Below are 72089 nucleotides of genomic sequence, written 5' to 3'. Positions count from 1 at the left end.
AATGGTACTGCCTGAAAGGCAGTTCTATTCTGAAGAAAACGATGTGCAAACCATGATTCTAGGGTAATTAGGGATGTCTCAGGGAATTTTCAAAAATATCCCTCTGTATACGGGAATATGGTACATTGTCAGTATATATATATTTTTGGCAGGCTTACTTTTGCACCTAGAAGATTGAAATTGTGTATAAACATTCAGTCCACCTAGTAGTATTTATCAGATTTTTTTTCAGATCTCTGCGTTAAAACAGGGGGGTCCAGAGGGGCTAAAAGTTGAAAAAAGGGATATTTAGACCAAAAAAATCCCTTTCTTCGGGATTTTCCCGCCTTAGGTACATGATGGAGACACGTGAGTCGTACCGTCTGAAAGGCAGTTCTATTCTGAAGAGAATGATGGGCGAAACATGACCCTAGGGTAATTAGGGATGTGTCAGGGAATTTTTATCAAAATATACTTCTGTATAGGGGAATATGGGACGTTGTCGGTATATATAATTTTTTGCGGGCCTATTTTTGCACCTAGAAGATTGAAATTATGCACAAACATTCAGTCCACCGAGTAGTATTTAACGGAATTTTTTTTCAGATTTCTGCGTTAAAACAGGGGGGAGCCAGAGGGGCTAAAATTTGAAAAAAGGGATATTTACACCAAAAAATTCCTTTTTTCGGGATTTTCCCGCCTTAGATACATGATGGAGACATGTGAATGGTACCGCCTGAAAGGCAGTTCTATTCTGAAGAGAATGATTGGCAGATTGTAGTTCTAGGGTAAATAGAGATGTCTCAGGAAATTTTTTACCTGAGATCATGGTGTTTTGCGGTAATTTGGGGCATTGTGGGAATTCTTGATAAAATTTCTCCCGCCCTTAGTATTCAAGATATAAACTTGAAATTTAGCACACACATTCAGTATACCAAGTACTATTTACCAGATTTTTTTTGAGATCTCTACGTTCACACAGGGCCGTTCCAGAGGGGCCCAAAGTGTGGAAAAAAATTCCCCCCCTACGAAATTTTATATTTAAAATCATTTTCCCCTCTCCTGGTATATGATACGAGCATGCAAGTGGTACCATTTGAAAGCCAGCTCCATTCTGAAGAGAATGAGGTATGAACCATGATCCTAGGATAAATAGGGGTGAAGATATGGATTTGTTTGTAAACTCTTACGAAAACGCTTTAAATGGCGCCGTATAAAAGGGGCTGCGGCATTTAAATCCCTCCGTCGTTTAAAGGTTAAGCTAAAATTTCATTTTTCCTTTATTTTTATTTTATTCATTATTTTTTGGGAAAAAATTATTCAGTCCTAGGCTGTAAGAAAAGAGATACAGTAGCGCCTCAGTCATTGTAGTAACGTTGTGTATTTTAACTGTTCTTCACTTTATTGACCAAAAGTAGACATGTACGCCGGCAAAATTGCTGATGATTTGAGCTTATTATCATATATTATTAATATAGTGTCCGTTATGTGTAATGGTAGGGTAAGGTACTAATAAATAAGCACAGAAGCACTTGATTAAAATTGGCCAAGCATGATTTAAAATTTAAAACTGTAACCTAACCCTTAAAGTTAAAAGGCATGGGTTAAATAAGAATTTGTACCATATACATCATCTGAACATTGAGTACTAGTGCAACTGGTATTTTTCATTTGCATTAACGATGTGCATTTCCTATTATTTTTTAATTGTTCGGTAAATTTTCCAATTAGTTTCTATTTATATTGTAATATAAAATTAGAAATAGTATAATTGAATATGTGAATATGAACAAAATAGAGCAGATTAAAATATTATTTAATAGGCAACCTGTAATAAAAATTTCCCATATGTCAGTTAATTTCGGGGAGAGATAGGGACAGAAAATAATAATAACACTTCAGTTGAAGAGCAGGATAATAGTTTTTCTATGTATAGGTCATGCATGCCTATGTTAAAATTGATTTATTTAAAAAAAAAAAAAAACATAGTAGTAGTTCTCACTTAAAAGTAATGATACTTTCTCGTAGACATTATTTCCTCATTTTGAAAATATTTAGTAGTATTGAACAGCAGCCTATAATACTAAAAATAAATTATTTCCGTTTTTATTTAGCTCATCATGTTACCGTGTCCACAAATGGGTCCACGGATAGCCGCCCGGTCAATGATGTGAATGAATCTATCATTACTTCTAATGATAGCCGCCCAATTGCCACTATCCGTGAGGATTTCCAGGAAACCCTTATTCTTGAGGTACGTTAAATGCATTATAAATTAAATCTGTTACTTTGCCAATTTTCTTGTAAACCTTGTCGCAGCTGTTTCATATTGCAATTTTGTAATACCTCACATGGAACACACATAAGCTTACTGACTATAAGTCCTACTAGTAATAAAATCTTTGTTAACAGTTGATATATTTCAATGCCCTTACTAGGGTTTGAAAAAACCCGGGCTTTTTTGAAAAAACCCAACCCACCTGGGCCCATATGGGTTTTTTCAGGTAATTTCGGGTTTAATTGGGTTTTTCAGGTTTAATCGGTTTTTTTTTTTTTTTTTTAATATTTCAATGTCTTTGAGGTAAAAATGTTAAAATGTGATTTATATTTCAAGATTGTCATTGTCACAGCTTGCAACAATTTTCTGCTTACTGCTGTTTTGAAAAAAAATGGCCGCCATTTTGAAATGTTACATTCGATCGCCGAGAAAATCTATACAGCAAATTTAGCATATCTCGTGCTTCCACCGTCAAAATTTCAACTTAAAAGACTGAAATTTGAGCTTCGTAGCGTGGATACGCGCTGTTTTTTTTTTTTTTAAAAATGGCCGTCATTTTGATATTTTACGATGGTATGTCGCCAAATCTGTACAAGGAATTTAGAGTGTCTCGTGCTTGTATTCTGAAAATTTTAACTTAAAAGGCCGAAAGTTGTACCCTGTAGTGTGTGTGGTAGAGGCAGACAAACGAGTTGAGTTGATTTTGTGTTTAACGTCCCTTTCAGCAGCGAGGCTATATGAGACGGGACCTACTGATTAACGTGGAATCCGAACCACATGAGCTCCCTCCGGGAAGCAAACCCGGATCCCACACCGAAGACACGCACACTAACTGCATAGCCATGAAGGAGCTCGGCAGACAAACGAACAAATGTAGATCAAGTTATCCAAAAGCCTGACTGACGTTCGCCAAATATGAATACCAAAAAGGGTCTATTAATTTAAAACAAAGATACAATTCATGTTGTATGAAATAAATAAATGTTTTAAAATGTCTTGTATGAAATTAACATCTTCCAACGTAAATAAACCTGCCATATTTTCTCCATGAGAATACGGGACCCCCCTCAGATCCACCCCTTCCTCAACTTTCCAATACAATGCAATGAACTGTAGTCTGGTTATGAACAAAAGTATAATAGGCCGCGGTGGCTCAGTGGTAGAGCGTTCACCTCTAGTGCATGGTGTTCCTAGTTCGATTCCAGCTCGCGCCAAGTGAGCTTTGTGGTGGACAAACACTTTGTGCGTGGGTTTTCTCGGGATTCTCACGTTTCCTCCCACTTTCTTCATTCCATCATTTCATTCATTTCTCATCATCACCGTCACCTTGAGCATAGCAGGCATAACCGTGAGACTTAAACTAAAATATTTCAGTTTATTTAACTTTTTTTTTTCAATAATATAACAGGCGAAAGTTCACTAAGCGGTAGCTGCTTTTCTCTGTTCGTACCCTGCAATTAATTGTATAGACTGAAGATGCCTAAAAACTTAAGATGTGCTATAAAAATGCTTTACAGGAAAACAATATGCAAATTATTTAAATCAATGGTACAATCTACTTTCAAAATTTTTCGCGCGTTTAGCAATATTTATTTACATGGCTGTATCTGCCAAAATTACGTTCATCAGTTTAATCTGATGAAAAGGTGATTTTTCTCGTGTCGTGTGTAATTGTCAGGACCAGATTTACATTTTTCTAAGACCTGGACCAAAGCATAATTCTGTGCCCCTAGCCTTTGAAAAAGATTATAATTCTTGTTAACTTATCTAATGTGTTGCTGAAGAAAAGGTTAGTCATCTTTCTTGTGTTTGTAAATGTAGAAACGCTCAAAGTCCTTTTTTTTTTTTTTTTTTTTTTTTCGGACAGTATCCGAGTTTCCATCAAGTGCAATGGAAAAAGTAGCATTGCAAATTTCGCTCGCTATCAAGTCGAACAGGGTGGTGTTATAACTTCCTCGAAACTGTTACATGTAACAGTGTACTGTTCATTCACTAATTACAGGATTCCAGCCAATGTCGAAATTTTTTGTTTTTCACTTTTCGAATAAGCTGATATTGATAGCAAAAATGGAACGGAGTTTAAATACGGGACGCGGGACACTCGGGCCCAAAAACGGGACATTCCTGTTTTTTACTTGACATATGGCAGGCTTAAGCGTAAAATAAATAGTTTCATTGTTGAAGTATTCATTTTCGATCCTTCTGCGTTTGATTCGGGAATTTCCCGAGCACTTCTTTCACGGTGTGTAGCGTTACATAGTCTTCGGAACCATGAGCATTAATCTTCTTAAATTTGGCAAGAATTTTTACGCTATTGCTGGTGTTGATTCTACAGAATTCTTATTTGAAGAGTAGCAACAAATGTTAAACTGTTACTAATGTTACTAATGTTTAAACTGTTACTCTGAATTAAACTGTTACTAATGTATTTGCATATGTACTATTAGTACCGGCACCTATGACCTTAAACCCGTCAAACGTATGAGTGATAATGTGCCTCGGTGTCGCCAAGTCGACGAGCATACTATTCACGAAAAATATTTTCTAAAGTACAAAATTGCTTATTTTACTTCAAATAGGCTATAAGCATAATCCATACATTAATTTGTTCTATAACTATCTCAAGGTAAGGTAAGTTTAAAAAAAAAATAAAATAAAAAAAAATAATTCATTTAGTGCATTCAGAACTTTTTAAAGGTCTTATGTCGAATGTTGTTGTATACCTTAACGTGAAAGCCTCTAATTCGCCCAAGGAAACTCTAAAATCTGATAAAAATCACTTACAATGTGATCACCTTAGTTGTATCAATAATATACTAACAAATAGGTCAAAAACCCAGGTGGGTTTTAAAGTGGGCTATTTCAGGTGGGCCCAACCCGAAAAAACCCACCGGGTTTTTTCGGGCTGGGTTCACTTGAGCAAACCCTGGCCCTTACGTTAATTTTTGACATAAGTAAGATTATTGTTAATTTCAAATGTTAATCATTCTGTTTTCCCACGTTAGGATTATGGACCGACAATTTCAATTGTTGAAGTACCAGATTGGACATCGGCCAAGCCAAGTCTTCTGAGATCTCCAGCCAGCGAAGAACTGCGGCACCAAAAAGGCACTTCAAATGCACCTTCGTCTCAACCACTTCCATCTGCAGTTCAAGGTGCTTTTTTTTCTGTAATATCATGTTTTATTTTTAAATAATTTTTAAAAGGTTAGTATAGGATTTTTGAGAAGAAATCGAAACACGACTTCTAAACCCTCAATACTGATAATTTGCTACCATAATTCGACAAAGCGGACAATTTGCCACTTATCCTCCGAAAGGTGGCTAATTTGCCACAAAGTAACAAAGCTATGACAGCGAAACAACATAATTTGATGATTTTTTAAAATTACACCGTAATATATATACAATTATTCAGAATTTATATATTTTTTCCGTTTCAAACAGTTTTTATTTCACGAATGTTTCGAATCCTATTTTGAATTCATTTTCAAGTTGACAGCTTACAAAAGTGGCAGGAGGGAAGCAAATGTGGCTCGCACTTTTTGCAACGAAGTCTTATAAATTTTACATGAGAAATACATGGTCAAGCCAGTTTCGGAACGGATTCTTATGAACCACCTTGTATTCTCGCGTTCCGAAACTAATCGCAAAACTAACTTGACCATCGTAATCCTCGTGTCAAAATCTATAAGAATCCGGTGCAAAAAATGCAGGCCACATGTGCTTCCCTCTTGCCGGGAAAAAAAAAAAAATGACAACAACCATTATAGTAAACAGATTGTCCAATTCTTCATTTTTTTATATTTACTTGTGACTTCTATGATGTTCCATTTAGGATCCAGTTGTCCTGTATTCTGTGTCAAGGTTTAGGTTTTGATTTCTTGTCCCAATTTGAAAACCTTCCGTGGTATTTAACTCTATGATAGATTTTAACTTATATATATATATATATATATATATATATATATATATATATATATATATATATATATATATATATATAGCAATTTTACCTCTGAATTGGATGATGTGAGTAAGGCTTTCTTTAACATATTTTTAAAGATTCGACGTAAGGCTATCACTTCTTATATTTCAAACACGTTCCTACATTTGTGTATGTTTCTTTGGGTCATTCTTATACAATAATTTTTGCAAGAACAATTCACTGCTCTGCAATTTATCTGTGTGATAATTTTTCAATTGTGTCAAATACTTTACTACATTCCGTCCTGGTTGGATAACTGTTTGCGCTTCATAATTTGAAAAATTCTTAATATTTTTTATTATTAGTTTTATTTATTTGCAATGCCTAACCATTTATTTCTTGTAGTTTTTTAAATAGAATTACTATTTTTCTTGTCAATCTTACATTTTAATAGAGATTAACCCATTCTAAAGGAATTAAATGAATGGTCGTTCCAAATAATCGAGAATTCAGTAAGACTGTCATTAGAATTTTTCGAAATTATACTCTAAACGCAACCACACAACTAGGAAGGAAATTTGAAAAAGTATTTGATACAATTTAAAAATTACTACGCAGTGGATCGTATGAAGTTGATTGGTATTGAAATCATTATTGTATAGGATTGACCCAAAGGAACATACAAACACAATGAAGAAACATATTAGGAATGTAATGGTACGTCCAGACTGGAGAACAAGTTGAGCGCTTTTTGTTTAGCAACAAAGTTGAGCAAAAAGTCGACTCACTGTCTACACTACGCAAGAGAGCGATTTTTGTTTAATAGCAAAGTTGAGCAATCAATAGAAGTAAAAATGAAGTCGAGCGACCTTTCCTACACAAAAGTTGCTAAACATTTGTTTCCCATTCAAAATGGAGAACTTGCGATTTGTTCCGCAACAAGCACTAGTATAGATGTGCATTAAATTATTATTTAGTTTGTGAGTGTCTTTTTAATAATGTGCATGTAGTGCATGAAAGGCTCTAAATATCATGTTACTATGTGAAACTTTTTCTTAAAAAAAGATTTTCAGACTTTATGATGGCTTCACAAACCTCTAGGTCATAGGTTCTAGACTTGGGAAGCTAGCTCCCTTGGGGTGCGTGAGGAGCGAGCAAGTGGGCCGCAAGTTTTGAAAGAAAGCAAATGTGGAATTATGAATAAAATCACCACTTTTAATAAGCATTTAGCTTTAGAAAACATACGATATTATTATTATTTAATAGGGCCAGATGTCGTGCTTTTGGCCGGACAGTCTCGCTTTTGGAGTCGGGTCCCGTGTCCGGCTTAGTAGTTGAGCCGGATTCCCATGTGTCCTGCTTTTCTGAGTCACATTGAAAATGTTTAACTTTCCACCACTCTTATGACTTGATGGCTCTAGTTTCAGATATTTCAGAATAAGCAAATTATCACCACATAACAGACAGATTCTTTGGATATGTTGTTAATTCTAAGATGAGACTAAGAGTTTCTTTGAAGAAAACAAGTGCCAATGTGATTTATTTATTTATTTTATTTTATTTATTTATGTATTTATTTATTTTTTAGGTTTTATAAACGGGCTCATGAATACATTCAGTGATTTCAGTGAAACAAGATTATAAAGACTGTTTCGCTTAGAAATCCCGACTGTTCTTTGAAAGATTTTGTTTGTTCAGGTGTATAATATTAAGTCCATTGATATGGATGGACTTTACGAAGGATTCAAAGTGTTTCAAGAAATAGCCACAGTTATGTTCAAAGACAACAAAGATATTTAACAAGAAAGATATTTATAAGTTTTCGGAAGTGCGAAAACACCAAGCAAAAAAGGTTCTGAAACTTTAAAGAAACTCGATCATATCTTTCTTCCCATACAAAGTAATAATGCTTACTGCAAACAGGTATTTTCATTACTGAGGGGAACATTTTTGCAAAATAATGAAGTCCTGCTTTCTAAGTCAATGTGTCAGTGCCAGTCATTGCCTTCTGCCCACCCTATTTATTAATGATGATAATAATTGGGTCATTCGTCACTTTGGTGTGGACACGCAACGTGCCAAGGAATTCTGTCGCTAATCCTTTGAGTTGTTACTCGAAAAGTTGAGCGACCTTATTTCGTTGTGTGGACATGCGACTTGACAAAGGATTTTGTTGCTCAATAAATCTCTTGACTTATTGCTCAACATTTTGCGGGATTTTCTTAAGTTGAGCGACTTTTGTAGCCTGAGAAGTGATAGCCTTATGCTGGGTCTTTTAAAATATGTTAAAGACAGACTTACCCACAAAATCAGAGGTAGAATTGTATTTTTTTTTTTTTTTAAATATAAACCATGAAAGGTTTTCAAATCGGATAAGAAATCAATAACCAAACCAAAAAGTGTAAGAGAAAAAAGATTGGTTTCAAGCGGTACTCATGGCAAGTTTTCAGCGCCAACTCAGTTATGTTTGTATGTAAAGATCATATGTGAGTATAAACTTAGACTTAACCCGCACTTACATTCACATTCAGAGTAATTCACTGGTGGTTGACTAAGGGGCATGGTGGCGCAGTGGTAGAACGCTTACCTCAGGTTCGAAGGGTCAGATTCGATCCCCGTCCAGGTAAATTTGTGGCGGATTCTCCCGTTCCTCTCACTTTCTAATTCTGACATTTGTTTCATCATCATTAACTTGCTATTTCATCCGCCTCATTTAGCACTTAGCTCGCATAACTGTAGGACGTTAAACTAAAGAATAAATTTTACAAGGCAAAATTACCGACTGAGCTTAGGCTACTGGTTAGCGTTCTTGCTTCGCACTCGGAAGGTCCGGGGTTCGAATCCGGAGATATTGACAGTTGTTTTTCAGAGTTTTCTCTCAGTAACACCAGACAAATGCTGGGATGGTACATTGAACTATAGGCCCTGACCGCCTTCGTTCCACTTCCTTTTCCAATTGTGTTATCTGTTGAGTGCTCCAGTGTTATCTGTTGAGTGGCCATGGATAAATAAATTATATCTATGCTTTTAAAAAATGCTCGTGCTTGTTAGTGAAAACATATTCGTAACTCACATTTGTTTCAAAACATTTTACAGATTTAATTAAAACCGGTATTTTTTATGTATTATTTATTATTATTATTATTATTATTATTATTATTATTATTATTATTATTGTGATCAAATCCAACTTTGGTTTCGGACATCGAGATTCACAATCATCGGTATATATTGACCTTTTCGCCTTTCCTCCTCTAATTTCTACTCCCAAGTAATTATTATTTCAGGCGAAAAAATAGCAACCATGAAACTATCAACTGATGGTAAATAATTTGAATCTGCTCGAACAGATCTCTTCCATCATCGCGCAATAGAATTCAGTCGTGCAGGTATCAGACAAATAACGAAGTAGCTGAACTCGTCTGTTTAACATGTGACATGGACCAATAAAATGGCGTATTTTTGCACTCCAGATTCCGTACTACTTCTAGGTTTTATTTCTCAATAATTAAGATTTTAAAGAAATATTTTAATGGTCAGTTTGAGTTGTTGTTTCAAAGTTATTTGTAGACTTAATTCTGAAATCCTCACACTACCGGGGATTAAATTTTTTCTTAGTTTTCTTTTCAGCTAGTGATACTATGTAAAACAATTCGTCGTTGTAGTTGAAACACGATGATCAGCACTATGATATCTACGATAGTTGTAACAGAAATTTTGATTAAGTTATAAAATTTGATACCTACATTTGAATGTATTAGTTCCTTTAAGCATGGGTTAGATATAATAATGTGAATAATACTTGAAAACCAAATTGAAGTTTCGACCGTTGTTGTACAATAAGTGTTGTTGTTGGCGCATCATTGATTTATTTTTCATGTCCTAATCACCAGTTTTTAAGTTTTCTGCCATAGCTTCTCTTAACAGATTTATTGTAAAAGTGATTCATACTGTCCTTTCTTTTAGCTACTCCAAGGAATTCAAGGGCAAAACGGTGCAGAACAAGTTCAGGCCATGATACAAATAAGAAGTTTCAGGTGTTGGCGGATGCGAAAATGGAACTTGTGGAACTGCAAATAAAATATCTGAAAGAAGAGGAAAAGCGTAAAGCGGAATCGTCAGAGAAAAAACTGAAATTAGAGTTGGAACTCACTCAAGAAAAATTCCGAAATGAAGAAAGACGAGCAGAAGAAAAACATAAACTGGAAATGGAGATACTTGAATTAAGAAAGCAGTTATTGCAAAGGCAATTAGAATGCAAATAATTTTCAAGCGAATAATCATGTTTATTTTTCTTTTCTTAGACTTGCAGTCATGTTTTGTTTTCTTTAACACTTGTTAACTCTTTTCTAGTTTCTAAGATCTTAGCTTTTTTATTCTATAGTATGTGATGTGATGTGATCTTCTTATTCTATTATTTATGTCTCATGTTTATATTTCAATGTGTTTGAGGTACATCAGGTAGAACCAATTTGACTATTAAAGTATTCGGTGGCTTTAGCTCAGTTTTGTCTTATCCTTCTATGTGAACACATCCGTTTGTAGACATTCACTTATCGATTTATGTTTCTCCACCAAATTCCGAAGTACTGCCACTTATAATTCTGACTCTTAAAATACTTCAGCTAATTGTAGACTCGTAAAAGCTCACACACTCTGATGTAAATTCTTCAGCATATTATATATATATTTAAAAAATAAAGAATTGTCCTTGTTTATGAAAACTATATTATTTATTTCCTTTTTTATTTATTTATTTTTCCCTCGAGGATCAGTACTGACATTAAATTAATAAGCTTGAAAAGTAATGTTAGATAAGAAAATATCCACAAGAGAATTAATTATATCAGTTCTCCATTCCAAAATCTTTCTTTTACGACGTTTCGAATCTTATTCTGGATTCATTTTCAAATTAACAGTTTTTAGTTTTTAATCTTTGTAGTTGAAAATGAATCCAGAATGAGATTCTAAGACATTCAAAACGTCGTAAAATAAAAAGTGTTTGAAATGGAAAATTGATATAATTAGTCAATTATCTTGTGAATATTAGTGTATCCATTCCGGCGAAGAATTAAAGAAAATATATTCCAAATTTTAAGGGACTTTTTATTTAAGGGTATTAATACCAGGGTTGGAAATTGGTCAGTAAAGTACCTTACTAATCTACTTGAAACGTAAAACGACAAAATGTTTAATTATTCACAATAGTTTAAATGATCAGCGAGCTCTGAGCCCAATAATCAATTTCTTTTTTATAGGGAGACGGAGGAAGTAAAACGGACACATTGTTTAAATGGAACGTTGTTATACTGCATCCAGAATCAAGCTTATATCTCCTTTCCTTTTTGTAGTAACAAATGTATTTTTTTTTTTAAATGGATGATCAAGTAGGCAGAGCACCGATTCGTTACTCAATCACACACACACACACAACAGTTGTGCCGGCTCAGTGACGTTTAAAACCGGGTTGTACGTGTTCTCTGTATTGTAAGTTACTCAACGATACTTGCTACTGTAAAATTATTTCGTGCGAACTAAATTGAACTGTTGTGAATAATTAAACATTTGTCGTTTTACGTTGCGAAAAAATAAAATCTTTAGTTGATAATTATCCCATAATATGGAATAAGCAACATAAAAAACTTCATATGTGCATGAGCCGCAAAGAACTCTTTCAAGGGTTTTGTTACTAATCATGATTTGAATTGAGTGAGGAAACTATCGCTAAAACTCGGTATAAACATACTGTTCTATGAAGAATTATTAGAAATAGGTAAACTGAGAAGTAAAGGATGAAGAAGGAAATTTCAGTATAAGCTTACTTTTATACAACAATTCTTTACTTTTTATATGTTATTCTTGTATACAAATTAAATGTCACTTTGTTTCTTCCAAATATCAGTATGCTGGAAATACATCTAAAGAAAATCAAGTAGTATCACAGTTCTTCGGCTATCTGTCAATTTAAACCGCGAGGTTTGTAGTGTTGAAAAACTTACATACAGGGGTTGGACAAAATTCTAAAACGTTTGCAAAAGTGTAAAAATCATACCTAGTATGGTGTGGGTCCTCCTTTTGCGTCCAAAACAGCTTGGATCCGACGTGGAATTGACGTATACAGCTCCTGAATCGTGGTGTGTGGAATTTTGTACCATTGTTCCTCCAAAACATGCTCCAGTTCCTTACGGGATGCTGGTAAAGGGTAATGAGACCGAACACGCCTTTCTAACAGACCATAATGGCTCAATGATTCTCAGATCTGATGATTGTGGGACCCAGGGGAGGTGTGATAGCTCCTGGTTATGCTCCTCAAACCATGATTTCACCGTTTTTGCAGCGTGACAGTGTGCCAAATCATCTTGGTAGATGCCATCACCATCAGGGAACAATATTTGGGCCATGGGTAGAACCTGGTCCGCAAAAATGGCCTCATACGCCTTAAAATTCACCATTCCATGCAGGCTATGATGGAACCTGTTGAAAATCACGATATCACTGCCCATACTGTAACAGAATCACCCCTATGCTTTACAGTTGGGATCAGACAGTTTGTATGATAGGCCTACGACGGTGTTCTCCATACGTAAACACAACTGGTTGTTGTAAACAAGGTGAAGGTCGATTCATCGGACCACATTACGTGTTCCCACTGCTCATGAGTCCACGCCTTGTGGTCCTTGCACCACTGGATACGCCTCTTCGCATTTACTGCTGTGACCAGGGGTTTGGGGATAGCGGCCCTGTCATGAATTTTCATTTTATGAAGTTCCCGTCGCACTGTTTTCGATGAAACCGGGTTCTGTAGGCCGGAATTGAGTTCAGACGTAATTTTCATTGCAGTGGTCTTCTTTTTAACTGCTACAATCCGTTTTAACCTCCCCGGTCCCTATCTGACAGGATTGTCTTTCGACCACTGTTGTGCTTTGCAGACGTCGTTTGCCCATGAATTGTGTATGCCCTCGTGATATTGGACAAGTTGTGCCTTTCGATACCTTCACAATGTTCGCCACTGTTGCCACTGAAGCTCCAACCAGATGGGCACCAACGATCATGCCTTTTTGGAAGTCTGTCAGGTCGCCCATTTTACCGCACCACTTTCACACCACGACACTCACAGGTGAAGTGGATACTGCTGACGGAAGAGGAAGGTCCACATGACACATTGAAAAGAAAAAAAAGATCGGCAACCGCAACATGTGTTGTACAGTGGAGGGTCAAACTTACGTGTCCTGTATGAAGTGTTTTTAGATTATTTTGTTTATCCCCTGTAGTTTAGAGATGGAATGTAATATTCCTTCTACTGGAAGTGGTCACGTTACATATCTGCACCACAACATCCGCTAGCATAACTCTATAAATTTTTACCTTGAAAAAATATAATAAAATATAAATAAATAATAAAGATTGATGAATAATTGTGTGTGATTTCACTTTCCTTTGGACTATGGAGACTCCCAAATGTAGCATTGATTGGTGGTTGCGGCATCTACAGAGCTAGGGCAAATGCTCGACCAGCAATCAATAACACATTTTTGGTTCCACACATTCGGAAAATAGAACTCAGATATTGCCCAAAATTTATTTACTTCCAGATCATCTCTCATGATAACTCAAACTTCAACATCCAGTGCTGAAATTTGTTATCTGCAACCCTTCGTGGAAAAGTTTGCAAACCCCAAACTACCAACACAAGATGTCCATCTCCCAGTTGGATTGTGTTATGAGAATTGAAAAATTTCGGTGTGAACACTTTCACAGGATTCGGCGCTATGAACTCACGATCATGTCAAACTTTTTTATACTTCACAGCTGTAATATTGTTTCACCATACTGCTCTTCTACTACTGCATATTAGAACATATTATTTAGATTTTACTGTATTTCTACTTCTATACATAACCATAATATCTCATTTCAAATTCTGTTTCAAAGAAAATTCCGTAATTACGACATTACAATTTATTCGAAATAAATTCCGTCAATTCTAGAAACTGGTAGGAAAAGAAAAAAATTATCTTTCAGTTTCACACCTTTTTGAATGAAATTTCTTCAAAAACAGACAGTACTGACAACGCGTATGCTTTCCTTATATTAGTTTAAAACAACAAAATGTTTCAAGTTACTATTTCTGTAAATATACAATACGTATTAATGTTAGCGAGTCGTCGGTACACACTTTTAATTCTTCAATTTAGTACAACTTCAATATGTAAATGGTGGGCTATAAATTACTTTTACAAAGGTTCATATATTTTACTTTCATTTTCCTTTGTCTCTCCTGAAAACATGGTTTTCCAATTCCGGCCACAGGGTTTTCTTTTTACAGCCTCATGGCAACCTGTGAAGTAGCTCGGAAATTTACAATCTACACCATGTTCTCATTCATATCTAGACAACACATGTTTGACACATACATACAAAACAGCTCCAATGATGAAACCTGGAATTAATCTCGACCTAAATACTACCTATATCTCCTAATGAAAAATAATTTCCACTGAAACGAAGAGATGAGCAAAGAAGACATAGCTGAATTTTGAAACTTAAGAACTGGAAGATTAAATTTTAAAAATCCTTTTGAAGATTCCGAACAACAAAGTTTTAATAAAAACAACATAAAAGGCATTGAAAATTACGAAATACACTCTTATTGACTAAATTAACTTAATATTAATACCAAAATATGCGAAATCTAAATAATCAAGTTGCATATATTTTCTTTCTTCCAGTTACTAAAATAAACTTGGGAAAATTGATTCCAATGATCAAACAATAAATATATATTGTAACAGAATTTCATTGAAGACATGAAGAAGCCCCTAATTATGTAATTTATTATTGTTTTATTATATTTAAAAGGGAACTATTGCTCGCGCTGCGTTTCAAGTGTTAATATATCTTTTCTTTATACGAATATAATTACATACGGTGCAAACTCGGTTGGATTTCACCCGATCAGCCTTCTGTATTTTAGGATAATTACTCACTAATAGAAATAAAGAGTCCGATTTTCAGTGTCTGAACTTTATTGCCGTTTTAATTATCAAAATTTTTAAACAAAACAAAGCTTTCTTCGAAAGTGCATTTCATTAAAATTTAAAAAAAAAAGCAACATTTATTCTGAAATATTACTGTACCTGCTAATTACAAATGAACATTTTTGCTTCAGGAATTACATTTGCCAATGAAATTAACAGATAAAATTTTCTTTAATTCTTTTTAAAACTCTGATCTACTCTCATCTTTGTAGAAATATTCTCACACAACAATACAAGCTTTATACATATGGGTAAATATGTTAATATTCTTAAAATGTATTACAATCTGCTAAAGTAGTTTTGTACCAATTGTCTTCTAACAGTGTCGTTTCTTTCATTAGCTGCTTCTTGCACGATATTTTCTAATTCAGGATCTACCAGTGGTGCGTTTACTTCTAATGGTGGATCTTGCTCGTTGTTGGTCCTCGCAATATTGTGGAGCACTGCAGTAGCTGCAACAATTGCTTGCGTAGTTTCCATCTTTAGTCTTATTCCTGACGATAAAATAGGAAATCTTCTTTTCCATACACCATACATTCTCTCCACGACATTCCTCGTACGTGCATGCGATTCATTGTACAAATTCTCACTAGGTTCCCGCACATTTTGAAGGGGAGTAAGGCAATACCGCGTACATTCGTAAGCACTATCTGCCAGCAAAATTCCCTCACCAAGTTCTCCACTTTCTAATCTGTTCTTTAATCTCGAGTTATTAAAAATAGTTTGATCGTGAGTTGATCCTGGCCATCGTACCACAATGTCTCTGATTTTCATCTCGTTGTCACAAACTGTTTGGACATTGAGGGAGAAAAATCCCTTCCTGTTTCTGTAGAGCTCTGCATATTGACCCCCTGAAGGAAGAAAAGTCAAAAAATAATACTGGTGACACTAAATGGAATTTCTTAAATTAAATCACAGCGTAAAGGCAAAGAAATATAGAAAGCGCATACATGTAACGTTTGTCACATACAAAAAGTTAGCATACATGAAGCCTCTATTTCACTTTAAATTTTAACACAACTGAATGTATTATTAGTACAAATATGAATATATTTGTCAATTTACGGACATATAAATATTCACTTAAAAAATATGATGAGTCAATCCATTCTAAGAGATCGAGCATGTGCCGCTCGACCATCTCCCAAATTTTTCCATGAATGTTTATCCTATAAAGGGTACTTCAAAATCACAATGATTTATTTTTTTTACAATATCCCATGGTGACGCTGCGGCTGTTGACATTTTGCATTTTCTTAATTTCAGGCGTTTACGTTGTTTTGAATATTTCAGCATGTGTTTGTCATACCAAATTAAAAATTGGTGGGTGTCTCCAGCTTGTGTAGAGCTACAACTTTGAGCTCTTACCATTTTTGCCTAAAACCACCTGAAAGGCGATAAATCGGGGCCTACAGTTTCCAAATTTTCGGAAAACTGAAGACTATTTTTTCCGAAGAGAAAAACCTGACATAGAGGTCTGAATTTTTGTGTGCATGTGGTACGGATGAATTTATACACAAAAATTTGCAGACCTGTAGCTGCTCCCAAAGGCCTGAAAAAAAATCGTAAATTTGGGAAATTATGCCAATTCGGCACTTTTCACTGTCCAATATCTCCAACGAGCCTGGATGAAAAAATCTGCAACTTTGGGAATATTTACGTCTTTAACCATAACACACAACAAAACGCGTTTGGCGTTTTTGAGCAGAAGGGGGTCAAAGTAATAAGGAATGACGTCATACTCTAGGAGGAGTTTTGTTCACAAATTCAACTGGAAATTCGTTGTTGTGCAGTAAAATAAAGTAGGATGAATGGTTAGTCCAGTCAAGGCTTTCAAGCTCGTTACTTTCCTCTAGTTATAACTCTGTTTCATCACACCCATAGCAGCACTGGTTTAGAATGCCGCTATCAGCAGAAGGTGAGAAAAGTCAAAATGCACACTTGGCAATACGTCCGCAAGTACTCATTGCTCTTGCTGCTTGCTATACCAATGACATTCAATCTTGTTTGTTCTTGTTTTAACTGTCAACTCATCCAGGAGACTTATGTGAGGAATCCCTCTTGGGTTCGAATATTCGCCTAAGGATTTTATTCTCAGATACTTTGTCTGCACTCTTCCCTCAAAGTAAGTGACCGTGCTTCACAACATAATAATTATACTTTTATATATTTTAAACTTCAAATCCCAAAACAGGATTTGCGAAGATAAAAAGACTTTGAACTGAATAATAACACGAATTCACTGCTTTCAGACGACATTTAATTTCCTCGTGAATATAGCTTTGGTCTGTTAATATTGATTCTAGATATTGGAAAGTATCCACTTTGTCGACAGTATTATTTGATATTTTTACATGTGTACACTTTGCAGTATTCCGATACCGGCAAATTTCCATGCATTTAGTTTTATCTGCAACCCATGTCCCTGCAAGCGTTTAATAAAACCTCTGTTCTATTAATTTTTGTTTATTGTTCTCTTATCACATTTATATCATTGGCGTACGCCGTAACCTGGTGAATCCATTTATGTTTACTCCCTCATTACTATCTTTGGATTTCTACAGCACACTCCAGAACAAAGTTGAATAACAACGACGACAACGCATCTCTTTGTTGCAGGCCATTCTCGACTTTAAAGCTCGTATATAACTATTTTCCTATGCGTACTTTACTTTGGGATTTATGAAAACACATCATAATTAATCTAACTAGCTTTTCTGAATACCAAATTCTCTAAAAAATTGTAGAATGTTTCCCTCCTAACTGAGTTGTAGGCCTTTCTAAAACAAATGAATAATTGATGTCCCAGGATATTGAATTCACATTTGTTTCCAAGTATTTGTCAAAGGGTAAAGAAGTAGCCCCTAAAAACGGTGTTTGGTAAAACTAATGCGTAAAAAGGTAAAAGTGTGTGAATGATCTTGAAACCAAATTGGTAGGTTTGGAAGAGCTTTAGCTGTGTCTGAACGTTTTTTCCTACCCACTCTAATCCCCATCTTCAAAAATGATTAATTTTAGATCAAGTGTGTTAAAGCGTGTCAGACAATATGAAAGGAACTTACATCAACTTTCCATTCAAAACATTTTACTTTACGACGTTTCGAATCCTATTCTGGATTCATTTTTAAGTTGATAGTTTGCTACAATAGGATTCAGAACGTCGTAAAACAAAATGTGTTTTGAATGGCAAATTGGTATAATTAGTCAATAATTTTGTGAATATTAGTGTATCTACGTAGGTGAAGAATTCAAGATTTAAAAGTTACAGCCACATTGGTCAGTTTGGTAGTGCTGACAATAATGAGGAGCTAAATATATTTTTAATGTGTGTATTCGTTGTATAATGTGTATTATTCGAATATTCGTTATCTGTAGTAATTTAAAAACCGTACGCTTGAATGACATACGATACACGCTTTTTCAATAGAAACAAATATAATTCTAGTAGTTACCTGGAGACTCGATCCGAATGTGAGTGCAGTCTATGGCTCCCACCACTTTTGGGAAACTGGCTATTCTAAAAAATCCTCGTTGCACATTTCCTATTTCCTCACGATCTGGTAGATTTATATATCTTCGTCCTAACAAGGCAATTGCTCTTGTAACTTGTTGGATGAAGCGGGATGCTGAAGATTTACTTATTCCAACGAAATCCCCTACAGACACTAGCATAGTTCCAAGGGCATAAAAGCGAAGGGCCATCAGTAACTTTACCTCGGATGGAACTGCGTTGTTCCTATATAAAAAAAATAACTTCTTAATTTTCGCGTTTTAAATTTACAAATAGCATGCAATATAAAGTCAGTACACAATTTAAGACGATAATATGTACATTCCTTCAAAACAAAATATTTTGTCTTCTTATTCCTACGTATTGTATATGTATTCTGCATTGGCAAACATATAACCTTTTTATTTTTAAAGTTAGAATATGCTTTACCTTAGCCTTCATCAAATTGGAAACAAAATGAAGTAAACTACATTCGAAGAACAAAAGTTCACGTCGTTATTTCTAACATCCAAACTATTGTGGAGTGACAAATGACCACATTATTTACTTGTAAGCCAACCATAAAAACAATTGCTTGCTAGATTCCGTTTTACATTGTAATGACTTTCCGTTATCAGTAAAGAAATAACAAGCAAAAACCATATATTTAATTAACAATTTCAGTACACTGTGTATGTGAGAAGAATCGGAACTAAAATCGCCGTCAACCCCAGGGTTGGCTGGTTTAAACCAGCTGAATTTTTCTAAAAAAAAAAAAAAAAAAAAAAAAAAAAAAAAAAAAAAAAAAAAAAAAAAAAAGAGGTTTAAACCAAAAAAAACGAAAAATGTCCGTAAAAGTGTAACTATCCGTAAAAATCTTGACGAACACACATTTGTGGGTTATCACGTTTCACTCCCATATATTATTCGTACTATATTCAGACCTAAATTCCCCATTCTTTACTCAAAGAGATTATATTACTAAAGCAACTTTTTTTATGTAACTTTATGGATGTTTCTTTGTGATTTTTTTTATAGTTTATTATTATTGTTATGCAACCAAAGGAAAATTATAAACATTGTTTCGTTTTAATAATGTTTACTATTGATAAAATACATCGAAATGCCGTATTTTTTGGGGAGGGGTCATACAAACCCCATGAGAGACAGTTATTGAAATAACAAGAATCTTTGGTAACTATTTATGTATAAATGGGTCAGAGCCAAAGTGGACTCAAATAATTCGTATCTTTATTCACTTTTCTTACTGATATGCAAAGTAAGTCGTTATATTTCTTAAACTTGGACTAATAAAAGTCGTAGTGAACTGACTTGGACTAAATTAGTTCTTCTGTACTCTGTAGTACTTTGAAATTGCCCATATGTAATTCTGTATAATGGATCCACTTGTGCAATTGTTTTTTTTTTCTTCTGTACTACTGACTTGACGATTAACAAATATGTAAAGATCAATCAACGTATTTTTACCAGGAGTCCTTCGTGAGTGAGTCGGCAGACGTATCGCATTTGTGGCCAATTAGTCCCGGTTTCGAGTTCAAATGGAGGACAATTTCTCTTGGATGTAAGACGAGAAGCGGTTTGGATTCCACTTTAAGCTTATGTGACCCCTTCCAGCATAACCCGGTTGTTGCATACTAACACTAAGGCGAAACAAGCTTACTTCTGTTCATATGTGATATAAATACATAGAGCAAATTATTTAAACCAAAAAAACTGGTTTTTTGGTTTTTTCCAATAAAAACCATGGTTTTTGCCAACCCTCACTTCTTCCTTGCGCCTGCCTTTTCCCATGTTTAATGGGGGGCCGGCGTCCCCATCCTTGATACTTTCCCTCCACTTCCCCCCATTCCTGGGTGTCCTCTATTCTCAACTCTGACATATAAAATTTTTATTGGAAATCTTAAACTGTGCTTACCAGTAGCGTATCGTTAAGTTTCGCAATGGGTAGACAGGATATATATATATATATATATATATATATATATATATATATATATATATACAGAGAGAGAGAGAGAATTCAGTGCTCCATGATTATGCTTTGAGACTAAGGCAAATAGTGATGAGTTGGATGATAGTGGTGGAATGACGAAAGTGGGAGAGAACGGGAGAGAATCTCGAGAAAATCTACACACACAGTGTATGTCCCGTATATAATCAACTTGGTGGGATTTCTAATCTAACCAGGGACCCTACAGGTCAGAAATGATTGCTTTGCCACTGAGCTACCGAGGTTTCTCTTTAAACACTTGTTACAAAAATTTTCCATTTAAATTACCCCATAATAACAATAGCTTTAGACTTTTCGATTTAATCATTTTCTTTATTTATTTTGGACTTAATTGCAGTTTAAAACCTCATATCAATATTGAGAAAATTTGACGTCTCTTGTAACCTGAAATCCACATGTTTATACTCCATATATATCCAAATATATGAAAATTATCAATTATATAATCTAATATTTGAGGCCGCGGTGGCTTAATGGTGCATGGGGTCTTTGGTTCGATCCCAGTTCGCGCCAAGTGAATTTTGTGGTGGACAAGCACCGTGTATGGGGTTTTCTTGGGGTACTGCCGTTTCCTCCCACTTTCTTCATTCCACCATTTCATTCATTTCTCATCATCACCGTCTACTTTAACCCAGCCGTCATAACAGTGGGACGTGGATTTCATTTCATTTTTAATATATTATTAGAAGGAGCAGACACATGGTGCAAAATATCGCATCGATATCCAGAATCTAATAAAATTATGAGTTTAAGGTTTTTACTTCCTGATGAAAACCTCTGAATGAGTAAATTTATAGGAACTCTCTTTTAATAATAATTTCCGAAAGGAACATTTTAGTGTAACAATTTTTACAAACTCCTAACAAAATTTCGTTAGAAGCTTATTTTCGCGAGGTTGCACTACTATATATAATGTACAGAAAACTAATTTCAATGAACACATTCCTTAGCGAAAAATATTAGTATATCGATATAAATTTATTCTGACAAATCTCGGTATATACACTAAATACATTAAATTGAGTTAATAATTTACTTTTATGTATAATCTTCCTATTAGCTTTGCACGATTCCTGATTCAAAATGTAAACTCATAAATTGGCTACTTAGCAGTTAAGCTTAGACATGCCATTTAATAACAACTGGTGCAGTAAATCTATTTCCAATCATTTGATTCGCACATAATAAATAACTAACTCAGACAGACCCAAATACAAGTTTACCTAACAATTTTAAAAACAACAACAAAATAGCAGACTACAAAATCACCTGCTCTTGCTTTTGCCTTTCCCAGTGTTGATACGCTCTGGTATTGCGATTAAACAGAAGTTGAACCTAGATCATGAAAGATTTATATGAATTACTGTATCGATAGAACCTTCTTAAAGTAGTTATTAATTTAGGTTTTTATTTCCTTCTATTTCTTAATTTTCCTTGCAATATGATTGAATATCCAAAATGAAGAATGGAAAGTATACTGGATTTAAAATGGTATCATTTTGCTAAGTATGGCATCACTGCTATTGAGACATTTTGCCGGATGTCTCTTTGTTAGGTTGTTTCAGCGAGTGAGAAGCCTACAGCCATATGCGCGCGCCGCTTTCTCAAGTATATTTGTTTCAGCCGCGTTGAGACACATTTCTTGTTGTCTCTGTGCAGCCTGTTTGACGGAGATAGAACTTTTTTTCCCCCGAGTTTTGAAAAGTAAAATTATTTAGAAAGACTCTACTACTATTCTTATTAATCAAGCTATCGCTGGCCCTAGTATTTCTATATTTTCTTCAACATGAAATGAATATTAGTTCTTATTAATAAGGAATTTCTAAACCTATGTTCTTTTACTTTGAAAGGGTAGACAGTGTCTCAATGTCTCATAGCACTCTACGCTACTGGTGCTTACATAATTTGACTTCCAATGATTTCAGAAGCCATAGTCTAAGAGCAGAAATGACAATTATAACTATATTGTGAGAGAGGGGCTCACGTATTACATATCCTACACACTGGTGTTTCTAGGGTTTCGAACAGGTGCAAAGGCTTATATTTCGCCCCCTTGTACAATAAATCTGCTCCTCCTAACCATTAATAATTTCCCCGGATTTGCTTGCCTTCCAGGATAAAACGTAAAAAGAGAGTTAATACATCTTACTGTCCTGCAATAGTGTATTACTATTCAACATTTATATCATATTAAAACTTTACACATAGATCTGGCAGCTTATCACGAGTAATCTAGTGGAATGTTTCAATGAAAAATAGAATTCATGGACCCATTTTCACACCACCTAAGATATGATCCAAGGCGTGTTATTTTAAAGTGGTATACTTGTCACAATCGTCTTACTAACTTCCTTTGCCAGTAACAAGTGGGGCATTGTCTCATCTGCCCCACCGCTGGATATGTTAGTGATCATACCCTCCTTCGAAACGGGCCTTCTGTTCATGCCCTACTTTAGATTAAGCGCACATATATGCTTTAATGAAAAGCAACCTCACTTTCTTTCTTCTTATTGAAAACTAGAACGCTATATAAGGTACGTTTACTTTTGGCGCACCACATTTTAGAAGATTTACAGGTAAAATTCAATACTTTACATGAAAAGACTTGTTTATAAGGAACAAATTTCTGGAGGCGATAAAATTAAATACAAAGTATTACAGCTGTATTTTAGGTTTAGAGGTGTAGGGTTACTAATGTAAAATCATTACAAGTGCTTTCCGAGGGATAAAATAAGGGAGTACATATGAAAGATGACTATTAGTTGTTATTTTCCACCAGCGGAATATTTCCGCAGTGTGTAGAGAACTTGTAATTTTAGTCTACACATGTAGCGTTACTAGCATGAAAACATGACATGTGCGATTGGAGCTCATATCATTGCCAAAACACACTTATTTCACTATCTTTTATTACGCGCAAACCCACCATCGCTGACGCGTCTGCTTCCTTCGTACGCGCCCCCGCGCGGAGCATTACAGCTGTATCGCAGGAACAAGTGAAAATGAAAAAAAAATACCAAATGTACTATATTTGGTTACATTTACTTAGATTTCATTACATTAGGCAAGGTTAGCTTTAGTTAGAAGTTAGTTGCCTCCAAAACAGACGCCTGTAAACTTTTGCAATTTGGAATAGAAAATCACTATTTGCGTATAAATACGGCATCCAGATGTGACATAAAAACTGCAGTGCAAAAAACACAAACCAACCTGTGCTAGATGGCCACTAAAAAGCACGAATCCCATCTCACCGAGTCAGTACAGGAGCGCAGCTGGGGGCCCCGAGCGGAGCGAGAGGGGTACGTCCATACGGAACAGGCGTGTCAGCGACGGGGGTATACGCATAAACGAGGATAGTGGCAAAACAGTTGAAATACTCGTAATAATGATATTCTCTTTACCACACAATTCTTAACAAAAAACGTATGTTTGCATTACATACACCGCAAACGTCCATTGCTAACACACAAACAGAACATTCCCGCCTTTAATTTCGAATTCTTTCGCATTTTTATATTCTTCCGTTTCAGTAAATATTTACTCTTACAATACCATAACTACCACTCAAAATTTATGGTCAATGTTTAGCAGAAGGGGTCAAGAAGTACGTAATTACAAAATTTACGGGAGAAATGGAAGACGCAAGTACTTAGACCTAACATAACCTAAACAAATCTATTCTAAACTAACCTAATATTACTAAAAATAAGTGATACTGTACCATCTTTTCGAAAATTATGCTGGACTCATACACTAATACAATCTTATATAAACTAACTTGAACTATCCTGAACAGAAAATAACGAAATCGTAATACTTTTTCAGAAAAAAATGTAGCTGGACCCCTTCTGGTATTGTCCAAATTTATTTCCACATGCTATGTACTGACAAAAATTACTTTTTTGTTTTTTGTAAAACCGTTTGCTCGAGTGAACCCGTTAAATCATATTGCTTTAAACTCATTCATTCATTTGAAGAAAAAAAAAAAAAACACTAAAATCCTAATGAACAGTTGTATCGACGCCTTGTTTGTTGTTCAGTTAGATGTACGGCGCCTTCATTTATGTATTCTTTGCATGCTATTTCTTCACTAGTCTCACTGTGTTTGCGGGTTAATGGGAAGGTTCTAGAACACAGGTCCCCCCTTATAGGTAAGTACGTAGGTTTGTTCCTTTCTGTACCAGAGTTTAATATTTAATTCAAATAGTATCATCGAACGAGCGTCAGCGAGTGAAGGCGGGTTAGAGCCCCACAGGGAGCGTTGTTTCCGGTCTTTATTACAGCTAAATGGGAAGGCGAACCTGTGTTACAGAACCTTGCCCGGGTTAATTACCCTACTAAAAACATGGGAAACAGAAATGAGTACCGGTATTTTTTGTTATGCTCGTTATATTCTAGGGGCACACTATCGTAAAGGCAAACACAAAGTTAAGTAATAAACACCTTTTAGACTATCCTTACATATGCATTGGTACCATAAACATAGAAATGTTCCTGTTCGTTCTTAAAACCTCAGAAGCAATACTAAAATTGGCATATATTCAAACTAAAACTTAAAACTTACCTATCAGTTTGAGTTCTTATCTCGTCCGCAATTTCTTCATGTAGCTGGCGACAACTGTCTTTTGTCAACCGAAATCGAACAAAAAACTCCTCTTCACTCCATTTAGCAAAGTGATCGATTCGGTCTCTGATCATTTTTGGTCTTCTAGGCCTTGCTATATATTCAAGAATCTCCTCATCGTCATCTGACAGCATCAGCAATTCTTCGATTTCGGCCATGATTCACTACACAACAACTAACAAGTAGCTGATAGCTGTTATCAGCCAATTGAACTTCCTGTTAAGATAACAGCCGGCTGATAGGGTTTATCAGCCACCTGATTGTTATCAGGACATTGTAGAACACTTATCGGAAAGATGTCAGGAGGATATTTATATCAGACAGATATCAGAAGATGGTAGGACTGGCCCTAAGGTATATAATAACATTTACAGTATTATGTGTTCTTTCCAGCTGTCTAAAGTTGTAGCAAGCTATCAAAGCATAATAACCGCTGTGTGGTGTGTAGGTTTTGGTGTTGGTGTGTAAATAATAATATTGGTTAAAATCTAAAGTTAAAACCACATAGCGCCTAAAAATCTAGTCTCTATTCATCTTATCAAAATTATAATAAATTTGTTTTGTTCAATTAAACACTTTATCAGTTTTGCTCTACCAACTTTGTTTCGAGCCCCACGCTGGGCGCCACGTTTTGTAAAGGGAGGGGGACAGTTAGCTCTAGGGGGAGAAGAGTCACAAATGGCTGAAGGCCAACATCATATGTAAAATAAATGACTAATTTAAATATTATGCAAATAAGATCAATTAATTATACAAATTCGGTAGACGTGTTTAACACAAAGTTCTGTTGCATGTTGTCGAATTTCGCGTCGTGGAACGGAATCTTTCTATTCCGTTCCAATTGTCAGGATTTATCTTTGATTCCAAGTTGGCACCCGTGTCACTCGTACACGACGCGGAATTAGAGAACATGCAAGAGGACTTTTTGTATCCTTTTGGTGTCACGAAAAATCTCCCGAAATATGTGCACATCTTTCTGTTCCTTTCGAATTGTCAGGATTCGAGTTCTGATTCCAAGTTGGCACCCTTGTTATTCTCACAAGGTGCGGTATTCGACAATATGGAAGATGCAAGTTTTTATCTTCTTTTGTTGTCACGAATCACCTCCCGGAGTTTGTGCACATCTTTCAGGTTCATCCTGTATATATTCTATACTTTATTATGTTGGTCGCTCTCTTCACATAGTGGCTTTCGTTTCTCCCAATCAGATTCTTTTGTATTCAGACAAAAATTACCACTGACAAGCTTAAAACAATAGTAATTTTTCAAAGAGCTTCCGTTCACTCTGATGGCAACTTTGGAAGCAATAAAATTGGGTGTTACCAGATTCGTAAACCCAAATTCTCCGTCCAAAGAAATGAAATTTCACGCCAGTATTTCCCGCCGAATGAAGAAATTGCATAAATATATAGATCTATATAATGTGAGCTGCTTGGTACAAAATACAGATAATAAAGTACACTCTTATTAAATCGAACTTCAAGGAGCTACGATAAAAAAAGATAAAGAAAAAAGAAATGAAAAGGAAAGAAGCTTCGAACTAGGTCACTCTTGGAGATACACCTTACCATCATATGCAAACTATTGTCCCATGGTACTTGGATCGCCCTATTTATAAATAAAAGTAAATTTAACGAAAGGAGTGCATAATAAGTTAAAATCATCAGAATGTAGAAGGAATACATAGGTATATTAAATGTGTTGGAGCCAGTGGCATATTTAGGGGGGCTTCCGGGCTTAAGCCCCTCCCGAAATCTTATTTACTATAGTAAAGTATATGAAATCTCTTGCAGAATTTTCACATTTTCAGGCAATGCCCCCCCCCCCCCGAAAGTTAGCGAAGCCCCTCCCGAAACAAAATCGTAAATACGCCACTGGTTGGAGCAGTTAATTGTTACTTCCTGGAGTGTTTACTTGTGTATAAAAATTATTATTTCTTTGTTCGAAAAGGTTTGTGTAATTGAGCCAACATACTTTTTATTTGCGTTTCTATTAGACGTAAGATTAAACTGACTTTCGCTCAGAATTCCGCGAGTAAAACAGTAATGAAGAATAATGAGCTTTCATAATTAGAGTAAATTTTAAGTAGTTATTTTGTAGCAACAGAATATAGGAAATATATAATTTTAAGCAAATTTCTGATGTAATAGATTTTCACTGTACTGTTACATGATAGTGTCGTGTTAGGAGAACTTGAAGAGATGATAATGAGTGCGGGCTAAGGGGGACTCAGAAGGAAATATATAAAAGAAAATATTATAACAAGGTCTTCTTAAAGATTCTTTCAATTTTCAGAACTAAGGGCCCATGGCCAACCCCGGGAAAATATCTTAATTACGCCGATGATGATGAGGTAAGATCGCTAACTTCAATTCAGTCTGTTGGCAGTCAGTAGCTGATAGTCTCGCAGGTTTGGAGGTACTACAACACCCTCTCATTATAAGAGGGTGTTGGGTACTAAATAGGTATGTAATCTCTTTGTAGGCATCAAGATCTGCTTCTAACAGCTTTGCCTTCTTTCCACGACACCACATCGATTTTCACGATGTAAAACTTGGTTCATTCAGTCCGAAATTTTCTATGCTGTATCTCGCGGGGCGATTAGTTTGTGGGTCCGCACCGGTAGCCCGATGTCCCTATCTCCCCCTGGTGAATAGAAGTTGTCTCAAAACGGAAATTTTATCAAAGATTAAGCTTTACTCAAGACAAGATCTAAGGTGCACATTGACTATTAATACTGCCCTAAAGTAGCAACAGTGCATTTCGAGCTAAAAGAACTTAATATTTCATGATGGTAAGTTAGTTCCCCTAGAAAGTATACTACTCCGAACTTTTTGCTTAGTATTTTACGGAATGAAGGCCCATGGAATGAGGTGAGTGATACCTTAGATGATGCCCACTCGAGACTTGTCCTCCTTACTGAAAACCTATGATCAAAATCTTCTCTGAATTGTATTATGAAACCAAGTCACTCCTCAAGACAGAGCTTGAGAAAAATTTCATTAATTTACATCTATGAATGACCCTCTCAAGAATGAACTTTCACGAGAGAAAAATCATCTACGTCAACAGCCTGGTGCATATATGAGAAGAAAGAGGTGAAATGAAATTTTTCCTAGTACTCATAGATCGTAGTGACTGTAATTTATAGTTAAGTGTAAGTTAACTAATTTTGTTAATTAATAATAAGAATCTTTGGGGAAAGCGGAGGACAAAAGTCATATTTCGAGGTAAGTTTGTTGTGAATATTTTTTGTAAAAAAAAGTGTAAAATTTAAGAAAACGATCGTAGATAATGGTGGCTTTGTTCTAGATTCAAGTTAAATTTTAATAATTCGTTCAAGAATTCTACGAAATAGTAACTGTTAAATAGTGTATAAAATTTTGGAATAGATCTGAAGTTTGACTCATTGAAAGAAAATCTGAATGAGCAGTTTACATTCAACTGTGTTGTAAAATAACGTAGCTAAAACGTTTTAAACCATCCATAATATGTTTAGCAATTCAAAGCTCAGATTCACAATACACCTTCATAAAAATGGTAATATCACGGTTAAGATAATGAAGTATGAAAAAAGAGGACTGTCTAACATACCCATTTTGGGTAAACTTTACAATACACGTTCTAGCTACGCACCGATAAGTAGGAACGTTTTCAAAGGATATAGTAGAGTAGGGCATGGTAGTGTAACATAGGGATAAGTAAGATAAGAGTAGGAACGGGTTAGCTTAAGGTTAGGTAAATTTTGGCCAAGTTTTATAAAATTAATAGAGAGTAATTTCTTGTTTCTACGTGAGTATACCAGCTGGAGCTGGGCATTGTAAAGTTAACCTTTAATTTTTACCGAGGGAGTATTTCTACACACGAAACCAGTATTTTGTGTGTCAAATCATTACACACTAGTGCTTAACTATAGACGTGCCCCTCCAGTTTCAAATCTGCAAAAAATACACGGATTAACTTTACAGTACTTGCACTAGTTGGTATCCTTACGCAAAAACAAGAAATTTTACCCTATTAATTTTAACGAAATGGGTTCTTTCTTCCATAACCCTTACCTAAAATAATCTCTTACCCAAAATTATTAGTTATCTTATGGTACATAACCCAGGTGTATCATGCCCAACGCACCGATTCATCCAGCTATTCAATTATCATGCTGCTCAAACACCGAAACCTTCCGCGTCTTGCAAATAGTACAAACGTAAATATTCTAGTCCCAACCTTGCACACAAGATCAGATAAGCACTCCAAGTCACCATTCTTTACTTTCTTTCTCCGGTAAATTTTTCAAATATATTAAAAATGGACTGGCACCACTAAAGCTGATCCGGGATGAGTGAATGCATTTGAAAGACAACTGTGTAACATTGATTTCCACCGGTGAAATCTGTTACATAACATTCGTACTTTCTCATGTGCACCTACCACAGGTTGGTTAGTTTTTTGCACTCCTTTTATTTTTAAGAATTTATTTTATTTTATTATATTTTTTGTCAATTATCTGGACGCCTAATTATTCTTTAATTAGATAAAATCGTTGTGAACTTTATGCTTCTACATGGATCGACTGCTGGATATAAATTTCCACCTACGCAGTGTTTTAAAGATTGGGAGTGCACGAGTTTCGATTGGTTGAACGGGATGACATTACTCAATATAAAAGGAAGATTGTGCCTTCCATTTCTACTCAGGTAAAAATATATAAAATTGTACCATCACCATCTCAGATATTGGTGAAACTTTTTTTTTATAGCAACTAGACATGACCCATATTTTTTTTGTTTTGTCGAATAAAAATTTCCCGCCAAATAATGGGCCATTAAAGACGGGGAGTACAATTTATGAATTGTAGAAGCCATGGAAAATGGTCAACTTCGGATCCTCACCATTCGGCTATGGAGACAGGTAGAGTTATAATTCTTGTTGTGGTATGTACATAGGGATGTAAATAAACTATATTTTATTATAGTTTGTTTTGCGCGTGCGTATCTTTTTGTACATAAATTAACAAATGAACGTCAATTTATCTGAAAAGTCGAAGTTTACGAATTTTTTTCGAGCACTTCCCGTTCGAATTTTAAAATTCTGTTTTCACGGTTGGTAAGACCTATTTACCCGCTTTCCGAACGAAAATTTGTATCGCTTCTGTGTGCAACCGTTTTGTCGCAAAAAAATCGAGGAATTTTAAAATTTTCAAAAATCGCCATTTTTGGGCGCCATTTTCTCGAAAACACCCTCTTTTAAAATTCTAAAATTTTGTCAGATGGTTCAACTTTACATGAATAATAAACACACCAAATGTCATTCTCGACCAATGCTTCATGAATTAACTGCAGCCTTTAGAAATTAGCAAAGTTTCGTTAACTTTGATGTCACAGTTGGCAACACTGGAAACAATCAAAGTGCAACAATTTGATGATGTTTGTGGTTCACATTCATTAAATAAGGTTTTTTTGGCTATTTTTTTATTACTATTTTGATCAAAAAGGCTCTGAAATAGTAAAATTAGCCTCCCCCTACTCCTTCGTTTTCTTAAACCGAAGTAATTTGAGACGGAAGTTACGATTATGATAAACAAAAATTTTAAGTGTATATTTGAAATGGCCATCCAATAAATTTTGATGATCTATAAAAAGCCTGAACTATTACCTCAGTGATGATTTGGAATGCTCCAGACAAAGTCTCAATTAAGTGCGATGTCATTACAGTGATCGAAAAAGGACAAAAAGATAAAAATATCGAAACTTTTTTTTTTTTTTTTTTTTTTTATGTGTTCCAAAGAAATTTACTGACTTTCTAAACAGAACAATCCCAGCATAAGAATGGGTCACTCGGAATTTATAGTATTCGTCAGTCCGCAACCTGCAAGGAAAGTGTGTGTGTGTGTGTGTGTGTGTATTGTGCAAATTTTAAATTAGCTGGTGCTGCGTTGCTACATATCAAATGTGCAGCCTGTATTAAAGCTGTCATGAGTGACCTATTTCCTTTAGTAGTATGATCCGTAGAAAATGACAGCTGTCTTCTTCAAGAATCTGGTGAATATCCTGAAGCGGAAGGAATAAGTGTGGAGTCTTTAATTATTGATCCTGATGAAAGAGAAAGTGTTACGTATGCCATATGGGAAAACAATGATCTCGTTAAAAAACTGTGCCACTTTCTGTTTTCGTATCGTACAGTGCTGGTTTAACTGTAGGAATTGTAATTCATGACTGCATCAAGAAAATCCAAAGAGAATTAATTGCTATCGGAAAGCAACTATAAAATTTCAAGATACAAATTATATTTTACTTCATGTAGACTTCGTTGAAAGTTGGACTGTTATTCTGCAAAGTGAAATTCAGAGTTATCACCGAGATATGAAACAACTGACAGTTTTGTTGTAATAAACGATGATAAAACACACGATTCGGCTCATTTACTCATGGCCATAGACAAGATTCTAAAAATACTCGAAGAAAATCGAAAATATATTTTATAGAAAAAGGTTTGCATACTTGAAAATAAGTGTCTACAATTTCCCAAACCGTGTGAAGTGGGATGCAGCACCATCAGAAATCACTTCTAATGGTGCTGCATCCCACTTTAAAAATCGCTTTCAGATGTTCGAGATGCAGACAGGTCCGATAAAGCAGTAGTTTTGCAGTGAAACCGGCCATGCAAGGGTCTCTGCGACGGTATTGGGGTGTGGTGTAAAGAATGTGGCAACGCAGCATAACCTTAGGAAAAAACAGATACACAGTATTAAAACCGCAGAAGAATTCGTGAGTATAGTGCAAGTACAAACTCCCGGTATTACTCTCGTTTTGTTGCCCGGAACAGAATTCGACGACTTCCGGAAGAAAAAAGGGAAAGTATGCGACCGGTAACTGGTATTCAACGAAGTCATCTTTGGCTTTCGGAAAATGGCGAAGTTTTTATGGCAGTAACAGGTCACCATGAACTAACTTCATGCTTCCCCCAAAATCGAGCTTCTGCAATTCAAAGTATAGATTTAAGAAATCTGCCAAAAGAAACTTTTGTTACATACATATATGTATGATAACCAGTGGTGCGTAGCAGAAATATTATGAATTACATGAGGTTGAAATGATGTTTATGCTTCCACGTGGACCTTCAGCAGGGTATAGGTTTCCAGAAGAGCATAAGAGAAGTAAAAATAAGTGTTTTGTGACTATCGACAATGAGCAGGGTCGGATCCAGAGCGGACTTTTTTTTTGGGGGGGGGAGGTTGTAAAATGCTACTTAGAGCTACTTTTAAGAGCTCCAAACTCTGCGATGGGTTTTATTTATATATAAAATAAAAACAGTTTCTTCTAGGGGGGGGGAGATCGTCCCCCTGGATTCACCCTTGGACGAATTTGTGAGTGAACCATGCTATTAGCGAAGAAGACACCAACCAAGCAAATGATTGATCCATGTATTTAAAAAAAAAAGAAAAGAAAAGAAAAAGAAACGGAGAAGGGGAGAGGCTCATTTTAGTATTTCAGAAAGCCTTTTTGATCAAAATAATAATTAAGAAAGAAGTCAAGAAAACCTTCTATTCTTCATTTAATGAATGTGAACCACAAACATCATCAAATTGTTGCACTTTCATTGTTTCCAGTTGCTAACTGTGACATCAAAGTTAACGAAACTTCGCTAACTTCAAAAGGCTGCAGTTAATTCATGAAGCATTGGTCGAGAATGGTATTTGGTGTGTTTATTATTCATGTAAAGTTGAACCATCTGACAAAATTTCAGAATTTTAAAAGATGGTGTTTTCGAGAAAATGGCGCCCAAAAATGGCGATTTTTGAAAATTTTACAATTTCTCGAATTTTTTGCGACAAAACAGTTGCACACAGAAGCGATACAATTTTTTTTTTTTTTTTTCGGAAAGTGGGTAATTAGGTCTTACCAACCGTGAAAACAGAATTTTAAAATTCGAACCGGAAGTGCTCGAAAAAAATTCGTAAACGTCGACTTTTCAGATAAATTGACGTTCGTTTGTTAATTTATGTACGCATGCGCAAATCAAACTATAATAAAATACAGTTTATTTATATCCCTATGTACATACCACAACAAGAATTATAACTCTACCTGTCTCCATAGCCGAATGGTGAGGCTCCGAAGTTGACCATTTTCCATGTCTTCTACAGTTTATAAATTGTACTTCCCGTCTTTGATGGTCCATTACTTGGCGGGAAATTTTTTTCGATAAAACGAAACAAAACAATAATAATAATAGTAATAGGGTCTCTTAAAAACATGTCTAGTTGCTATAAAAAAAGTTTCAACGATATCTGAGATGGTGATGGTACAATTTTATTTTATTTTTTATTTATTTTTTGCCTGAGTTGAAATGGATGGCACCTATTATGAAAGCCCAATTTAATGCTTACCTTCTATACACTCGTCTCAACGGACTAAAAGAGGGGAATAGCGATCTGATAATCCGATTGTCCGTAAATTCTATCGCGAAGTCGCAGTGGCCAATATCCATAATTTTATTACGGGAAAAGGAGGATAAATATAATACAATGCTGTTAGTCAAGCGCAATGTACTATCCGGCAGTAAAATAACCAGGTACATTATAATATTGTAAATTTATTATTTTTAGTTTAAAATTACGACATTCAAATTGAATCGGCTGCTCGAGATTGTGTCCGTTGCTTCTGGAATATGTTTAATCGAATTCCGTACACTCGAGAGATGAGTGTATTTGAGAAAATTATTTCACTTGTAACAACCAATAAGATGCTTTTCATTTTTACGTGTTATGTTCGAAATCTGTTGCAATATCATCAGGGGTAAAAAATGTTAAACCTCCCAAAAACATTTGATAAGCCTGTTTCTTTATGTACTCAACTCACGTCTTACAAGTTCCACTCAGGATTTAACAGCACGGAACTCGATTCCTTCACTCTTGAGCACCCACAGAGGTCTGAATTTAGGTACAATGTACTTCACTTATCTTCTATGAAACATGTCTTGAACTCAGCATCTTGTTTGAACTCCACTTGCCTCTGCACAAGCATGTGCCAATTGTTATCGCACTATTGGCCCACACTACTTACTTAACCTATCCCAACATTACTGTTCTAAAATTTCTAATTAGGCGCAGACCTCAACTTTATTTCATACGCGTATCCTTTTTTTTCACACTACATTGCATTTTTTAACCTCTTTTCTTTCATCTTTCTACCGACAATCGAACCCGGGAGTGAAGACAAGAGCGATAGCGTCTACGGTACGCGGGGCCACTCTACGAATCATGTATGCTTAGTCCGATTCGTTAATCTCTTCTCTTCTTATCCATTGTGCTTCTTCATGTATTTTTTAATAGTATTTCTCTCCCCCCTCCCTTTCTGGTTGTTCTACATCTTACTATTTCATGTTTTGTTTCAAACCGCGTTATTTTCCCTCTTTAATCTAATGTCGGTCTTAATGTTGTTTAATCCTTCTTCCCTGTTTCTGCTATATCGTTTTCGGCCGCGGTGGCTCAGTGGTAGAGCGTTCACCTCTGGTGCATGGGGTCCCGGTTTCAAACCCTGGTCCTGCCAAGTGAACTTTGTGGTGGACAAACACCGTGTGCGTGGGTTTTCTCGGGGTTCTCCCGTTTCCTCCCACTTTCTTCATTCCGTCATTTCATTCATTTCTCATAATCACCGTCTCCTTTAGCCTAACCGGCATAACCGTGGGACGTAAAACTCAAAAGATTTCATTTCATTTCCTATATCGTTTTCTCTTTAACTAAGTAGAAGGCAGGGTGACTGGTAGAGGACTTACCTCTGGCGCATGGGTCTCTGGTTCAATCCCTGACCAAGTAAGTTTATGGTGGACAACATTATATCCTTGGTTTTTTCAAGGTATTCCCATTTCTTTCCACATTCTCGTTCCATCATTTACTTGCCTTAATCATCCATCTCCCAGAGCCTAAAAGACATAGTCATGGGATTTAAACTGAAGTATTTTATGTTCAATTTCGCTAAATCTACTAGTCTCCTATTTCATTCTATATATTTTTAATCCTTCTTTTTTCTTTCGACAGCCTTTTACGGACTTTTTTATTCTCCTCTCCAGTGCTTTCTATCCCAAACCATCGTTTTTCCTCCCTCTTTCTCTTTTTTTTTCTTCTTCTTTAGTTCGACGTTATTGTATCCATTTTCACCTAGAATAATTTTCGCTTAAGTTAACCGTAGTTCCCAAGCTAGAAGGATCAACATTCAGACCAGAAATTTAATATTATTTATCTGTGTGTTTTGGTATCTCTAGTACATTAATTTGTTGACTGACTTTGAACTGAATTATTTAGTAAAAGGGATTAGTAAGTTTATGGATAGTTTATTGAAATTCCATTTGAAATACCGTATTACTAAAATTACACGCTTTTTATAAGTTTCATATGTATAATACATATATGCTGGGCTTGAAGAATTTTCTTCTGACTTAGGAGCCAATTTTGGAAAGCAGGCGCCATAGGCCACCATACATTTTTAGGCCTTAAATTTTAGTTACTGGTGTGAAAAATATAAGGTTACCTTAGTACAGGCTATGCCTTAAAGATAACAGCAATTGAAGGCAGTATAAGTGCAGTTTTATAAAGCAGCAATGAGTACCATACTCTATGTGATGTCTTGTAGTTTGAGCATTTGAAATACCAATTATCTACTTTCCTGGATAGATTTCTAATGATGGTTCGTTCACGTTAATAGACATCAACTAATTAAAGCTGTCGAACTCCATTGATAACTTTTAAATTGTTCTTTATTAGCTTCATTAAATTAAACGCTCTTTCGTCAGAAATATTTGATGCAGGTAACACTAACACAGCAGGTAGCAGTTTGTGTAAATTTGTCTTTGTTTAACAGAACTTCTCTCTAAAACTCGCTTAACTTACTTTGAGTTCATACCATTCGTAAAGGATGCTCCGTATTACTTTAGAGACCAAGGTTTAAACTATACCTTTATATATATATATATATATATATATATATATATATATATATATATATATATATATGTGTGTGTGTGTGTGTGTGTGTGTGTGTGTGTGTGTGTGTGTGTGTGTGTGTGTGTGTGTGTGTGTGTGTGTGTGTGTGTGTGTGTGTGTGTGTGTGTCAGTCAGTCAGTCAGTCAGTCAGTCAGTCAGTCAGAGGTCAGGGTATAGAAGACATGGTACACGAAAGCTACATGACAAGCTCTTTGTTTTTTCAGGATTAATATCAAAATGATAATGAAGAACTGTGCCTGGGAGAGCAAGATAAAGCTACCTAGTCTAGCCATAAATATTGTTACAAAGAAAACACTTAACATCAACAATAAGAGAAAAGGGAATTTAATATGCATATAATAGACCCTATGTGAAGCATACATAATTTGACAACAGTTGCAGCAATCATATTTCAAAAATGTTCGCCGTTAGCACACACACAGACTCGGAGTTTGCTGGACCACGTGTCTATGGCAGCATGCACTGTCTCCAGGGGGATTGACACCACTGCGGCTAGTAAAGAGCGCTTCAAACTGGCAGCTGTGAGATGATGCTTCTTGCAGGCAATATCCTTAAGTACCATTCACAGTTTTTAATCCAAGGGATTAAGGTCAGAGCTACTAAAGGGTCAGTCGTCAGTGGATATGAAGTCAGGCACATTGTGCGCCAGCCACTCTTGGGTTGATTTTGCCTTGTAAGCAGGAGCCAAGTTTTGCTGGAAAGTCCATGTGGGTGTTCTGAAGAGGGTGGTGGTCGAAGTCCTTCACTATAGGCTCCAGTTTTGGTACTCCTGGGGACTACTTTCCTCTCCCCTTCTCACAAAAATGAAGACTTGGGGCGCCAGCATAGCTCACTCCCCACCACACCATGACGGACGTGGGATGATGGGCTCTCTGTATTTTCGGAATTTTGTCCCTGGCTTCCTTAGCTTACGACGAATACATCTATCATTTTGGCCATTGAAACACACTTCGATAGTGAACAGCTTCCCATCGGTGAATAGAATTTGTCTGTGCTGATTTTGCAGGTACCGCTGAAGCAGGCGTTTCCTTTTACGCTTCCTTTGCTCCATCAGACGCAGCGTCAGAAAGTGTCCGTTGACCGTCGGTAGGCGCGAATACCAAGATCGTCCCTCAGTAGCCTGGTCATCGTTCGCCTGGAGATGTTCATCTCACGGGCCAGTCTTGTCAGTGTCCGTACTGGATTTCTCCTCACACGCGCCGCCACTGCTTTCATAGCTTCTGGAGTCCTTGCAGCTCGTGGTCGGCCAGGTCCTGAACAGACCCAGTATTAAGGAACCGCTGGATGGTGTTGTACACAAACATGCGACTATTAGCTTTTTTAATATGTTAAAAATTTCACTCCACTCACTGGTTTTCCAACTTGTACAGCGTTATCACTGCTACCCTATTTTCGTACTCACCCCGTTCCATCCTGCCTATCCGGATTACGTGTATCTCTTTCTTTAGCAGCACTTCAATGCATGATTGCACTTCCCACCGCCAGGTTCGTTCTCCCTACTCAAAATAAACAGTGTTGCAGTCTTTGTACTTTTTAACAGTATTTATGGCTAGACTAGGTATTTATTTATCTAACAAGCTTCCAAACACAGCATGCGAGGCCAGTTTTCAATGGAATAAATAATACCTTAAAGTAATAACAACAGCAATGAAAAAGGAAGTAGAAGGAAATCAGTCAGGCCCTATATTTAACAGTGGTGTCCTGGTATTCACCTGGTGAACGTAAGGAAATACCTGCTGGACACCGGATTCGAGCCCAGGCCCTCCCGGTTGCAAAACAAGAATGCTAGCCAATAGACCACTCCCGCTCGGTACACACCATTGAAGACGTATCACCCTGAGCCTTATTTATAGGTACCATTCCGTCATTTGGTCGTTGACACTGAAGAAAACCTTTGCTTCTAATTCCCATATTTTGGGATTTGAACTTAGGGTTCTCATTAATGAAGTTGCCATTATCACTGTTTCAAGACATAGGTCAAGTATCTACACAATATTGATATGACTTTTTGTCTTTGTTCATGTCTTTAAAGATAAATATTATAAGGCTTCGGAATAAAATCTTAAATTTTCAATAAATTATATGAAAGTAGATATCGTTGTAACAGAGCGTTCTACAAAACAAACCGACGGACATCTCTTGATGTTGAAATGGACGTTACTTCCTCTCTCAGGTTTCGAATTTATCCAAGTGAAAACAGAAACTCACCAATTACAGAATGTAATTCCTGATATTCAACCCTTGTGTACTACCATGAAAAGTATGCCATAGTAGATAGCTTGGGGTCCCTTTGAGACTCCAATTAAAAATAATAAATTATTGCTTTTCTGCATAGAAATTTTATACACATACATTTCAAAACAATACTTTATTGCATTGCACTCCAACCAGACTGTCACGTTTGACATCATTGACCTCATCGTCATCCAAAACAGAAAATAAATACTTGATGATCTCGTCGTCACCAGTTAACAGGCGCAACTACAATCCAGAATAGTTAGATCACGTCATCATCTTGGGGTTGTTACTGGAAGTAATATGCTCTAGCCATTTGAAACTAACCACTTGGTTATTCACAAGCTGTTAAAAGATATAAGCATGTTTCGAAATATCTATTTCTTCACACTTTAACCTGAGGAAGAATCAAACAAGGTCACAAGCAATGTAGTGTAATGCAAGAAAACTTTTCGTACTACACACTCAACTACATTTATTATAACAATAATGAAGTAATTTTCGGAAAAATATATTAGTAATTTCTGCCACCTATGCAAACTACTAATTGCTTGTTTGGTAAGAAAAAAAAGAAAAAAAAATATGTGATTACATACATGAGTATTACCTTGGGGTCCTGTTACGACCGCAGTGGTAAACAATTACATAACAACAAAACAATAGCAAACGATATTTTATGTTCAATATATTGAACATATATTGGGGAGAAAATACAAGAACAGACTTTTAAATACTCACTTCATTTAAGAGATATACTCCGTTAAATATCTCTAAGGTCCCAAAAGGACCTCATAGTAGTACACAAATGTTAATTAATACGTCTTAAAATGTATCAAGTGATGTTTCATAACAACGTATACTTCTATATTTTAAAAGCTAGAAATATACTGTAGTAAATCGTTTATTTTAAAACACATTTAATTTGAAATTTTCATAAAATAAACATTAGTACTGCAAATTTTATTAATCCTTAAATTGCTTCAAAATCTATAACGACTGATGGTAATCAGAATATCAACTTCCTCCTCTGAAAAATAAAACTGTTTTAAACCAAAATTCAACTGGGTTAACACTAGTGCTGTCGAAATCGGTTTTTGAAAAACCGACATGTCGGTTTTGAAAACCGCAAATGTCACAAAAATCGACAGCACTAGTTAAAACCAAAAAACCCGGTAGTTTTTTTTTTTTTTTTTTTAAAGAAAAGTTTATTTTTTTTCAACCCTGGTTACTTTCTAAAAGTGTATGGTACAATTCACTAGGCGCCAAACTTGCATTTCCAGTCCCCGTGGGTACCTGGCGTGCGGGATTTTTCATACCCTGTATATATGTATATCATGAGCTTGTTACATCATCAATATTCTTAACTTTTAATGATAAATTATTTTATCGCCTTTCATCTATATATCTGTCCAACTTAAGAGGTGTTTCGTTGTTCTAATCTCCAGGTTATCATCGACAGAAATGGGCCACTCACATGATTCTTCGAAGAAATTGAAGCACAGGAAAAAGAAGCATGAACCGTCGCCATCATCATCATCATCATCATCTGCGTCATCTGACTCAAATGATTCAGACTCCTCAGGAGATTCAGATTCGAATAACAGAAGAGGAGAACGCGAAGAGAAGTCTAGGGAGAGCTCATCGCCCCTGACGCTCTCCAGTTCTGACGAGTCCATTCCTACTCCTAGGAAAAAGAGCAAAAAGAAACACAGAAGTCGTAACCATCAAGAGGAGAGAGAACGAAAGCGGAAGGAACATATTGGTTACTCAGGTGAAAGAAATCCTAATTTCTCGAGAAGTAGTGGATCAAACAGACGTGTGTACAGAGAAGACTCTCGCCATGTCAGTTCTAGTAGAGAGAGGGATAGGAGTGATAATTATCGCCAATCGTCAAAAAGAAATCGAGACTATTATTCTGATAATAGTGACCATTATGAGCAGCGTGTGGCAAGGTGAGAATATTTTTCCATGTGTGGTATTTTTAGTGTTTCTATTTACACCCCTAAAGAAATTTATGATAGTTTTTCTTGTTAACTTAGCTCCTTAAGTTTTGTTCCAGAGTGAGACTCCCTTATGGTTATACAATTGATACTTTTGAGCTTCCATGCGGCGAGATCGCTTCCGGTTGGAGTGGATTCCCACGTTAAACCCATACCAAGCAAACAAAACACAAATGGAGCATTGTAATAGTCTTGATGCGGTCTCAGTTTTTCCCTACCGATGCTTTTTTACGCTGTTCTGTCGTACTTCAGTAGTTGTCATGCTTACATTTGGTGAGAGTAGAGCAGTTGCGATGGTGAAGCAGCATCATGCCGATGTTTAAAAACAAAAATCACTTTGGCAAAACTCTTTATCGAAAGTTCAAAATGAAAGATAAAACTGATAATTGGGATAACTAAAACGATTGTGGTATCCCGAATTAGCTTACCATAGACGTCTTTTTTGTTGTTGTTTTTTTATTTGCTTTATTGTTAATACAAAGTTGGTTATAATGTTTCATAAAGTTTCATATGATGGTGGAGGTTTAATTTCGTATCTTCATCCAATTAATAAATAACTTAAATGATAGTAATTCACTTGTAAATACTTATAATAATATCAATCATATGTAGTGTTTCTTCTGTTTCGTATATAATTTAACGTTAAATAGAATAGAAAATAATAAAATCTTGGGGAAGCAACTCCTTACATGGAAACATATATATATATATATATATATATATATATACACAAAAGTGCTTTCAAAACGAGAAACAAATTGACAGCTCAGAAATACGTGTGGATTTGTTTTGAAGAAGGAAATTACGTCACATAGTTATTGCGGTCACTCAGCGATGGTCGAATCATAAACGTCATTTTTAGCAACAGTGGGTGGAGAGTTCCCTTGGCAACAGACCTCAACATTCCAATGTTGCCGCTAAATAATATAAACGTGTTTTTAGAGTGAAAGAAGCGTATTTCGTCTCTTTGTACGTGGAAGTGATTTGAATAAAAAAATAATAAATAAACAGGCCCCCTTCCCAACATGCATAAACTGGGACGACAAACATATCCTTTCATCCATTCCAAACAAAAAAGTGTTTATAGATTTTCTTTTTCGTTAAGATTCACAGGACACTTCTAGCTGATGACTCGCGATGCGCACAAAGTGGCAACAGCTTACCACGTGCTTCTCCAAACGTCAATTTGTTTATAGGTTCGAAAACACTTTAGCTGAACGTGCTCTCTCTACACAGCGCATCATTCACATATGAGCATGAATCTCCTTGTCATTCCTCCCAACATCTGTACATATCCCTTTACAGACACAAATGGGAAGAAAAAAAAAATCGGCAAGGGGTACCATAAAGAAGAGTTTTTTTTTTTTTTTTTTTCAATATCTCGCACCGTTTGCAAGATTTGAGCCTACTTCCGGTTGGAGTTTCTAATTCATGTATGCAGTATGTAATAAGTAAATACATTACAAACTAATTATAATGCCAGTGATATATTGAGTTCATGGGCAAAACACTCCAATCAATAAAGATTCATCTTAGGCTGGAGAAATGGTTATCCTTCATTTTTGATTATCATTCAGCCATGAAACAAACGCCGGAAAGATATACTAACTCCGTGTGCAAACGTGTGGTGGTGGAATGTATAACTCGTAGTATATTATGTTTACTTGTTAAAATTTCAATACTTCCAGTGTACCCCTAAAAATGTAATAAAGAAATAATGGCCATGTTTTTTAAATATTCAATTAGAATGAGTTCTGGTCCTAATTTCAGTAAATCTATGAAACCAATTAACTACTCCCAGCAAATGGCTTTTGTTTACATTACGTTGAGTGAATCCTGTAATGTGCAAAACTCTTCAGTTTGGGTTCTTCAGTCGTACAGTTAAGTGAAGTGGGACGACAAGGAGAATCATGCAAGTCATACCGGATCAAGCTTAACGATATTTAACATGTGACCGTTGAAGCCAGTAGATGTGCGAAAAAGTATTGGAATTCTTATAAACAAACGTAAGGTATTCCGAGGTGAAGATTGAGTGAACTTGCGGCAAAGCTGCGCTACGTTTTACAATTTTACTTTCATAAAGGTACAAATGCTACCCAGGCCCGTGAAGAAATTTTGTTCTGTTTATGGGCAAGATAACGTTATCAAATGCAACAGCCGAAAGATAGTTCAGTCACTTTCGAGCTTAAAATGTCAATGTCCAAAATGCTTCTTGCAGTGAGCGACCAGTCATAGAAATGTGGTAAGAGTCAGTCAAGGCCGGCATATAGGCAGTCGTGACATTGCCAATTGCCTAATATCAATTACATCCATCAGCAAACAGTGTTAAATCATTTAGAGAAAGCTGAATACGAAACGACGTTTGGGTGCCACATGATCTGACTCAAAACACTTTATTCGATCGAATTTCTCTCTGAGAAACTCTACGAAATCAGGGCATTTCTGAAGCGGTTCATCACGAGTGATGAAAAGTGAGTAACCTATAATAACAGCATGTATAAAGAAAAAGATCGTGAGCGAAGCAAGAAGCAGCTCCACAGTTCTTGGCAAAGCCCACACTGATACCCAAGAAGGTTCCGCTGTGTATTTGGTGAGATTATAAATGCATCATGCATCACGAGGTGCTGCCGCCGAGCAGAAGGATATATTGGAATCTTTACTGGCAATAATCATGGCGAGTGTATCTAGCAATTCAACAGAAATGGGCGAACTGGTCAACAGAAAAGTGTCGTATACCACACAGCAGGCCCGTAGCCAGCCCCAAAACTTAGGGGGGGGGGGGGGCGATCCAACCATATGATAGTTCATCACCATATAGTTCTTTTGCAAGCCTACTGTAAAACATTTAAGGGGGACAGCAAAAATTTAGGGGCGGCCCGGCCCCCCCTAGATTCCCCTGGATAAGGGCCTGCCACACAGACAATGTCAGACCTCATACATCTTTAACGACCCATCAGAAATAAGGGTAACTTGGCTGGGAGGGGGAGGGGTAATGCATGCACCGTACAACTTGGATCTCGCACCAGATGTCTCAGATAATCATTTGTTTCGGCCTCGGAAGAACTCCCTGCATGATGTTAAGTTAGTTTTAAAAGAGGCCTATGAAAAGAACGTGTGCCAGTTTTCTTGACTAGAAACAACAGAAGTTCTTTGTGTACTGGCAGAATAACGGTGGCACTGGAAAAATGAGAGTTTTTTTTTCAAATCACGATAAATGTTCCTCAATTTTGACCTCTAAAGACTCGATACATTTTAGACAATCTAATATCTGAGAAGAGTTTTCAGCTTTATTATTATTATTATTTATCATTTTAAAAGTTAGACCCTTTGTTTCAAGATAAAAATACAAGGTGGACCATAAAATGTTAAATATTTAATTTTTTCGTTATTCCATAATTACTTTGTACACCAACCCATTCTGTTTTGTTGTTGTTGTCATCGTATTCCTTTCCCCTTTTACACATCTAATAATTAACAGTTTAACAAGCCAACTGGCTTTTCTTCGTTATATGCGTTCCTATCTCTACTAAATAAGCCAATTATTCCTTAAAGAAATCACTGTGCAAATTTATTTTTGAAAAAAGCATATATGTAAACTTTCACATACAGTATTAACAATTTCAAGTGTGGTCGTAAAGGAAGGGTAAGTGTAAACAATAATGACAACTTCCATGGAAGATCTGCGGAACCTTTTGCGCGCTGTATCATTTGAATTATCCTAACTACTAGTTTTATCTATCACTTTTTAACTTTCGATAATAAAAAAAATATATATATAAAAAAAACTGCGCGAGAGTTCGAAATACGAAGTTGGTGTCGTAGGATTTAAGTGGAGAGGTAAGTAAATAAATATTTTTATTATTTTATTACATTTTGTTTATTAATTATATACCACACTATACATTGACCAGCCAGAACACTATAACCACCTACCTCATATCTGGTATGCTCACCTTTGGCGCAGGGCAACAGCAGTGCCATTCAACATAGAAGCAATGAGATCTTGGTAGGTGACTGGAGGCATGGCGTACCACATCTGCACACACAAGTCTCCTAATTCTTGTAAATTCCGCAAGGAGATCGAGGAGCTCGGGACTGACGTTCAGTGACATCCCAGAGATATTCAGCCGGGTTAATATGAAGGTTCCTTAAATCATAATGAAGTTATCACCGACCTGACGTCTTCTTCCTGTGGTAGAGGTCTGCACGAGCTCGGCCCGAGCCGGCTGGCTTAAGCCTAACCCGGCCCGCGGGCCGGACTCGGGCCTACAGAGCATATCACTTCAGGCTTGGGCCGTTAAGTTTTAAATATACAGTCATATTTCACGTTCCTTTTCGGGCCTAACTTTGTAAACATACTGTACAACGATGTTTATTGAACCGTTCTTTCTGGAGTACTTTTAAAAGCACAACCTCTAATTGCTGTAAATAAAAATCCACTTTTGCGTTCATTATTAATTTTCTATAATTCGGGCTCATTTGATATCGTACGAACTCAGGCCGGACCGGGCCTGGGCTAAAAATTCCGGCCCCTCCAAACCTCTATCCTGTGGACATCTCGATTAACTGTTCCCTTTAATGCGACGGATTCCGATCCAGCCATCGATGTGGTAAAGGCAATATCGTGATTGATCAGACTATGCAACGTTGTATTATTGCTCTGCGGTTCAGTGGTAATGGGCATGTGCCTATTCCAGTGTAATCGACGGTGCCGTACGGTTAACATTAGTATATGTGTAGGATGTCGGCTGCGGTGGCCCATATCTAACACTGCACGATGAACTGAATGCTCAAACATACTTGTGTTTTGCCCACTGTTCAAGTCTTCTGTTAATTATGCCACAGTTTGCGTCCTATCCTGTTGTACCAACTTCCACAGTCTACAACGTCCGATATCTTTAACGAGGTGTAGCCGTCCCATTTCTTATGGTTTGGTGCTGGTTTCAGTGTCCTTTTATACGCACTGTCACCAACAGGTTTCTTTAAAAAAATGAATAAATCCGTACAAAATGAATATAGCTAACAGAATTTAACAATGAAACAAACGAAATAAGAAATATTTCATAATTTTACTATATACTTGAAACATTCTGTAGTATGCTTCGTGTGTATTCAAATAAATCCATTTTCGTCCCCAGCCTATTCTGTAATATTGGCTATATATCGGTGGAATTATTGGTGTAGGACAACATTAAAATATAACGTCCTTGCTAAAAATTCTTGTTCGCAAATTATGCTTTGAAATTAGCTATAGGAAGTAGTATATCGCCAGCCTTACTCATTCTACGCACAAGCATCACACTGACTGATCATGTGAGATCCCTGTCACTGTCCGGTGAGCGTTTCTCCTCTAATTTATACCTCCTACGTCAGCCCAATGACTTTGTTCAAAAAATAGCAGGTTACCAGACCAAGTTTCTTTCTTCTTCTTCTTCTTCTTCTTTTTTTTTTTTTTTTAACTGCCTTTAAGGTGTACTTGGTTGAAAATTGGCTTACATGGAGTTTTTACATATAAAACTTCATCAAAATGACCTTCCAAAATGTCGATAGTCGATAAGTGGTCCAATTATAGGCCTGTAGTATACAATGATTTTCTTGTGACCATGTCGGGAGAGACACCTGGGGTGCCAATGTGGCAACTTGCCAGTTTGTCAGTACAAGTGAAGTAAGGTGTAACTGACCTAGCACTAATGTTTTTCTGGAGTAATTTGTAATTCAGTAATCCTGTGAGGATCTTCGGAACATTCCATTATCAATCGTAGTAGATTGCATTGACCTAAATATTATGTAAACATTCTAGAAGGTTCGTTACCTGTATAAAAGCAGAGGACCTTAATACTGCATGCCAGTAAGCTCTTAGCTCTAGACTGGACAACAAGTCTTTGCAAGTGTCTATATAGTGTTCAAGCATAGAGTGAGATTACGGTGACTATACAGCAGATTTCCGTCAGTAGTGGATAGTCCCGTGATCCAAGTGCAGCATTACCTGTAACTGTGTGCATTCAAAAGTTGCATTGCTGCTTAGGTGATTCGGACTAGCATCTTCCTTTGTATTCCAAATATACCAGATGTGCTCTCACTGCCTGCTTGTGACATCATTTCTCTTGTTGATCTCATAATTGCAACTGGCCGTACATACACGCTCAGCAACAAAGAGATGGAAGAAGCCAGTCTACTGCTTCAACACAGGCTCCATTTTTAAATTGATCACTTCCATCAGGTCAGTAATAGCTAAATATTTCTTACACCTGACTTCACCAGTATTGAGAAACTGGCAAGTTGCCACATTGGCACCCCAGGTATCTCTCCCAACATGGTCATATGAAAATCATTGTAGACTACAGCCCCATTCTTAGCCCAAATTGACATTTGGCATACTTTGCCGGACATATGGGGCTACCTTGGTACCCAGTTTCAAGGAAATCAAACGGGCACTCTCTGAGATATTACTGATCCAAACTTTTCGTGGAAAATTATATTTGATTTTCAAATAAATGTTCCTAACACATCTTGAGTTTATTCTTTCCTCTTCAAAATGGTATATTATTTGTCTCTTTAGCTCAATATTTACGGGAGATATGATCAATTGAAGCTAACAAGATTCTACAAAAAACATCAGATTTGTCCGTTTTTCACCACTCTGTACTCTGAAACTACAGGAGGTACATGGCTATGATTTGGTGAATGATTATCTCTCAAAGGAGCCTACCTGTACACTCATGTCCAAAATTATTGTCGCATGTCTATAAATATGTTGTAGCAATATAATTTGATAATGAATTTGCCCGGTATTTCTTATAATGTTAGTATGTGTATAATAGGCAAAGGCATGTATGGGGCAAATTTCATGTCAAAAGAGCAGCAAATAAGAATAATAAAACGAAAATAAAATGTTCTTGTAAATTTAGGAATTTTATTTTACTCATTATAATTTCCGTATTTATAATTCTTTTCCTATGAAATTTACCACAAATATACATTTCCCAATTACACACATAATATCAGTGTTAAAAGTACCCTGCAAAATCATTATCAAACTCTTACAAGAAGACAGTTATAGATATGCGACAATAATTTTGGACATGAGTGTACATCAAGTTTCATCGATATCTAACACCATGAGGTTTTTGGCTTGGTTGATTTCAAATGGAATGATACTCAGAAACACACACACACACGGTATTTGTCCATATCATAAAGGCTACTTGGCGCGAGCTGCGTTCGAACCAGGGACCCCAAGCACCAGAAGTGGGCTCTTTGCCACACCTACCGCTGCCCCAAGTAGTTTTCATGTAATAAAAAGAAGAAAACCTTATAAGATAACATAACCAAACTGTTGGATAATCTAGTTCGCAATGTATGTATTCATTGAATAAATTGAACAGATCTTGCCACCAAGCTAATGACGTCACTACACATTTTGCCAATTAATCAATCGATCGATTTTACACCCAAGAGTAATATTGTTTTCATTTCCAGTAAATTAACGAATACTTAGCATTGAAGGTAACTGCTATGAACATTTTACCATTAAATGTAAACTCGTAGCTTTTGTGGAATCCGGATCACATTTACTCTTACTCAAAGTTGAACCCATGTTACAAACTTGCTTTAGACAAAAGTACTCGCCATAGCATATAGTATTTCCGTCCAAACAAATTATCTAAAACATGATACGGCACTTGTGAACAGTGATGTTGTACATATTAGCATTTCACGTGGAGGTATCGTAATATTTTAACATTCTACATTTCTTAAATTGTTTCTTTTTATACCCATTTTATACATGCATTAATACCTTTGGGTAAAGCAAAGTAAAAGATACTTAAAAATATTATTTTTTAAGTTTATTTTGATTTATTTATAATTTCGTTTTCCTTCCACAGCACGACGCTACAGTCGAACTTAAGGCTACAAAGAATGCTGTGGAATTGTATATTAATATTGCCTCAGGAAATAAAAATGAATAGCATATGTATGCCATAGAATGAAAAAGAAATATTGTGTAGCATTTGGCATGTAAACACAGTATCGTAACAATTTTAGCGTAAATGCTTTTGACTAAAGCAAGCCCAAGATGGATATAAAGTGGTTTGAGGTAAGATAGTGTACATTTTATTTACTCGGAAGACCCTGAACACCTAAGAAAAAGCTACTATAATTTTGGTAGAGCTGTTCTATCGTTCAGATAATCGAGTTGAATTTTTCATGGGACAGGGGCAGAAACTTAATTGCATTATTTAGTCCAGCCATAGCATGTATAAACCGTTACTAGATCTCCAATCGGATTGTGAGTGTTACAGGATAGCAAGGATCGACATTGTAATGTATATCTTGAATATAATCCTACAATAAAACGGAATATGGCCATGTTCAACAGTTGCAGTGCTTAATCATACTGGTATAATTCTTTTCGGTAATTTATTTAAGTTGGTATATAAGTATGCGTTGATCACATTTAAATTTGTGGAGCTACACGCACATGGGGGATATTTATATTTTACACACAGAATTTTACGAGTAGCTCTTGAGGATATCATATAGTGAAAACTTCAGTGTATCTTTTGAGGTTGTGTATCACTATCCTAAATACTTCGTTCAGTTACAGTTACACTGGCTTATGGTTAACGAAGCCCGATTTAATTTCACGCGAGAAGAGGAGGGAGTTACCGAATACCTCAGAAAGAGTGAGAGGACTACTTCCATTGAAAGATATAACTTCTAAAGCTTATTCTAAGCATCCAAAATGATTGTTATGTTGGTTACGTAAGCTTTTCTTTTACTATGACTTTTTCGAAATTGCTAACTGTTTCTCTTTCTTTCGTTCTCAAAGGCGTGAAAACTTTAAACACTCGTGTTTAAGATAACAGAAATTGTTTAATAATGTTTTATTTAAGTACTTCATGTCATACAATACACAAGTCTTTCTCGGGGATACTATACCATGAAAACTCCAAAGTTACGCAGGAGTTACATTCAGTTACGTAATAAATCTGGCAGTTTGCACCTTTGATTTGATGTATTTATATCGACTTACAGACATAATTCCGAGGACACTAGGAGATATAGATCATTAACATAGTAATAAAAATACCCGGGGTTGAAAACACTCCAGGTGTCTGGGTTGCCAACGGTCAAGCGTGGTGGAGGTGTGCTAGGCAAACTCGTACTACGTGAGATGTAGTAGAACGGGAGTATGCAGCGAACTGAACAGTCGGTGATAGTTTAAAATGGAGGACCTGGATTTCCAGAGAGTCTACATTGTTGCCGCTTGGTTATGTGATGCAGGCGTGACGAAGTGGCAAATGTGTTGATGTGTTGCGAGGGACAGGGTCCGAAGTGATGATGCCCTACAAAACTCACTGAAAACTACATCGGGGAAGAGGTGGCTCAGTGGTAGAGCACTTACCTGTGGTGTGTGGGGTCCCTGGTTCGATCCCGGCCAAGTAAGTTTGTGGAGGACAACATCGTATCTGTGAGTTTTCTCGGGGTATTCCTTTTTTCTTTTCATACTATAATTCTACCAATTCTTCCATCATTCACGTGCTTTTATGATCCGTCTCTCGTAGCCTAACGAGCATAATAATGGGACGTTAAACCGAAAGATATTTCATTTTCACATCGAGGAAGGGAAACAGTGGTCGGAAGAAAACTGTTAGTGGCAGATGCTGCCTAGCATTAATACGAATTGCCACAGTATATGTCGACAATCACTGCCTACCGCGAATTACATGATAAAGACATACAGGGTTATGTTGGACGGGCGAAACCGCTGATAATGGTCCATAATGCTTTAGCACGACGCCAACGGTGATGCAAATATTCAACGTGGACTTCTGTTGAGTGGGAACGTGTGATAAGGCCGGAAGAGTCGTCGTTCACGTAATTTGAAACCACGGACCTTATTTATTTGGTGAATGCCCGAAGAAACGTATGATCCACATTGTCGCTGCTCAATCATGAAATATACAGCGGCTCTGTCATGCTGTGGGCCACAGTATCCTGGTTGTCAGTAGGTTCTGTGCTAATACTTATCGGTCGCGTCTTCCACCATTTACGACCACTATGACTCGATTCCACGTTCTCAGAGCGAAAGCTGGATTAGCGAGGTCGAGTGGTGTAGGAAATCCCAATTCTCCGCAGCAAACAGTGAGGGGGGGTTAAGAGTCACAGAGCCCCAAAGCAGGCTAAGTAACTGAGGTTGGTATCCCGACAGAGCTCTGAGCAGGCTAAGATAGGTGGAAGGAAAGCCAAAAGTCGCGCAGCAGACTAGAGGCTTTAAGGTTGTGTTTTATCCTAAGAGCTCCAGGCAAGCTAGAGGAGGAGAGACCAATCGAAGACTGGTGACTGACCGTTGAATCATCTTCATTATATAGGTGCTCTGGGAAGCGGTGGCGCTGCTGCTCCAATGTCATCATGTGACTTGTAGGTGGTGCTGGTGGTCATCTGCTTCTTGTAGTAATCCCACGTGAGCTGTAGTACTCCAACGTAAATACATGTAGTTGATGTTTACAAACAGGAGCACGTGTGGTTGTTTACCAACACAAGCACGTGGTAGATTACAATATACCGCTTAGTACGACAATTATAGAGAGAGAATACCCAAATGAATCAGAAACAAACAAACAAATAATAATAATATACAAGTATACAAACAAATACGTAATAATATACGTAGTTCACAAACTAAATTAAAAGAATAATTACTACACAATATGTCTTTAAAAATGAAAAGAGATTGGCGTTATCCATGTGTTAGCTCAAGCCGAAATATCAACAATTCTTTTATTTGGAGCACGTCAACTTATCCACACAGTAGACTACATAAACACATTACATTCTTATATCGGGTATAGTACATTTATTCTTAATCTGTACAAGAACCACCTATTCATAATATTATCATTAATAAGATCCGTTAACACACATATTCATACTTATTTGTTATAGTACTTACAACCACCTCAAAATCTCGTCATACCAACCATCAATTATTATTATGTTATATATCTCTATGTTTGCACATATTCCTAACCATTTTCAGCTTCAAAACAGCTAGTGTCACATTTATAAAACACTTTGTGCCAATTTGTACCATTCCAACACCATGTTTCTTCATTTGTAAAAAAATTCGTAATTTATTAATAATGTTTTGATGACTGAATAAATACTGACATTGTGATATCGATTTTAATCGAAAGGGAACGTAATTTCTTAAAGTTTTCACAGGTACAATCAGCCTGACTGGAATAATACAAGGTTAGCATAAATGATTCATTCATTTCGAAAAGGCTATATTTTCAAACGTATTACACGTACACACATGAAATATATGTGAAAAGTACCACAAACTCACCAAGTTTATACACCGTCTACAAATATTCAGTGTCCGTCCAGACGACCTCTTTTTTTTTCTTGCTTTCCCTCCATTTTCGACAGGTACGAACCTCGTACTGCCACATTGCCACACCCGATCGGAAACGTAACGCACTCGTGCTTCCACCTGGAATACACAAGACAAACTTACTGAGCCTGTTGTTCTTTTCATATATCTTTCATGTGTGTGCGTGTAATACTTTTGAAAATACAGCCTTTTCAAAACAAATGAATCATTTATGCTAACCCTGTAGTTTTAAAACAGTTTATTCTCTCATCAACCAATTTCTTAAGGAACAACTTGTCCAAATAATCCCTTCTATAATTGGCGAATTTAACATCAAAAATGTACAATGTTTATTATAATGGTAGAATCATGCGGAATTAATTATAAATTACATATCCACTTTAAAAGCTCTTTAACCTGCAATTTTTCATGGCTCAATTCAGGATCTTTTCCACTATAATAAGATTGTTCTGAAAAATATCTACAGTGACATATTTCTTTCTTTTTTTTCTGTTTTCTTTATTTTTAAAAGTCCAGTTACAACCAATTTACTACCATATATGTGATTTTCTAATTTATATTTTGCAGGCCACCTCAAAAGAGACGTCAAGGGACACATCGATCTTCTGATGACGCCGGAGAGGATAATGAAGACCGTAGAAGGGGACACAGCAATGAAAGAAGAGAAGAAGCCCATGACAGAAGGAAACGACATAAAGAACGTAGATATGAAGAGAATGGAGAGAATAATAGGGGAGACCATAGGAGGCAATGCCCAAGGAAAGTAGCTTCAGCGGACAAGAGGAGAGATGACGAAAAAGGGTAGGCTAATTATGTTTTCACCTTATTCCACTAATAGTACACTATTGTGTATTGAAAACTTAAAAAATGGTTTAATTAATTCATAAAAGAAATATAATACAGGTGATAAAGCCAAATTTTCAGCGTTTTGTTCATTCTGTAGTGTCTCTGACTGCATGCAAACTTTTTCTTTGCTAGAGAACAGTGATTCTAGCGGCTTACAGACCGACTGGAAAGTAGGCAAGCTAAATATGTTTTTCCGTGTCTGCTAAGGACATGTACGTCAACTCTCACATACATTGCACATTTGGTGCAAAAAGTGGTGTAATGTGACAGTATCATCACTTGTGATGTAGACTCGGACATACAGTACAACATCGTTGATCCGAATCTCCGGATAATCCAGATCAGATTTGTAGACTTTTTTTCTTTCTTTTTAAGTTTAATGTTCACATAAATAATTTTTAACACTACTCCAGCTGAACTAGTAATGATAAAGCGTTTGCGTGACCGTGCTTCATTCAAACGTCACATGTGTTTGAAACAGAAGACATTTGACCAATTCTTTGTTACGAAGTGACATGAACAGTTATCGTAATAAACGGTAAGCCTACTTATTTCAGGATTTGTTTTGCTTATTATCCATATTACCCGGATTTTCGATTTTCCGATTGCCTTTGATCCCAGTTAGTCCGGATAACGAGGTTATACTGTACAATGGAGAGATTGATACTTGAGTCTCCAATACATTATACTTTTGAATTTGAAAAACAAAGAAAAAAAATAACTGCTGGGGCAACAACCCTTAGGGGCTAGGGCCTACCAGACAGTTTGTGGTACTTATGCCTTTGAGGTAATGTGTGGTCAATACATCGGTTCTCCTCGCCTTAATGCTAGGTTTCTAAAACGGTGTTCGCTACCTCGTTGTTTCAAGTAGCTCCCCAGTTGTCCTCATGATACTAGATGGTCATCGCAATGCCAACATGATCTGGTGAGTATGAACGGTCACCTATCTTTCCTTGGACCAAATTCGGCACTGCTAGACTTCTCTGATGTTATGAGAAGTGGCATTTCCGTGCGGCTAGGGCGTTGACTATATTCGAATTTGTATTAGTTTTATATTCAGTACTCTGTCCATATTTTGAAACGACTATTTGAACTTAATCTAATAGTTTTGTAATGCTACAGCGTAGAATTTATGATAGTGTCGTTGTTGATGAGACGGATAAATCAGCTGCAATCCAGAGATCTTCAATTCGGTGTCAAGTTTTTGTAAGTTTATATCTTATTTTATTCACATGATTGCGTTGATTTTAATCTTGTATCTGGCTTCAGCGTTGGTATAAGGGTTTTCCTTGTAACCAAATACTGTAATTGCAGTTGCGTGATATTAATTTGTAAATGGGACAATGGAAATTCTCATATGTATTTGGAAAAAGGTGTTCAGTGTAGCTAAGTGTAATGTACCTTTCTTTCAATAGACAGATTCAACTTATTAGTTATTATTCAACTTTTAGCATATTGTGAAAGTCCAGTTTTGTTATACGAGGCACGTCCAGGAATAAGTGTATTACATTTTTGTGAATTAAAAAAAAAAAAATTAAAACTTTACATGAGTTACATCAGTTCATATGTGAACTATTTTCCCACGTAGTCGCCATCCCTCTCGATGCACTTAGTGAGACGAGGGACCAATTTTTCTTTTAGGCCTTAAATAAATCTGCCGCCACCTCTTTTGCCCAATTCTTCACCTCCACCTTCACTTCCTCGTCAGTTGAAAATTTTTTCACACCCATGTGCGTCTTCAGGGAGGTAAACAGATGATAGTCTGAAGGCGCCAGGCGAGAGAAATGCGCGGAGTGATTGAAAACTTCCCATCCGAATGACTCCAAAAGTTGCTTTGTTGCATTGGCCGTATGTGGTGTAGCATTGTCGTGCAAAAAGGAGACTCCCTTCGTCAGCAGTCCCCTCTTGTTCTGAATTGCCTTTCTCAGTTGTTTTGATCTCGTTAAAAACTTCAGACGAAGATTTTCCGTTCACAACGAGATAACGCTGTGAATCTAGCACTTGGTGGCAGATTTTATCGACATCTTTCACGGGAGACGTTACTGTGGCCATAGTTTTGGTCGTACTGACACGTGATAGAGCACGCTGGAAAGGGTAGGAGCTAAGCTACATTGCAGTGTAACCAGCATAGCAATAACAAATTCTCTCTGCTCGCGAGGGCTCTAGTACACTTGTTTTGTGGATGTGCCTCGTATATCTTTTATTGCATATTCCATTACAATTTGGGAGGCGCGGTGGCTCAGTGGTAGAGCGTTCACCTCCGGTGCTTGGGGTCCCTGGTTCGGTCCCAGCTCGCGCCGTGTGGACTTTGTGGTGGACAAACACCGTGCTCGTGGGTTTTCTCGGGGTTCTTCCGTTTCCTCCCACTTTCTTCATTCCATCATTTCACTCATTTCTCATTATCACCGTCTCCTTTACCCTAACCGGCATAACCGTGGGACGTTAAACTTAAAGATTTCATTTCATTTATTTTCATTACAATTTGTAACGTAGTCCTACATATTCATTATTAATTATATTTCGAAGATTATATCCAACTCATAGAAGATAAATCAGGTCTGAGCTAAGCAAGGGCACTTCACATGAGCAAAGATCCTTAAATGGTTACGTGCTGAATCGTTTCCCATTCAACAACATAAGTAATAATAACGAATATAACATTTAAAGTTGTAGAGCTTTATTTCATACAATCTCTGTGAAATCTCTTCGGCGATTCTTGAAACATATGTTCCGTAGCCAAAACATTCATTGTACTGTCATTATTTATAAACTCCATACTTCCATAATAACATACAGGGTGTTCGGAATGGAACTGAAGGTTTTTAAAAGTGTATAGTTTTAATATGGTTAGAGATACAGGAGGAAAAAAAATGCATTTTAAAGGAGAACTCAAAAGTTTATTTGGTCTTACTTACAAGTCATTCTAACTCTGTAACTCCACGTAAGCTCCATTTGTAACTCATAATGTCAAGCCTGAACTCAATCTATCTCCATGTATCCTGTAACATCTGAAGTGTTACTGAAGCAATTGCATTCCTAATACGGTTCTTCAGTTCATCAAGGTTACGCACCTTTTCACCAGAATACACAAGGTCTTTCACATACCCCCACAGGAAGAAGTCCAGGGAGATAACATCAGGAGAGCGTGGAGGCCACCTAATTGGCCTATCCAACGTCCAGGAAATCAGTATCAAGGTAGTCCCTCACTTTGGGGCTACCATCCGATGTGGCGGGGCACCATCCAATTGGAAAATCACTTGAGGTTGCAAATGTTGTAACTGAGGAAGAACAAAGTGTTGAAGCATGTCTAAGAACACATTTCCTGTTACGGTTTGCTCTGTGAAGAAGAAGGAGCCTATAACTGCATTATGTGTTAAAGCACACCAAACATTCAATTTGGGACTGTCTCTAGAATGTTCAATGTACGCATGTGGATTCTCAGATTCCCATATTCTAACACTGTGTCTGTTAACACAGCCAGACAAGTGAAAAGTTGCCTCATCAGAGAAAACAACGTTCAATAGGAAATTATGGTCATAATCAATCCTGTCCAGAATTTCAGTACGCGCGCAAACGTAATCGTTTGTGTACCACATCGTGCACTGTTGACTTTGGAATTGCCAATTGCCTGCGCGCTGCGCGAATTGACTCCCTCGGGCTACGTGAGAAACACTCTCTTATTGCAACCACATTTTCTTCTGACACACGCGATTTACCACCGCTGTGTTGTTTCACTACACTCCCCGTTGATAAAAGTTGATCCTTCCACGCCTGGATACTGTTGCGTAGTGGAGGATCCTTGTGGCAAACACGTCGAAAGTTTCGTTGAACTTGAACAACACTTTTTGTCTGCAAACTATCACATGCTTGCGCCTTTTCGACTGTCTACGCCATTTCTGTTTATCGGCGATACTAGCGCCGTCACCGGTAGTTGTTCAAATATGAAAATTAACTGAACAAAATTTTGAGTTTTCAATATGATTTTTTTTTTTTTTCTGTATCTCTGACCATATTAAAACTGTACACTTTTAAAAACCGCCAGTCCCATTCCGGACAGTCTGTATTTCAGTAACGGCTATTAACCTGTAGCAATTCTCGGATGCCTTCAAAAGTATTTTCTATCATGTCAAGTATCGTTTGCTCACTATGTAATGCTATTTGTAATTCATTAGTCAGACAAGCTTGTATATATAGGTCGTTATCACTAGCATTACATAATTCAAATAAAATCATTAACTGGACCCTGTAAAATTGATCTGTCCTTTAAATAAAACAATAATTACTCTCATAACTAGGTATTAGATATAGAGCATAATCGGTATTAATAAAGTGAAACCAGATTGTAATTAGGATTAACTGCTGTATGATTAGATAAGAATTTGATATAATCTTTTGGGACAAAGCGATTTATTGAATCATGTTGAAATCCCTCATTATCAAGTAAACACATACATGATTTTAATTTGCACTGAACGTGAATGTGCGGTGGCTTAGTAGTAGAGCGTTCACCTCTGGTACATGGGTTCTTGGTTCGATCCCAGCCAAATGAGCTTTGTGGTGGACAAACACGTGTACATGGGTTTTCTCCGGGTTCTCCCGTTTTCTCCCACTTCCTTTATTCCACCATTTCATTTATTTCTCATCATCACCGTCTCCTTAGCCCGCACGGCATAACCTTGAGACATAAAACTTAAAGATTTCATTTCATTTTCATTTGGACGCGGAGGCGTTGAAATGAAAATTTATTACACATATACTATTAGCGTAGAATTCCGTTGATGTTTATTTTACTTTGTAAATGTCTATAATCAATAAATGATTTCTTTCTGATTTTCCTTACTCTAACTTTGCACATTTACCAGGATAATATGGTGATAATTAATTTTCATAAGGTTGAAGCTTCAATTATATTTGTAATCGTTATTACTTCCCAGGTTCTTTTTATTTTCATTTTTCTTCAAAGTTTAAAATTTGTATAAATTCTAAGTAGTAAACTCAGTTGAAGATTTGGCAACATAGGTTTAAAACTGCAATTGTAGCATACATTAAACTTGTAATAAGGAACGGCAGTACAATCTTAATTCTTTTTGTGTATTTTGATAAAATTAGCTGAAGTACTATATATAGTAGTACGAAGAGAGTACAATTTCTTTGAAACAGTATTATTTAAATAAAAACTATACTGGCTGCCTTGGAAGATGTGCGTTGCTTTTTATGATCCTACTTTGATACATTTCAGAAACCACGCACCTTTCCCAATATTTTTCAAGGTGAAAGCAAACACCCTAATAGGCTTTGCTAACACCCCCCAACATCTGTTAATTTGGAACATGAACAGCTAAGAAAGGCTCAGAAGACGTATTGCTCCAGTAACCACGTCATAGCGATTTCGGTTACTAGTAAATTTAGCTGAAATTTAATCAAGAAAAAAGGTTGCCGATGTTTTTTTTTTTTTTTTTTTTTTTTTTTTTTTTTTTTTTTTTTTTTTTTTTTTAATTGATATTCAAGACTATTATGACTTATGGTTAATACTTATCACTATCCTTGGTTGCCGGATTTTGGTGCAAGCTGTTTCTTACATCCCAAAAAGCTTGTATGTCACTATCCTCATTTCGGTTGAGAATTGTAGACACTAACATATATGTGTAAAAACTGGTCACATGATTCAAAGTTAAGTAAGTTGTTTCCTTCCAATACATTTACTGTAAATACCTCATTGTAGAATTAATTGCTGTTATTCTTAAATGAAGTGCTTTATAAGAACTGTGGATAAATAAGAAGGAAAATAATTTTCAGGTAACTACGCTGTATGTAGAACAATTACACAATACACAACTATACAATAATGCACAATATAAGCCCACATTGCCAGATCTAATCATATACTTACAGGGTTTAATGAACACTGGAATCTTGGAATTTTGTGTCGATTTTATTGCACGAAGATTCATCAGTTGTGGAAGGTGATAGTGTTTACCGAAATAGTCGTGGATATCAATAAAAAAGCGCGATGCATAGATTTGGATTCTTTCATTCTTAATTAAACAGGATGATTCAGTTACGTACTTTGAGTAGTGATTGCAAAATGTTACTAATTTATTATTGATACGTTCTTCTGTTAGAATCTAATACTATTACATAATTCTAATTAAAAGCATTGTGCAATAAGTATCGTACAATTGCTTATAACATGTTATGCTTCTGCTAGGGCCATTAAACTTTCTACAAATGAACTTCTATTCTTTTAACCTGAAAGTGGTTGAAATAATATCGTCTTTTCCTTACAGTTAATCCGTAATGGACGACAAAATTAATATCCTCATCCTTCAAATGGTCGGTGAGTGAAGTTGTGTATAAATTTGGAGACAACCCTACCTAAAATGTTTTCACAGAGTGGTGTCTGGAGAAAAAACTTAGCTGTGACATGAGAACCCAGAGAGCAAGCATCAGTCTATTAAGGTGGAAGACTCACGTATTCCCTACGAGAAAAAGACCTATTCAATAAATTGGTGGAAATCGTCTTGTAAAAGCAAAAAAGAGTGATTCTTATTGGTATTTTGGAACGTAGAGTAACAATGAATAATGAACACTGTAGTTTGCCACAAGTTACATCATGATGAAAGAGAAACTATAGGACCCAAATCGTAGTGAAGGAAATAGCTAACATGAGATGTCCGCAAGTGCTCAACCTTTACAGTCGTGGCTTGCCACCATCAGATTTCTTTCTGTTCGGACCTTTAAAAGTTTGTTTGCGTGGAAGAGAACATGGACGAGGAACTCATTGCCTGTATGACAAAGTGATGTTGAGAACAATCTTCTACATTTTATCAGCATGCAGCTGGAACACGGACAGCACGTTAGAGAGAAATAACGTGCTTCGTATGTTGATTACATTGAGTAACAATCATAGAACAAAAACACTAGACCTTATTCACAGAAAGTTTCATGGCCCATTGCAAATACAAATTTTAAACGATTGTGCGATACTTTTCGACCACTCTTGTACCTAGGCACATTAACTTACACTGTTCCGTGAAAGTACTATATCCTATACAGTCAGACCGAAACTCTGCACCCTTAGTACATGAGTAAATTTTTTAAATCAGAATTAGTAAGGAATTAATTAAACAAACTAAGATATTTTCCGTAGTACTTTTTTTTTGGCTTTTGAATAATATTTTTCTTTTCTAATGAATTTGTTGTTGAAATTACCTGTAATATTGTACTACGATGAAGTTTATCTGCTCGTGATTAGTTCAAGCTGGATCCGTTGACGTAACGTAATAAACTTGGTGTATGTTGCCTTCAGGTGGCAATTTTGATTTTCATAAAATTTTTACTGTGCCATTATAATGTTAATTGTCCAATAGTTGACATATAAATTAGCATTTTTTTTCACATTTAGACTAACAAAGCAGAAATTTAATATTTAGTAGGGGAACGCAAAGAACGAATATGTTTAATCTAGTTACAAAAGTTGTTAAAGGATATTCAACAGTTAATACACTCAGAGCCATGTTAATTCAAAAAAAGTAGAAATTACATAATTTTCAATTGTTTCGTTAACGTTACAAGAGTATATTCCTGAACTTGGTTTTGACCTTTCGAAATTTTTTTAAAAAGTTTTTTCTCTCACACAAAATTTATTTTAATAATTGGGAAGTATTTGCAGGAATCCACGAGGCAATTTGAGAAATAAATATATTCGTATTACAAATTGTAAGGGAAGTAAAAATCAAGAATACATAAGGGATGCAAAAGGAGATATAAAACGCCGGTAATTAGTTTACTGGAACATTTATTTCACAATAAACATCATTGACTAAGTGAAAATTCTACGTGAGTCAAAATCGCAAATTGAAAGAAGCGTACGTGAAGATTATTAAATTTGGACCACAACCAGTTTGGAGCACTGGTTAAGGCAAGTGAAATAAACCTTGGTTTAATATTGTAGACAACTTCAGTAAGTGCAACAATATTTTCATTAGGAAGTATTATTAAAGGAACAATTGAAATCTTTCAATTGTTCCTTTGTGCTTAAATGTTGTGGAATGAAATGATATACGTACTGAAAAATAATTTATTTCGCTAAACAATCCCATACTAATTTTGACTCCATCGAGTATGGTCCGCGTTTCAGTTTAAAAAGCGTTACTATAATGGAACATAAAGGATAATTATAAATGGGTTCTATAATAAATATTACATACGTCTGTGAATCGGTATATTATAAGGGCAAAAAGTGCTTGCCTAGAAATCTTACGGCCTATTGAAGTAGGATAAGATAAATAAATATAACTGAACAAAGAAAGGATCTGAATCATAGGCATACATTTGATAAACGAGCGATCGTTATGCGATCCAAATTGTTAGTCCAATATAAATCCTCTTCAAGTTAGAAAAAAGAGTGGTTTCTGACTACATGGACATACCTCCTAACCGGGTCACTGCAACAAATTACCCATACAACGAATTTTCGAAAATGGGACTAAGTATCGGAAGAATTTTCTTGCTAACAGCATTCAAATATGAAATCCGTTGAACAAATACTGACGATTGTAAATTATATAAATTTAGTTTGTGTATGATTTTTCTCATTGTCTATTTCTGTCCCCTTATTAAAGGTCTGTTACAGAGTTCTCAATTGTCTCGGTAGCAGCTTACTCTAAAAGAATGCATTATTCGACCAATATATATTTGGATGTTTTTATTTCGATTAATATAATGTGCTACGTAATTATCCTATATAGACGTAAAGAAACAGCTTGGAATCTTGAGACTGTAGCTTCTTCACATCCAATGAAATTTTAAAAGGATTCATGGATATATTTTGTGGATCTGGTGGTTGGTCGGCAACTTGCAGAGAAGAATAGAGACGAAGGATATCGAAAACGAAGTTTGGTCGTAAAAAATATCACTGAATGTAGGAAGTTACACAGTGCAGTAGTAAATAATAATAATAAACACTGGGTACCAACCTCTCTTTGAAAGGTTTCATACTTTTATCTATAAGTGGAATTAACTGAAACAAAGTTTTTTTTTAGCTCATGATCTTTTCAAGCTAAAATTCCGAATAATCCTACTTCGTGTGGGTGTCGTGCTGCTTTGAGAGTTCGACAATGATGATACGACCTTTTTAAAGAGAATCACATGCCAAATATATGGATTTAGTGGGAAGGGATGTTGCATGAACGGAAAATTCGAGCGTTTGTATAGAACTAATTGGATAGATTTCGGGAAAGAGACCTTTTAGTAGGCCAAGGGGAAGGCAGATTTACGAAAAATCCAGCCCAGAGTTTTATTGGCTGAAATTTAATTTTACTGAGCAAAATTGGATTTTATTAAATATTGTATGTACATTTAAAGCCGTATTCCTACTTAAAATACCACTTAAGCAATTACTCTATATTGTATATGTTTGGAATGAAACTATATAATTCCCTTGTCTCTCAAAGGGAATCCGTGAAGACCCATCCGTGTTTCGTAGGACACATTTTGCACTCGCTTATATTTCGATTCTAGAAGGGAGGAAGTAGGCAAGTTCGTAGAGTAACAGAGAGAAGAATAAAATCCCCTATTACACTCAGGATGCTAGGTCCACTGTCCTAACTGAAGATTTCTTTAACTTCTCTTAAAAAACATACCATGCAAACACTAGGATAGTGCCTTAAGCCAGGAATGAGATAATGAAAAAAAGCGGCTTTATTAACCATTTTATTTATTGGGAGGGCAATTTCCCTGTTTATTCCAAATTTTCCATACATTATGTACACATTCGAATGGTATCATTTGAAAACTTGTTTCATTCTGAAGAAAGGATATTAACCATGACACTCGGATGAAAAATACTGTGTGTGGAAACTTTTATTTCGTTTATCCTATTTATATTCGAAATTCCCCTATTTATATTCGAAATTTGGTATTCTCAGACAGGATTGAGAAATAGTTTTCCCTTAGCCATTGTAGATATTGTAATGAAACTAAACTTGGCACATGCATGACGTATAGACCGTAGTATTTTTTAAAGGGTTAGGGTACCTGTAGCCGAGTCCATTCCGAGGTACCTTTATATATATATATACAAAAGAGTTTTTGCAGAGAATTTCCCAGTTTTTCCTTTAAATTTCCGTTCTCTTACATCAGATACATGATACCACTAAATCTTTTTCTTTTTTATTTTATTTATTTATTTATTTTTTAAAAAAGAACTGAAGTGTTTTTTTTTTTTTCTGTAAATCTCATTTTCAGTTGCCAATTTGCTTTCTTACGATCAGAGAAACTTTAGAACATGCGATAATTGTACTATATGTAACGTATTGTACCAGATATGCAAGAAGATTTCGAGATTTTCCCGACCTCCATTTTAATGCGACTTCTTATTTTTCGTTTGTATGTGTGCAGTTATCCAGGTGTAGTATAGAGAAAATAGAGGTAGATCTTTAGTAATTTCCTGTTTAAGTAAAGTCTTTGTAGTGTTTTTGTATAATTATCCAGAGGTAGTGTTGAGAAATCCTTTTGTGAGTTAAGTTTTTTCAATGTGTACTTAAGTGACACATGGAGAAAGACATTTTATTATTTGTTTGTACTAGTACGTGAGTAACAAAGGGAACGTACTTTCATTACTTTTCGTCCCAGATTACATTTGGACATCGATACAGCGAATTAACTTCGTTACGCATATATTCGAAAAACTCCTTTATTATTATTATTATATTATTATTATTATATTATTATTATATTATTATTATTATTATTATTATTATTATTATTATTATTATTATTATTATTATTATTATTATTATTATTATTATTATTATTATTACTCTGTTCTGGGTAGATACTTGCTCTTGATAAATACAAATTTAAAGCAAATTCTGAAGTAGGCGTATAGTAAGAAACAGGATTGTAGCAACTAATTATGATCATATTAAGGTTATTATTTCAATGCAAGTTTTGGAGGTTTTTTTAACTGGGGAATATTCCAACCCACCCTGGAAGAAAGGGAGTGGGTAATAAAGGTAGAATCTTTATATTGATTATAAGAACATTGAATGGAATTACTTAGGATCTTCTGACCTATGTGTCCTACAATGTTGAAACTTAAACACTTGAGATCTTTTCTTTTTGCAGGAATATTATAATGTGCGATTTATATCTCTGCGTCGGTTATAGCCACTACAGGGTAGAAAAAAAGAATATTCATAATTTTGAAGATGAAGAATTGTAACTCTCAAAGAGTGAAAAAGTGAACGACTGGACAGGCACTTCAACCTGGGGTCTCCGAAATACCGTGCTGATGCGTTTACCACTACGCGAAACCAGGTTCTGGGAAGCGGACTTAGTGCATAGTGGTTAACGCATGGGCACGGATGCCGGAGAGCCCGGATTCGAGTCCTGGTCCAGTCCGTCACTTTTTCAATCGTTGTGTGTTATTGAATTCGTACCTATAGAGAATCTGATCTGTAAAAATAAGTTTAAATCGATTGTTTCCTCCTTTGAAGTGGAATGTAGTCAAATATTTATTTTACCGTATCTTCGACCTATAAGTCCTATAAGGTTGAGACTTCATCGCTTGAAAGAATATTTCATGGGGTCTCGGGTTCGATCTCAGCCCCTGCCAAGTGAACTTTGTGGTGGACAAATACCGTGTGCGTGGGTTTTCTCGGGGTTCTCCCGTTTCCTCTCAATTTCTTCATTCCACCACCATTTCATTCAGTACTCATCATCACCGTCTCCTTTAGCCTAACCGGCATAACCGCGGGACGTAAAACTCAAAGATTTCATTTCATTTTCCATATGTTTTCAGTATATTGGAAAGTCTATGGTTAATCTGAGACAAGGCAGGCTTTAGCTTACCCATGCAAAAAGCAATAAGTAAATTTACAAAATCTACTTTGATTAAATTTAAATTCATTGTTGTCAAGAAACTTTTAGTTTAATTTTGATGTCAGAAACATTTTGGCGACGATATGCTCAACAATATACATGATTCATTATATTACTAGATACCGTTTAGTATGCATAAAGAAAAACTCAGAGAAATTGATAAGAATTACGAAACGTGTCCTGGAAAGTGAAACGTAGACAGATACTTGAGCAGCTTGATTCTGTTTTGGTCAGACCCTGGCTAGGATATGAAAAGGAGTAGGTAATCTTTTTAAGATTTAATTAAAATTCAGGAATAGTGTGAAATCACCTGCCCATAAAATAATTTTTCAGTTGAAGCAACAGTGGTACTTAGGTCTTGTATGATATGCAGAAAATCAGTAGCAGCATAAAGAAACCAACTTAATTATTCTTAATACAGAAACATTGTATCATTATATATCACTATAATATTTTTTTTTTTTTTCTGTCGAGTTGGACTTTCTTTCCTATAGCGTATATGAGAAGAAATTATGGAGAAAGAGAAAGTTTCTGTTTCTAATTTCATTTTCTAATATTTTAAAGAAAGGCTTCCCTTCCTAACAGGTTCTCGAATTTTCATTGGTGCAAGGAATTTGGTCAACCGCAGTAGTATATCAGTTATCCCTAACAGTTTTCTGCTTAGGTAACCTAATAGCTGCAATTAGACCAGTGCTGAAGGGCACAGTATACATGGCTTCTTTGATTTAGTTGTCGGTCTTAATCCATCTTAATGGATACATACACGGTTTCCCTGGGCGATCTGGGTTGGTATTTAGGTCTTAGTCATCGAAATAATACGGTCACCTCTTTTCAACATGTCAGAGGTTCCACGAGTATTTCTATTGTTTTGGAAATAGACAATTGATGGGGTACTCATCGCGAAACATCTTTAATTTTAGTTCTTCAGAGGAAGACATGTTGGCTTAGTGATAGAACGCTCACCTCTTGTGCGAGAGGACCATGGTTTGATTCCAGTATATTCAAATCCCGTCGAGTTTTTCACAATCATTCACTTAAATTAACCATTGAGTTCCTTTATCTTAAAGGACATAAACATGGGACGTTAAAATACAGGGTTTTTCAAAATATCCAGGTTACAAACAAGCACTTATTTTATATAATGAAGATACATACATGCAAATGCACGTAAAAATGCCAGAAAAATTAAGTTGTGTTATGAACTGTTACAAATGTTCAATGTGTTCTTCTCTAATAACTCTGCAGATATGTAAGAGGTAGTCCATTTTGTGCCATACACGGCTTAGCATATCACGTGAAGAATGGCATTGGTTCATCAATTGTACGCGGTAATGGAAGATAGTAAACTGCATCTTTAACGTAGCCCCAGAGGAAAAAAATCGCAAGGGGAAAGGTCTGGGTACGTGGCGGCCATGACAATAGTTTGTCATCATCATCATCATTTGCACGCCAAATTCAACGATATGGTAGTTTTCTGTGCTAGAATAATCTCATCTCGCTGTGGAAATGCGGTGGGATTCCGTTCAATTGCATGATGTAGGTGTTACTGTTTTCATCCAGTGGAGGAAATAGCGAATCTGTGAAAATACCAAAGAAAATGAATCCGGTAACAGTTTCCTCCATAATTACAATAATAATAATAAAAAAAGAACGTAAACTTTTTCTCCTGACATAGCGCAAAACATACTCATTCTAGAGGACTTCCAAACTCGGCAAATTCGTATTTTATATTTCCACTTACATGGAATGTCGCCTAGTCTGTAAAAACCAGATCCTCGGGAAAGTTGTTATCCTCAGCTGTTAATAGATGATAGAATGTTCTATAATGATTGACAGAAATATTTTTAGTTAAGAAACACAGTAGTATTTATTGCTCATTTATGACCAACTAATTTCATAACTAAGCTAATGCGTAATACATAGTATATAATAGTAACATAAATTCCTCCTCAAATTTGGACAGCACAAATTAATTAGAACATTTCCGCCAACCTTGTAAAGCATACTGTCCTCTATTAACGTCAGTCATGAGCACATTGCGGAACTTTTCCTGTGCACGACGGTTGTCGTGTGTTAACTTCTGAGTGAGACGTATTCGGTATGGTTTCATTGATAGACGTTTACTTAGAATACGCCATAATGAAATTTCAAGTTCCCTGAATCAGCAGAAATGGATTTTTTCGGACTCCAGTAATAGGTTGCACAAAGTCACTCCACAACATTTTCATACACGGAAAGTCTACCACTGCTTTTGCCCTTGCAAATGCAGCCCCCTATCCTTGAACTGTGCGCACCACGTCTAATGGAATCGTTAGGTGTATCTTTCCCATAATGCGTATGAAAATGGCGTACAACTGCAAGGGACCTCGTGTGATATTCAAGGACACAGCCTTTTCACTAACAATATTAGTTATACTGTACAACTGCTGTCTAGCGGCAGAATGTGTAACAGAGATATGAAACAAAAATTTGCTCAATTTGTACACTTACGTTCGTTTCCATCAATTATGTCAATCACCTAGATCTAATGCAGCAATGACAAAACTCCGATAACCATTAAAAAAAAAAAAATACATTATTTTCTTTAAAATGGAAAATTGTATATACTAAGGTCTATTCTATCATTGCATTGATTTATTGTGGTTCTTTGGAAACAATGTCTTGCATAGCTAACTACGTTGTTTGGCGTTCATGCACAACGTAGTTTTCATGTGGTTCATGTTTCAAAGTTGTACTGCGTCATGCAGATTCATTGTATACACTGCAACGTGATCCTGAAATCAAACGTCAATTACTCATAGCAATACTTATCGCGCAAACCAACATAGAAATCGCAGAAAATCATGGCCACTCAAACTATAGCCCGACAACAATGACTCGATCGCTTGCTGAGTTAGAATTACAGCTAAATCTGTCGCTACCGTCACGAGGCAATATCTCGAAATGCTCCATTCTTAATCAACTATTGTAAGTAGATGTCAATACAATGTTACGTTAGTTCTAACTTCCTGCAATTTCAGCGTCTCAGTAATTAAGTCATTATTGTCGAGCTATATTCACACTTTGGATAATGCACGGTTAGCTTGTACACAAATGGAATTCTGACTGGGTGTCGTCTTGTCTGCAGTTTTATCAAATCCTTATCTATAGAGGGAGAAGAGAAAGTGCTTTATTTCATACATATTTCAAATTGCAAACTTTTCGGAGTATCTTTCGTAACAATATCAGGTCGATGAAATATCCACATACTACGTTTCACTCTTGAATTCTTGCTTGGTAAGGTTTACTTCATGTATGAAAGTGAGCCTTTGCGAAGTATCAAACAGATATTTTTAGTAGTAAGCGCAAAATCAACATAGTTTTTTTTTTTTTTTTAAATTTATCCAAAGTAATTTGTTGCCGTAACCACATGTGTTCGTAGATAAATTATGTGGAGTTCACCTTTCTTTCCTATAATAACAATAGTAACATTTGATTGATAGAGGAATGTTTTGTTGCGTTCGTTCTTATTGAGTTGAGTTAGCTCTTACTATCGAAACTCTTCAACTGATCAACACTTTAAGGTATTCATGTTTAAACATGAGAAAGGCTATTTTAAAAATACCTTAAATAAGCATAAATTTATATTAATTATATAGTATTAAGGGTATGTGAAATTAAATATATCATAACATTAATTAATTTAACTGTTATTCTCCTAGGAATGGTGAGAAACAACGTGAACGTGGTAGAAAGGCCGACGACGAGGAGACCAAGTTCGATCCAAACCGTCCAATCAAGAAGGAGCCACAGAGTGATACAGAGGAACCACAGTGGGGCAAGAAAGACGATAAGACGCAGTCTCAGAAGAATGAGAAAAGCAAAGGGAAACCCGATTTTGGACTTTCAGGAAAACTCGCCGAGGACACAAACACGTTTAATGGTGTAGTTATTAAATATAGTGAACCTCCGGAAGCCAGAAAGCCAAAAAGGCGTTGGAGACTTTATGTATTCAAAGGTGAACGGGAGATGCCCACGCTATATATTCATAGACAGAGTGCATATTTATTAGGTAGGGAGAGAAAAATCGCCGATATTCCCATTGATCATCCGTCATGTTCGAAGCAACATGCTGCTTTGCAGTATCGCATGGTACCATTCGAAAGATCGGATGGTACTGTTGGTAAGAAAATTAGGCCGTACATTATCGACTTAGATTCTGCAAATGGTACATATATAAATAACAAGCAAATAGAGCCTCGCAAGTATGTGGAGTTATTTGAGAAAGATGTGATTAAATTTGGGTACAGTTCAAGAGAGTATGTTCTTCTTCATGAACATAGTAAGGGAAGTGACGCAGATGATGATATAAAACAAGAAGATTAACGGAAAGGTTAAAACAAAGATGTAAATATGTAAAGATTTACTTGTATGTGATGTGTGCTTCTAATGAAATATATGTGTAGATTATACTTCTGTAGATGAAAGGTCTTCGTAAAATACCTTATGTGTAATTAGAATATACACAGTGGTAAACCAATGTTAAGTTCCCTGTGAGTACAAAATCTTTAAATTAGATTGAAATAACACGTCAGAAAAAATGTTACCCAAATCAAGTGATCCTATTTTTGTACAGATAACAACCTAAATTAAAATGTGGCTACACGTTTTTTTTTTAATTATTTATTTTTAATTGTTTGGAAATGGGCTTGTAACATAATGACACTATGAAGAAATACCAAAGCAAAGATCATTGTTTAATTAAGAAAGTAAAACATGAATTATCTGCTGGGATCTCATTTTTTCATTTACTCATACAATATTTCATGTTAAAATACTTCCATAGAAAGAAAATTTACGAAGCAAAATTAGATCCTCATCAAAATCTGAACTTTAAAAAAGAAAAGAAAAAAAACTGTATTTGCCGACATATAAGAAGCACTTCCTTGTCTGTATTCAATTTTGAGGAAAGTATTTTTTAATGTAATATAATATTTTAGCAAGAAACATACGCGAAATTAATAATGCCTCACTAAAGCAGAATCGCACGAGCATCTAAGCATGTCCATAGCTTATTTGTGTCCTAAGAAAAGCATATATACTATGAAACGATAAATAAAACAATTGTATCCAAACTACATTTACTGTCGGGGGGCACGGTATCTCACTGATTGAGCGATTACCTCTGGTACGTGGGTCCTTGGTTCGATCTCCAACCAAGTAGGTTTGTGGTGGACAACATCGTGTTCGTAGATTTACTCGGCGTACTCCCGTTTCCTCCCACATTCTCATTCCCCCGGTTCTTCCATCATCATTCATTTGCCTGCATCATCCGTCTCCCTTAGCCTAAAGGGCATAATCGTAGGACGTTAAACTGAAAGATTACATTTACTATTTCACTGAACGTAGTTGGAATGCTGTTGCATTTCGTAAGGAAACCAATAGGACACCAAACAACATAGAATGGGAAATACTTATTGAAATTGAAATAACATGTATCAGACTTATTCCATTTTTGGAGTTATTCTCAAAGGGAAAGAAGTGCGTCTTATATGCTCGCAAATACGGTACGATGATTTTGACAAAATGTTTGAGGCACTTGCCCAGTGAACCCCTCTTCTTGGTAGGAAGGATACATGTTTACTGGGTGCTAGAATCTTTACCGAGATATTAATGGATAATTGTTCAGATGAATTTTCTTGTTTTAGTCTGTGTATGACAGTGAATCAAACTTCTGAGAGAGACATTATAATTATCGAAATACGGACCTGTCAATGTAATGAATTATCAGCCACCTAAAAAGTTCGTGCAGTTTTCAAATGCGTCAGCTTGCTTTGGTTTGGAGTTTAGCGTCCCTTTCAGCGTCTAGGTTATATGAGACGTGGATCTACAGTTTAAGATGGAATCCGATACATTATAATGTGCTCTTCCACCGGGACCCTGTCCACCAAAAGTGCGCGCGCTGGCTACTGGACCAGCTGGGAAAATTGTTTATATGTAGCGTGAACCTTTATTGGCTCCTGCGTGGGAGACAACATAGAACGTATGGGTATATGACGTGAAAAGGGCGCAACTGAATGAAGCTCTTGACTGAATTACACTGCAATTGCTACTACTTGTCCCTTCTGACAGCTCGCTGCGCGCACGTTGTGCTCAATGCTGTGTTGCCAACTATTGAAACACGAAATTATTCTCTGCAAGTAAATCTCAGTTTTATAAAATTAAATGACAAAAAGAGAACTAAAAACAATGCTTTCAATAACCAGTAGGTCCACTACTCAAGTTGACATTCGACTTAAACAATGTGCGTTTATTTATATTCAAATTCGCAACATGCGGAAAGGGTGGAATGTTTGCCATTGCAGAGCGAGAGAAATGAGCCACTATATTTGGCTGAACGTGCTGTTGCCATAGAAACAGTTTTTCTTGCCTGATTGTTATAGTCACATGCAGGAAGGAAAAAACAGAGGAAGGCAACTGTCAGAAAGGACAAATTGTATCAAATCAAGTGTAGTTGTGTGAAAAATATCCAGCAGTTATTGCAGTGCGAAACATGGAGGGGAACGCAATAAATATTAAAAAAAAAAAAAAAAAAAAGATTCAGAAAATTCTCTAGGACGAACCTTGGGTAGGACTATCCGTCAATGACGATACATTGAAAGCAACAATTGAAATGAATCTAAGATAGGTTTTGCCAGAAACTTACAAGAAAGTTTCAAGTAAGCTACGGTATGTCTATGTAGAATTGGTGAAGTATGAAAGCTGTCCAAGTGGGTGTTTCACTGGCACGATACAACAAACTTCATCTTCCTCTTAACTATCTTGTCACAATGCACAAAGCAATTTTTACATAAACGTATAAGGTGCAATGACCAATAGATACAACAAATTCCAAGCGCTTACATAAATGTTGGCGCAAGAGAAGTGGCAGCACACATCAAAGCCCGTATTGCACTCAAAGAAGCTTGTTGGTTAATTAAGGTTGAGTGTCCCATTTAAGTATCGCAGCTATATAGAACAGTTTAAGGTAGAATCCGAACAGCCGTAATGCTTTCAAATTTAAATGTTGTCCACCAGACCAGTGATAAGGGCTCCAAAGAAGTTATTGTTGCATATTTTGTGAACACACTTGGGATATTACCCGATGATCAAACTGCAAATGCAGATTTTACTGTAGCCACTTACATCGAGTTGCAAATATATTTTTCCAAAGGCAGTGTGCACTGGTCAACAGAAAATGGATCCTCAATCTTCAGGACAAGCTCGCGCTCACATGTCGCGGATAATCTTGGAGAATATTAAAATTTGTCTGGAAACTGTTACTTTGACGTTAGTATTCTCTAGATATCACAACTAAAATAATCTTTTCAT

The 72089-nt window shown here is 36.1% G+C and overlaps 2 protein-coding genes across 4 annotated transcripts in view; both read left to right on the top strand.

The window, feature by feature from the left end:
- The window catches only part of LOC145664363 (uncharacterized), a 17783-nt gene extending 6783 nt beyond the window's left edge, over nucleotides 1-11000 (top strand). Inside the window, exons 2-4 of the mRNA XM_081731006.1 lie at nucleotides 2094-2233; nucleotides 5263-5413; nucleotides 10152-11000. Of these exons, the coding sequence (XP_081587132.1) occupies nucleotides 2094-2233; nucleotides 5263-5413; nucleotides 10152-10450 (590 nt within the window). The 3' untranslated portion in view covers nucleotides 10451-11000. The remainder of the gene's footprint in view (nucleotides 1-2093; nucleotides 2234-5262; nucleotides 5414-10151) is intronic.
- Nucleotides 11001-28262: 17262 nt separating this feature from the next.
- On the top strand, nucleotides 28263-69512 carry LOC145664350 (uncharacterized). 3 transcript variants are annotated; one of them, XM_081730976.1, is made up of 4 exons: nucleotides 28263-28467; nucleotides 40049-40555; nucleotides 52575-52808; nucleotides 68441-69512. In XM_081730976.1, exons 1-4 carry the CDS (start codon nucleotides 28385-28387, stop codon nucleotides 69102-69104), a joined length of 1488 nt encoding a protein of 495 aa, XP_081587102.1. In that variant the 5' UTR covers nucleotides 28263-28384; the 3' UTR covers nucleotides 69105-69512. The 3 variants fall into 3 exon arrangements, with proteins under 3 accessions (XP_081587102.1, XP_081587120.1, XP_081587111.1); XM_081730994.1 differs by having other exon boundaries at nucleotides 28416-28526; XM_081730985.1 differs by having other exon boundaries at nucleotides 28462-28599.
- Nucleotides 69513-72089: the final 2577 nt, after the last annotated feature.

Source organism: Thermobia domestica, chromosome 1, assembly GCF_964235325.1.
Source record: "Thermobia domestica chromosome 1, izTheDome1.hap1.1, whole genome shotgun sequence".
Lineage (NCBI taxonomy): Eukaryota > Metazoa > Arthropoda > Insecta > Zygentoma > Lepismatidae > Thermobia > Thermobia domestica.
Note: the sequence above shows the minus strand (reverse complement) of the source record. Positions and strands in the feature narration are given on the sequence as shown.

What these genes read in the sequence shown, in the direction of transcription:
- LOC145664350 (XM_081730976.1), top strand. Translation starts at nt 28,385, where the DNA reads ATGAATGACCCTCTCAAGAATGAACTTTCACGAGAGAAAAATCATCTA. An exon ending in GCATATATGAGAAGAAAGAG is followed by an intron (nt 28,468 to 40,048) that starts GTGAAATGAAAT and finishes TCTAATCTCCAG; the next exon opens with GTTATCATCGACAGAAATGG. An exon ending in AGGAGAGATGACGAAAAAGG is followed by an intron (nt 52,809 to 68,440) that starts GTAGGCTAATTA and finishes TTATTCTCCTAG; the next exon opens with GAATGGTGAGAAACAACGTG.